The sequence below is a fragment of the Hyperoodon ampullatus genome, assembly GCF_949752795.1.
Source record: "Hyperoodon ampullatus genome assembly, chromosome: 7".
Lineage (NCBI taxonomy): Eukaryota > Metazoa > Chordata > Mammalia > Artiodactyla > Ziphiidae > Hyperoodon > Hyperoodon ampullatus.
The window spans coordinates 76,332,299-76,399,709 of NC_136920.1; the positions used below are offsets into that span (position 1 = coordinate 76,332,299).

The 67,411-nt window shown below is 38.7% G+C and overlaps 1 pseudogene across 1 annotated transcript; it reads left to right on the forward strand.

Annotated features, from left to right (window-relative positions):
* Window positions 1-1,717: 1,717 nt before the first annotated feature.
* On the forward strand, window positions 1,718-59,716 carry LOC307055610 (ferritin light chain-like; annotated as a pseudogene). Its single transcript has 2 exons — window positions 1,718-1,773; window positions 59,174-59,716. The product of its transcript is annotated as a ferritin light chain-like (transcript).
* The last annotated feature ends 7,695 nt before the right edge of the window (window positions 59,717-67,411 follow it).

Consider the following 67,411-nt stretch of genomic DNA (forward strand, 5'->3'; position numbering starts at 1 on the left):
TAACAATGAGATGGGAAAAACCTATGAAACCCACACCCAAGGATCTGGTTCAGTCTTTCTCCTTCTTCCATGCTACTTTGAACTTTATGCAACTGTAGTGGATAGGTTTACACGATAGGGCTGGACATTCCAATTCAGGCTCCAGGAAGTGTCAGAGCTAAGTGGATGGAAGTTTGGGGGGAATAGAGTATGGGCTCGTGAGTTCAGAAACAGGAGAAATCTTGCCCCTGGATCTCTTGGTAGGGAATATACAACATCTGCTCTTAAGAGTTCCTTCTCTCTCTGATGAAGGTTGGGATTGAGATATGCCCTATGAACCCCTTTTAGCTTAGCCATAAGAAAATGTACAGCATCACCCTCCCCACCTCTGTTTTTCCTACACTTTAGAGCAGCAGCAAGGATGGCATTTCCAGCTCTGTGTGTGTAGGTGGGGGGAGTATCAGGGAGGCTGCTGAGGGCTGTGTTGAGTCCAGTCCCATATAAATGAATGGCTGCGTTCATGGGTCACCTACCTTCCACTCTATGTTAACCCCAGAGAAGGAGTTTTGGATGAATGGAATAGGGGTGTGATTGTGGGTAGTAACTATCTGATGGTCAAACACTGTGAATTTAGGGTGGGATGTAGGTGTAGAAAAATCATTGGATCCAAGGAAGGAGGCAAAGTGGTACCAGATTCCCATAAATTGCAGTTCTGAAAGAGCAGCCCCCTGACATACAACCACCATCTAAAGGCCTAAAGGGGAGGAAAAGTTAAGGGTCCAGTAGCTCACCATGGCCCCACGCCGGGGTCTCTACCCTATTCCAACTCTAAGATCACAGACCTAGAGAAACCACCTTTAGGTCAAAACAGAAGGTCAAACTTATAGAAGTAAAGCAAATCAGGGAAGGTTAATCTCTTAATACTATATTTAATAAGCTTACACATCACCACCTCTTGACTTTTAGAAAGGATAACTTAACAATAGGTGTAAAAGCCAGGACTAGGGAACTTGGGATGTGACTCCTAGTCTGGTGACCTTCACATAAACACATGGCCCAAGGACTGCTCCAGGAGAGAGGTGGGGACTGGCTTGTGATTGTGTAGTAAGCCTTGCCTGTCTCCCAGTCCTTGATCACCCCAGAGCCTGGCAGGTGAAGAAGCAATCAGACAGGATTTGTGGTGGTGTGGAGGTGACCTGTGCAAAGTGGATGGGGCAGGGTGCAATCCAGGAGTGTTCCACTGATCTGCTTCTGGCACAGCTTTTCTTGTCTCCTGACCCCCATCCATATGGAAAAGCAGGGAGATGAGGAAGAATTCCTCTAGAGTGATTTGGTGCTTTCTGCCATGTGCAGGGCGCATGGTGGACACAGCTCCAGGTGGTGTCTTTCTCATTGTGGAGATTTCTGTTCCAGCTGATGCCCCTGATCCAGATGACAACAGAAATGGACCCCATCCCCCATCCCTGTCAGGCCCCTCAACATGTGGAAATGCTGTGACCTGGGGTGGAGGGGGCAGAGTGAGCACAGGACTGCTCACACCCCTGGTTTCTCCCTGGAGCCAGGCCCTACCTCTGGGCCCCGATTCCCAAGGCAGCCTCCAGAATGGGCAGAGCAGTGAGAGTGGAGCCAGGCCTTGTGGGAGGGGTCGGTACCCAGAGGAAAGAGTTGACAGGGCTGGGACCTGAGCCTGGCTGCTGCTGGGTCCTCTCAGGGGCACCCAGAAGTGAGTTCTGGGAATATGGGGAAGCTGGACTTGGACCCCCCTGGCTCCTGCTGGGAGAGTGCCACAGACAGGTGATGCTGATGGAACAGCAAGAAAACAGAAAGAAGCAAGTCCCTTTGCCCTTCTCTTGCTGCTCCGTCTTCCATAAGGTACAGTAAGACAAGAAATTGAGAGACCAAAAGAAAAAAAGAAATGGAGAGACCCAGAGACAATACACAAAGACTTCACGGACACACCTCTCAAGAGAGACTTCTCACGCAAACACCTTTCTCAGAGATCACATACTGAGACCTCACACAGGGACCTCATGTTGCTTCACAGACCCTCAGACAGAAACCTAGCACAGATTTAACAGATTTCCCAGAGATACCTTCCAAAGGGACCTCATACAGAGACTTCACACAGAGATCTCACCCAGAGACAACACACAGAGACCTCACAGAGACCTCACATCTATTCTTCAGTATCCATTGACAAGTCTTTCTTAGTGAATATGAAACCACTTAGCAAACTGGCAGCATGATAAATATATTATCAGTTGTGCCCCTCTGAGATCCACCAGACACTCACTGTCAGCATTACTCTAAATGGGGAAATGTTTGAGAAGTTTTGTTCTTTTGGAATGTCACTGCCTCTGAACAAAAGAATTATACATTCCAAATGTAGATTTTCAAATTTCATTCTTAGGTGTTCATTAGCTTGAAAATCACATATTACATTATTTTATTTTTATTTATTTGAGAAGAATGAAGAAAATAATGTTTATTTCTTAGAAATGCATGTAGTACTCTATTTTTTATTTTAAAAGATTTTTATTGGAGTATAGTTGATTTACAAATTTGTGTTAGTTTCAGGTGTACAGCAAAGGGAGCCAGTTATACATATACATATGTCCACTTTTTTTAAAGATTCTTTTCCCATAGAGGCCATTACAGAGTATTGAGTAGAGTTCCCCGTGCTATACAGTAGGTTATTATTACCTATTTTGTATATAGTAGTGTGTATATGTCAATCCCAATCTCCCAATTTATCCTTCCCCCCTTATCTCCTGGTAACCATAAGTTTTCATTTGTACCCTTTTTTGAGGAGAATCACAAATTTTAAGCACAACTAAAACACTGTCAGTCTCCAGTGAGAGAAAATATTTGTCCAGTTTAGTTATCATCCAGTCAAATGGTATCTGGCACATTTTTTACTTTATTGAGGACAGAAGTTAAACTTGAGATGGCTTACTTGCTTCCTTTGGAAACATAAGAAAAACCTGCAACAAAGGTACTCTAGGAATGAAATAAACCAAGAAAGAAGCATCCGGACTCACATTCACTTCCCAGAGGGCTGTGTAACTAGCACATTATTTTGCACATAATAGCTTGCATCAGGTTTGTGGGGTTTGCTTGATTTTTTAACAGGCCAATAATCATGTGAGGATTTTTCACAAGTCAAATTTCTGGTTTTAAATTTTACATTCTGGCAAAATTATGCTTCTGAATATTATTTTATTTCTTAAAATGTGGTAATGCCCTAAAATGATATTACACAATCATAACGTTCAGCTAACATACTTAAAAAGATGGGCTATTAAGGATTCATTCTTCAATAATTCTATGAAATGCACATTTTCTAAGACATGCAGTTAGGATCCACTTTATATTCATTATAGGGTTAACACATTGCTTTAAAATTTTTTGAAAGATTATAAAATATATGACTTAGCCTATGCTTGACATTATACATGTTACCTCATAAAATTACTGAGGGAAGGATATCTTAATATCTGAATTGAAGGTAGTGTACATTTAATCTACATTTGGCTTATAACAATGAATAATGAAAGGCTTTCATTTATTATATAGCTCACACTTTCCAAAGGGTACACTTCTAAAAGACTACTGATTTCTCACTGCTAATAAGCAACCTATTGTCCTTGCCTTGGTAAAATCTATTTTAATGATAGCTGGTTCTCTCCCAGATTATCCATTGGTATTACAGCGTCGCGGTCTTTTAAGAGGAGCAGGGCTGACACGAGGACTCTTTGGGCTTATTTCTACAAGAAATTTAGTTTTTCTATTCTCCTAATTAAAAAATGTATAATTATTAATTTTTCACTTTACTCTCTTATGTCGTTGAATCAGAAAACAATGGACTATGGTCATGTATGTCATCTAATACTCTATCAGATCACTTTTTTTTAAATAGTGCAGCTTACTCAGGTAAGTTTACTGATCAGAACAAAATGGAATCAATTAGATAAAAGTTCATACAGGAAAATATCCTTTTCAAAGTTGACTATTTTAACACAGTTAAATAAGCAATTATTTTTTAATCCTTTGAGTTAAAATTGTTCAGGGTGGCCAAGAAAGTCTGGAAACAGGAAAAATGTCCATAAAAGCACTTTATTACTATAATACGTTGAATGTGTTGCTCCTCATTATTAATTCACAGTTCATTAAGCTGGGCAAAATTACAATGAACAATGTGCATTAAAGCAAAATTCCCATCAATCATTTTCCATCTGTCATACATTCTGTCAGATGATTTGTGTGTCTAATTTTCATGGAAAAACTTGTACCTTGGGCTTCCCTGGTGGCGCAGTGGTTGAGAGTCCGCCTGCCGATGCAGGGGACACGGGTTCGTGCCCCGGTCTGGGAGGAATCCACATGCCGTGGAGCGGCTGGGCCCGTGAGCCATGGCCGTTGAGCCTGTGCGTCCGGAGCCTGTGCTCCGCAACGGGAGAGGCCACAACAGTGAGAGGCCCACATACAACAAAAACAAACAAACAAACAAACAAACAAAAAAACAAACTTGTACCTTTACTCCAGAATAAGAAATCAAGGGGGATCAATCTATTAAAAAGATATTAATATTCCCAGACTCTGTGGCCTTCAGTATTTTCTTTTTAAGAAGATTCACCTAGTGCAAATCTTGTAAATATTTTTACCATTTAATATGCCCAGACAAAATGGATACAAAAATTAGATAAAAGAGAAAACAACAAAAACAGATCCCCTTTGTTTTCAAAACATTTGATGTTTACATCAAAATATTTTGTTGAAAATGAAGTGATTTTTAATCTATAGTTAAAAGATACTATAATGATATTTAGAACATATTACAGATCTGGATTTTTACAAATAGATTTTTATTTAAAACAGGTCTCACACTGATATCAATAAACCAGGCACTCTAGAACAAAATGTGGAGAGATGGCAATTATGCGATGACTTCTTAATACTCCAAGGGAAAAAGATTTTTTCCAAAGTAATCCATCTACAATATTAACCCTTAAGATCTACTCCCCTTGACAGGTTTCAATATTATTTTCTCTTTTATACACATTTACTTTATAATTAACTCCTACAGGAGGACATTTCTGGAAATGTTCCCAGATATCTACAGCCACACTTTCTGTCATGATCACACCATGGAAAAAGTAGGGAACATCCAGATCCTGATGATCCAGGGGTTTCATAATTACCCCTTTGAGGTCAGTCAGAATCATCATCATTCCCAGAACAGGGTCGGTCTTTACATTTGTGCCCCTAGACATGCAGATTGTAACACTACCCACCCAAAGGCAAGTTGTCTTCCTTACTCAGGTTTGCAGGGGCACCACTCACTGTGGTAGCTAGAAGAGTCCGTTGCCCCCAGCCCGGACCTGCATTCTGTACTCTCCACAGACACATCGTACTACAGATATACCAGTGGTGCTGATGAAACTTCCAGAAAGCTATAAAATAATGCATGCCAGGCACGGTAGATGAGGATTTAGAAAATGCTAACATCTTCTCTAGGAAATAAAGGTGACATACCAATGTGGCTTTAAGCATTTTTGTGCATTAGCTGGCCCCCTGGATCTGGGAAAAAGCATCTGATTTTAAAGTTTCTCAGCCTCATTCTCTGCAATGAAATCTGAAGCTCTTCCTTCCTTCTCTGAGTCCAGAAGCTGGAATTGATACAGTCTGCTCTCTGTGATTTGTCTCTACCATTTGTTTCCAGTGACCACTTCAACTCAGATATCTCTCAGTTCAGGGATCACTCCTAAACTTCAGGAAGAAGGTCACTGCCCTTTTTATTCCCACCACAATTTTATGCTAGTAACCCTTTACAGTGTCAATAAATTTATTTTGTAGAATGTGCCCCCTGGACTCCACCTGCTAAATCTGTTTTTTGGGCAAATCATTTGTTACTTAGCTAAACAAATTTTATAAAATCGTATTTCATAAAATTGTATTTTATAAAATGTTACTTTCTTATTTTATAAAATTGGTAAATCCAGGGATTTAGGCTTAATTATTATTTTTAAAAATGTTGGTACTCATTTTGCCAATTTTTCTCTTTTACATATATCAGAAAATATGTTAAGAACTCAACTGTGAAGATACCACTATTTTTATTTTTTCTCACTTTTTGTACTTAACTTTTATAACAAACCTTTATTATTGCACAGGAAACAAGAAAGTTTGTTCCTTGGAAAACATCAGTCCTAAGAACGTACTAAGTTAAAGCTTAGCATGTTAGATCTGCGAGGAGCCTTGTCTTTTTTTTTTTTTTTCGGTACGCAGGCCTCTCACTGTTGTGGCCTCTCCCGTTGCAGAGCACAGGCTCCGGACACGCAGGCTCAGCGGTCATGGCTCACAGCTCCAGCCGCTCCGCGGCATGTGGGATCTTCCCAGACCGGGGCACGAACCCGTGTCCCCTGCATCGGCAGGCGGACTCTCAACCACTGCGCCACCAGGGAAGCCCAACCTTGTCTTTTTTTTAATGATGCTTTTTTCTGAATTGGTTAAAAAAAAAAAAAAAAAAAAAAAAAAAGCCTTAAGGCTTAGGAACAGAAGCAAATTGAGAATTAAAATCCAAATCATTCAAATGAAGTTTGTCAGAACAGTTTGTGTGTGGAGAGGACAGCTTCTAGGCACTTCAGAGAAACCAGCAGGACAGAATTGAGAATAGCCAGCATCTTACAGGGCTTCTCACAGAAATGCTTTAATGCAAAGAGGTGACTGGATTTCACAGGGAGACCAGGGAGAGGATGCAGAGATAATTAAATCACATTCAAGCACCTGTTTACCTGGGAGGTAAGTTCCTTCATATTGTGGTCAGATGCTGTTTAGGGGGACACTGGTGCAGGGGAGGTGTTGGGAGGATGAACTCTTTTCTGAGTGATTTTGCAATTGTGAAATTTCATCCAACAGAGATGCTAGAAAAATTTGCTCCTAGTAGCGAGCGTCCAACATGATATTTTGGGACAAAAATGTGTATTTGGAAGAATTTTTCACAAAAGAGCAGTGATGGGAGGAAAAGATTCATATGGGCCTGGCTAGTAATATTCTTCCTTCACAATTTTCTTGTGGGGTCCTGAGGCCTGTTGTGACTGCTTGGAGACCTGGTCCCCAAGCAATGGCCCTCTTTGTCATACTCAGGGTAAGCCAGGAAGTTGCTTGTCTGAAGCAGAAAAGGTTCTCCCTTCCACTCATGTCCTCTTGCTGATCAGATGAACACATGGCATCAGCTACAGCTGAGAGGTGTTTGTTAACTACCTTTGTTTCATAGGACACAACTCATATATACTCTACAGTAATGTTTATCACTGTCTTTTATAATCTCAAGGTAAGAAGTAATCAGTGTTAAAATCATTCTACTGGAATAACAAAGCACATGATTTTTTTTTTCCCTAATAGTGATTGTATTTGTTTGCTAGGGCTGCCATAACAAAAGACCACACTGGCTACTAGGTGGTTTAAACAACAAAAATATATTTTCTCAGAGTTCTAGAGGCTAGAAGTCCAAGATCAAAGTATCAAGTTTAGTTTCTTTGAGGTCTCTCTCCTTTGATGGCTACCTGCTCGCTGTGTCCTCACATGGTTGCCCCTCAGTCTGTGCATGTCTGTGTTCTAATATTCCCCCCTTATAAAGATACAAGTCATACTGGATTAGAGTCCATCCATATGATCATTTTACCTTAATTTTCTCTTCCAAAGCAGTATTTCCAAGTAGAAGTTAAGCTTACTGTACAAGCAATCAGGTATTTAATAAGAGGCATTGCTATGGAGACAAAAAAACAATGGTTAATAATTGAGGCAAATTTCATATCAGTTTTTGAGTTCTGAGGGTAGACAGTTGAGAAGATCTCTAAATATCAGGGTTAAAGCATCTTTTGTAGTTTGAATGTCCATCAGATGTTCAGGTAAACTTTCTGAGTGGTCCATATAGCAACAGGAACGAAGAAGACTGTCTAAACATGAGCTGCTGTGGAGATTTCTCTGAAGTTTATATTAAGATATCTACCTTCAGTATGCAGGACTTCAGAAAAAAAGGCAGTTTTAGTTTCAATTATTCCAAGTCAAAAGGGTGGGAGAAAATTTGGAAACACTAGTTTGGAGAGTTGTAGTCAGGTAGTGGAGGAAACTAGAAAAATTCAGGATACAGTCCAGTTTTCAGGTAATTAACAAAACTTCAAGGAAAATTAATAGCACTAGAATCTAATATCCACAATATGTATTTTGATTTCTATCGAAAGATAATTTTTCTCTCTAAAATCACCCTCATTTCTATCAAAGATAGCCAAATTAAGACAAATTTGTTTGCAAAATAAGTCTAGATTCAATAAACTTGGCCTTGTTTATATAAGTATAGCAAGGATTGTGACTGACCATATAGGCTTATTTTTTATTTTTATTTTTTCCTTTTATTAAGAGAATTTATTGCCTCTCTCTCCTCCCAATAGCTCAAACATGAAGAAGCAACATCAGAGGAAGACAGACAGACAAATGGCTCTTTGAGTTTGTCCTGCTTGGCATTGGTGAAGGAAGAGGCAGCTTTCTCAAAGTTTTTATCTGCTTAATAGGATGTAGTAGAGAAAGGGAACGAGGAAAGTCAGAGGATAAGTGAACAGGCTCTGCACCTACCAAGGATGTGTTATCCTCCTAATCGTCCCAGTAGGAATATTCCATTCATGTTCTTTGATCTGATCCTTGCATTGGAAGACACTTCTTTTTTTAATCTCTTTTTTTAAAATTTAATTTTAATTTTATATAGAAGTATAGTTGATTTACAATGTTGAATTAGTTTCAGGTGTACAGCAAAATGATTCAGTTATACATATACACATATCCATTCTTTTTCAGATTCTTTTGCCATATAGGTTATTACAGAATATTGAGTAGAGTTCCCTTTGCTATACAGTAGGGTCTTGTTGATTATCTATTTTATATATAGTAGTGTGTATATGTGAATCCAAACTCCTAATTTATCCCTCCCCATACCTTTTCCCTTTAGTAACCATAAGTTTGTTTTTTAAGTCTGTGAGTCTGTTTCTCTTTTGTAATTAAGTTCATTTGTATCATTTTTTCAGATTCCACAGATAAGTGATATCATATGATATTTGTCTTTCTCTGAATTACTTCACTTAGTATGATAATCTCTATGTCAATTCATGTTACTGCAAATGGCATTATTTCATTCATTTTTATGGCTGAGTAATATTCCATTGTATATATGTACCACATCTTCTTTATCCATTCATCTGTCAGTGGACATTTAAATTGCTTTCATATCCTGGTTATTGTGAATAGTGCTGCACTGAACACTGGGGTGCATGTATCTTTTGGAAGTATAATTTTCTCCAGATACATGCCTAAGAGTAGGATTGCTGGATCATATGGTAGTTCTATTTTTAGTTTTTTAAGGAATCCCATAATATTCTCCATAGTGGTTGAACCAAGTTACATTCCTACCAACAGTGTAGGAGGACTCCTTTTCTCCACACCCTCTCCAACATTTTTGTAGTCTACAGTTTGTAGACGTTTTGATGATGGTTACTCTGACTGGTGTGAGGTGATACCTCATTGTAGTTTTGTTTTGCATTTCTCTAATAATTAGGGATGTTGAGCAGATCTTCATGTGCTTTTTGCCCATCAGTATGTCTTCTTTGGAGAAATGTCTGTTTAGATCTTCTGTCCATTTTTTGATTGGGTTGTTTGCTTTTTTGATATTGAGCTGCATGAGCTATTTGTATACTTTGGAGATTATTCCATTGTCAGTCTCATCATTTGCAAATATTTTCTCCCATTCTGTAGGTTGTCTTTTTGTTTTGTTTATGGTTTCCTTTGCTGTGCAAAAGCTTTTGAGTTTTATTAGGTCCCATTTGTTTATTTTAGTTTTTGTTTTCTTTCCTCTAGGAGGTGGATCCAAAAAGATATTGCTGCTGTGAAAGAGTGCTCTGCCTGGATTTTCCTCTAAGAGTTTTATAATATCCAGTCTTACATTTAGGTCTTTAATGCATTTTGAGTTTATTTTTGTCTGTGGTGTTAGAAAATTGTTCTAATTTCATTTTTTTACATGTAGCTGTCCAGTTTTCCCAGTACCACTTATTGAAGAGACTGTCTTTTCTCCATTGTATAGTCCTGCCTCCTTTGTCATAGATTAATTGACCATAGTTGTGTGGGTTTATTTCTGGGCTTTCTATTCTGTTCCATTGATCTATATTTCTGTTTTTGTGCAAGTACCATACTGATTACTGTAGCTTTGTAATATAGTCTGAAGACAGTGAGCCTGATTCCTCCAACTCCATTTTTGCTTTCATAGTATGCTTTGGCTATTTGGGGGTTTGTGTTTCTATACAAAGTTTAAAATTTTCTGTTCTAGTTCTGTGAAAAATGCCATTGGTGGGGGCTTCCCTGGCGGTCCGGTGGTTGGGACTTCACCTTCCAATGAGGAGGATGCAGGTTCGATCCCTGGTCAGGTAGTTGGGATCCCACATGCAATGCAACCAAAACAAAAAACAAAAGAAACAAAAACAAAAACATAAAACAGAAGCAATATTGTAACAAATTCAATAAAGACTTTAAAATGGTCCACATGAAAAAAATCTTAAAAAAAAAATTCCACTGGTAATTTAATAGGGATTGCATTGAATCTGTAGATTGCCTTAAGTAGTATAGTCATTTTGACAGTATTGATTCTTCCAATCCAAGCACATGGTATATCTCTCCATCTGTTTGTGTCACTTTCGATTTCTTTCATCAGCATCTTAGAGTTTTCAGAGTACAGGTCTTTTGTCTCCTTAGGTAGATTTATTCATAGGTATTTTTTCTTTTTTTTTTTTTTTTTTTTTTTTTTTGTGGTATGTGGGCCTCTCACTGTTGTGGCCTCTCCCGTTGCGGAGCACAGGCTCCGGACGCACAGGCCCAGCGGCCATGGCTCACGGGCCCAGCCGCTCCGCGGCATGTGGGATCTTCCCAGACCGGGGCAGTATTTTTTCTTTTTGATGTGATGGTAAATGGGATTCCTTCCATAATTTCTCTTTCTGATCTTTTGTTGTTAGTGTATAGGAATGAAAGAGATTTCTGTGAATTAATTTTGTATTCTGTGACTTTACTGAATTCATTGATGTGGTATATCACACTGATTGATATGAGCCTGTGAGCCATGGCCTCTGAGCCTGCGCGTCCGGAGCCTGTGCTCCGCAACGGGAGAGGCCACAACAGTGAGAGGCCCGCGTACCACGAAAAAAAAATCATAAAATGGGGCTTTCCTGGTGGCACAGTGTTTAAGAATCTGCCTGCCAGTGCAGGGGACATGGGTTCAAGCCCTGGTCCAGGAAGATCCCACATGCCGCAGAGCAACTAAGCCCATGCGCCACAACTACTGCGCCTGCGTTCTAGAGCCATTGAGCCACAACTACTGAAGCCCATGCACCTAGAGCCCATGCTCTACAACAAGAGAAGCCGCTGCAATGAGAAGCCCATGCACCACAACAAAGAGTAGCTGCCCTTCGCTGCAACTAGAGAAAGCCCACACACAGCAACAAAGACCCAATGCAGCCAAAAATAAATAAAATAAATAAATTTATTTTTAAAATCATAAAATATTATAACCATCTTCTTCAGTTTACTTAGTCCCATGTAATTAATTCTTGTTTTGTTTGATCTTTTGTTAGAAGTTTTATGAAACCATCAATTTCTCCATTAGGGTTTTGTAAATTCTTAGTTCAGTGTAATGATTTGAAATTCATCAGAAACTTGTGTTCTAGAATACTTGTTAGATCCTTTTCCATGAATTTCTCTGAACATGAAACACATTTTCAGGAAGCTTTTGTAAAAGCATCTGAGTAAAACCATTGTCTAAGTGATAAAAGACAAATATCCATTACTAAAAATTTGATTCATTCTAATGGAATTGACAAGAAAATTTATCTCTGTGACACAAAACATTTAAGATAATAACTAGAATTATGACTGATAACATTATACTAGGACATATCCAATTTTAGGAATTTCATATACTTTCGAGAACATTTATATTAATAACATTCACCCTTAGGATATAACCTAGAGTTTAGGATCATTTATTTAGCAATGCTTCCCATGTAAGTAACATACCAAATAAGCCTAATGAGTTTCATAGCTCTCTTTTCTAATAAGATAAAACAAATCTTTTAAGGTGTTCCAAGGGGCCCTTGGAAAACCTGAACGTTATTTCCAGGTCAATAAGACTTCATTTAGAATTTGACTTGGGGGAAAATCTACTTTTTCAAAAATAAAAATGTTTTAAAACACTTTGTCAAATATGATCATATGTCACTGTGAATTAATAGTTAGTTATCAATTTAATCAAAGTGACAAAGATTCACATGTAAATACAGATAGTTAAATAGTGTAAAAAGACTTAGCTCTTTTAATATTGAAAGCACTCAGTTTTTCTTCAAAATTATCAAAGACTCATAAAGACAAAATGTACAATATTTGTTTTGCTAGACAGATTACATTAAATGTAAAAAAAAGTCTTTGTTTACAATTTCTCATTAAGAGCAGACCAATAATTAAGAAAATTTTGCAAAAAGAGAGAAAAAACAAATTTTAATTTTCTACCAGCTTACTTTGGATATTAAAACTCAATCACTTTATTAAATTCATTCCAATCTTAGACCTGACTACACATAAAATTCCTTTCTAAAGATTCCTTTTTAACAAACCTCTTACAACTTTCTCTGTCCATTTTGATTTGTCCCTTGTTCTCTTTCCCATTTAGAAGTTACCAGCTTTAGGACAAAAATCACTTAACAAAGTTTTTACATTAACAAAAACATCTCCATACCTTACACTTTTTCTTACCCCAAAATATATTCTAATTTCCTTATAATTCCTAGTAGCTTTAACCACATATATTATTTACAATTCTTAATCCTTTGAAGCTTTAATTTTTTTGTAAAGATAAAGTTAAAAATTATTAACTGTGTAAGTAGTTTGTGGCTTGGCAAACATAAATACATTTCATAATTTCTAGAAACATATTCTACTTCATAGTACAAGCTTTTAATGAAGCACAAGACATGTTTACTAATAGAACCAAACATATTTAGTGTGTAATAAGAGGTCAAAAGTAGGTAAACTTAGACTCGTTCAGCAATTAATATTTCAGTATTTTGTCTTAGTTGGAAATGATCTAGACATTCAATTCATTTAATTTAACTTAGCAAAACTCTAAGGGTACAATTTATCAAAGACATTTAGAAAACTAATTAAGTTGACATAGCAAAAACAATTATTGCTAAAAAAAGTTTACCTAAAAGAATTCTTATCTTATGTCTATTTAATTAATTTGTTCCTAACAATCACTCAGATTACTCATGACAATTTCATAAGATGTTAAAGTAGTGTTAGCCATCATCTTAAATTATTATTATTATTACTTTTTTCTGAGAAATTTTGTAAAAGAGATAACATGAGCTTATTTGACTTTTAGTAAAACTACATAGCATAAAGCTATTATACTTAATGCTGATAACTCTTAAGATATGTCTGTATTAATTAAACCATTAAACCTGAACTAGATTTTACTTACCAAAAATTATCCTAGATCATGTGAATTTGAAAAATATTTGTATTCGTTTTTGTTATATTTTTGAGAATTTTTATATTGCTTGTTGGAATAAATTAAGTTTACTCACTCAGATAGCTACAGTCTTTTATTATTTATGGAGAAGACTTTTAAGTCTTCTTGCCCTTTAAGTGTACTTGCCCTTGATAAACAATTTGAAGGAGACTGTGATTTAGAGTTTGAGCAAGAGAGGGTTTTTCTGGTGGTTTTTGTTTAAAAAAAAACCCTCTTTCCTTTTTTTTCTTTAAATTTTAGTTTCAGGTTCTAACAATTGAGATAATCTGGGCTCAGTCTCAGGCAATGTGGCTGTGTTTACATTTCAAAGACATGGTAAGATTTATAACTTTAAGGGACAGAGAAAAAAGTGTAAATTTTCTTCTGTGAGTTTTGGAGTGTATTTTTCTATTATCATAAGTCTCAGGGTAATTATTATTTTAAAAACGTTTTCTTCTTAAGTACAGGACAATTTTGCTCCAATTATCCTCAACTTTTATAATATCTACAAGAATTTGAGAGGAATAGGTTTCAGGGTTGGTGAAGATAAATGGGCCTTGACTTGTTCCTAAGTTGCATTTCTGGTTTTCTAGAGATTTGGAAGACAAAGATAATTGTTTCTATTAGCTCTTGAATATTGGCTTCCAACTGATCTTTTCCTAATTATTTGTAGGAGGGCCTAAGGAATTGCTGAGGAGATGGGGCAATTTTTAAAATTTTTCTTAAAAAGGGGAATTCATGTTGGATCTTTAATTTCTGTTATTTCATCTTAATAACGATTCCCTAAGGCTAGCTGTTATACATTATTTTTCCTTTCAATTTGATCCTTCCATAAATACCAATATGACAGCTGTTTATGATGAGAGCTCTCAAAAGGTAATCTTTTAAATACAGCAAATTTAAAGGATCCATCCTCTGGCCATTGAGGAGTAAGACCTTTCATTAATTTCAAATAGTGACTCAAATCAGTAAGCCTTTTTATGGAACGACCCAGAGGTAACTTTTCAGGCTTAGAATAAATCCTTACCATGGATGAAATAAGCATACTTTCAGATAGAGAGGGCACGGATGATATAGCCCCTATAATGTGAAAATTCATTTCCAAGGATAATCTAAGAAAGCAAAGGCCTTCATTGTACAGGCAGTAAGGGTGGTATAATGCAAACTGTGTCCCTGGTCTCTCCTGGGAATTTGAGGCACCTCTGATCCCAAACCTACTAATCTGTGACATCAGGCATATGCTGCTGGAATGGGACTTTTCCAACACTAACAAGGCAATGAAGGTTGAAACAACAAAGGCCCCTTATGGACTGGGTCCCCTTAGGACAAACTCCTCTGACAGCTGGCACAACAAGACTACAGTGTGCTGTTTATGACTTTGTGTCTCAGAACCCCAGTCAATTCAACTGGTTACCAGATGCACCCCAGTAAATACACCATCCAGATGGTGGAGACCAGAGAGAATATTCTCACTGGACAGAAAGCCAAACTCTCAGGACACAGAAAAATACAGAAGGAAAAATCTCATCCAGTTTTTATATAGAGGACTGACAGCAAAGTTTGTCTTAATAGGCACTGGACTGGAGAGAACTGTTAACTCACCAGTCTGTGAGGCTGTCTCAAACAGCAGGCTTATAGGGCCTATGCCTGTATTCTGCCCTATGGTTCTTTCTTCTTATGAAACATGACTCAGGAGACAGAGACAAAGAAAAACAGTGACTGTCTCTGGGAGGAAAGGATTAAGAAAAACTGAGACGAGATTACTCATTTCCAAAAACCAGATTTTCTATGTCACAAGGATCTTGCTCCATAAGTATTTTCTTCTGCTAATCTAAATTTAGACATAGAGAAAAGGAGACTCTTAAGCACTTTCCCTCCCACCAGACCTTACAGGCCTGGGAAGTTGAGGAGATAAGAAATTTTACCTTCTGCTGGCCTTTGTCATGTGTCCTAGGATCTCTCAGCTGCATCAGTCTTGTGGTGGGAAGCAGGGTTTAGCCAGCCTCCTGGTTGTCTTGTCAGCTGTTGAGGAGGAAGAAATGTCCCTGCCAACCTTCTTGAGTTAAAGAAGTCACAAGGTTTATACAGCCTTCTTGACCCTGCATTCCCTGTCTCTGGTGCTAATGATGTCTTTCTACCTCCTGGTACAGGGAGGGCACCATTCACATGAGATATTAATTTCCTGCTTTCATGGAGACAGATAGGAAGGTCAGTGTGTCTCTCTTGCATCAGTCATTTCTTCAGTAACTTTAATTCAAAGGAATATTCCACTGAGGCATATTTTGGAGCATCCTGCCCTGGGCACCAACAAAGTCAAATGGTTTAGAGAGAAAGCAAGTCCCTTTGTCAGCAGTGACCTGTGCTCATGGTGATTGTTATTCCATCTCCACAATACCATTGGGCTGGGTGCTCAAGAAACAGAGCTGTGAAAACATGGCTCCTGTCTCTTATAATTTACAGTACCAATGTTTCAAAGAAAAAATTTTATTTAGTGCCTCCTTTGTGTTAGACAATAATGCTGGTATATTTTCAAGATTACAAATAATAGAAAGAGACATGTATGGCACTTGAATTGTAGTGAGACATTAAAAATTTCCCCCCCCCAAAAAATCTTTTTCTTTATACTTATAAGAAAAAAAAATGTAGATTCATTTTGGATAAGATAAAGAAAATTTATGAAGTGATAAATCTAACCTGAGAAAGTAGAAAAGAACACAGTACACAGGCTCTGAGCATTCTACTCACAGAAAATATTGTCCTGTTCTTTTGCAATATGGACTTGTTCCCCTGTCCCTCTGTCTGTCTCTTCCCCTCTCTGTTTCTGCCCCTCTTCTCTCTCTCCCTCACACATACACACATTCACTCCCCTACAAAAAAACCCATTGACTAAATGCTAATTGGCAGGCACTGTGCTCAAACTGAGGCTACAGTGGTGAGTTAAAAACAGAGATCATTTTTCCATCCTCATCAAACGTATATTCCAAGATGGAGAAAGTGAATACTAACCAAAGAGTCACACAACCATAATATTGCAACCACAACTAACAACCATAACCACTGAGTTAAGCTAAGCAAGCCACTATTGTCAGCTTTCTCTCAACCCTCAGTAGAGTGTGTTCCACTTAAAGGCCTTGAGTAAGTCACTATTCTGTTGAGAAAATCCAGGAAATTTCTCAGTCTTCCACATCTGAAATTATGCAGTTTGGAATGTCAGGAACAAGAGTGAGGGGAAAGGTCATTCAGAACTGCAACTAACCAGTTTCTCTCTTTCTGACTGCTGCAATAACCTCCTGGTCTATCCTGTGTTTACTCCCATTCCTCTGGCCTGTTCGCAGAGCTGCCAAAGTGGTCCCTTAAAATTTAAGCCTGATTGTGCCACTCTACACTCAAAATCATCCAGTGAATTCAGTTTAATTACAATAAATCCAAAGTTCTCACCAAGGCCTCAAAGTCCTGTTTGATCTGTTCTCCCCTTCTCCCATGTCTCTCTTGGCCTCATTCCTACCACTCTCCCCCTTGTTTTCTGTAATCCAGCCATATTGCTTCTTCTCCAGCTTTTACGAAAACACTACTTAGTAGACAAACAATTTAATTTAAATTGGGCAAAAAATTTAATAAGACACTTAACCAAAGAAGATACATGAATGGTAAATAAGCAACATTTTAAAATGTTCAGCATTATTAGTCATCAAAGAAAAATTAAAACCACAATGCAAATAACTTCACATCTACTAGAATGACTAAAATTAAAAAGATTGATAGCATCAAATGTTAGTAAGGATGGAGAACAACCAGAAGTCTCATACAGTCCTGAAGAAAAGGTGAAATGATGTACTACTTTGGAAAACAGTTCGGCATTAATACAACCCCCTAATTTCACCCCCTAGGAATTTAAATTAGAAAAATATGTCCACACAAAATTTGTACATGAACGTTCATAGAAACAACTTTATTCATGATTGTGAAACTGAGTAGGATCCTGTGGGGCCTTCCCAGTGACAGACTCCCAGTGTTCCCTGCTTCTTGTTTGTAGAACAAAGCTTTAGTCTCCTAGGCCTCCCTTGATTTCCAGAGAGCAGTTAATGATTAGAGAACTGACAAAATTCAGAAACAAAGGAAAAGCAGTCAAGCAAGAAAAGTAACAATAGATTGAAAAACAGTGTTGTCTATATCCCTTTCTCCTCAAGGGATATAGATAACAGTCTGACACATATCCTTGATGTGGTGCTCCAAGGACAATGGTGCTTCAAGGACAAAGGACAACCCTCTCTGAAAAAGTGTCAGCGTTACACCCCTTATCAGACCCTTAATTGCCCTCCCCACCATGTTGTGATGGTTATGAAATTCCTCAGCCCAGCTGGGCGATGAGACCTGTCCCAAATAAGAAAAGGCATCTTCCCTGTCCCACTGCCACCCTATAGAAGGAAAGTATATGTGCCTCGACCAATTAGTAAACGAAATTTTCACCTTGGAGCATTCCTTTGTTTTCTGGCTATAAAAACTGATCAATAGCACATGTTTGGGGTCCACTCCCCCAGACTACTAGGAAGTCAGCCTGCTGTTCTGGCAGAGACACTTTCCTCCAATAAATTCTATCTTCTTTACATTCTGCCTTGTGTCTGGAAATTCTTTTCCAACCCACGTATGGACCACGACACTTGAGCGTTTTCTGTAGACACTAAGGCTCTCCACCTGACGGAGGATTTGACTACATGCTGATCACAAGCATGTAGGTCCCAGACTGGTTGGAACAAGAAGGCTGATGATTAAGGTTCCCAAAATATCACCCTGTCACCTCTCCACCAACTAATCAAAAGAATGTCCATGAACTGATCATTCACCCTGAGACCCTCACTCCTAATGCTGTCTTTAGAAACACTTGCCCAAAAGTTTTCAGGGAGTTTGGGTCTTTTGAGCATTAGCTGCTTGTTATCCTTGCTTCGCATCCTGCAAATAAACACTGTACTTTCCTTCACCACAACTGGTATCAGTAGATTGGCTTTGCTCTGCATTGGGTGAGTGAATCTGTGTTTGGTTTGGCAATAATTTGGGCAACCATGAAGGGGCCACCATCCCTAGTGGGCATCTCAACCATAGCACACTGGCCCCTGACCAGTGGCAGCTCATGGATACTACTCAGCAGCTGCTTGAGCACCTTTGTCTCAGAGATGGCCCTGAACACTTGCCACTGACCAGGCATCATTGGCCCATGGCACTTTTGATTTCTGTGGTAAAGGGAAAAAGACACATGCTTTGCTGGTTGAGATTTCTCTAGTAAGTAGTGGAACTTGTGTGTGATAATACCAGGGTATTCATTCTCTTAGCCATTTGGGTCTGTCAGTGGCTAACCATTTCTTGGGATTTTCCCTTTTGGGCTGAGGAGTTTGAAACCCTGAGAGACTACATTTGTTTGTTTGTTTGAGATTTTAAGATTACCAGCCATAAACAACTGAGAATGGGTAATCAGAGCTCTGTTTCATCTTATATTCCCTACGGTGTATTTTGCAGAATCGGGAAATTCTTAGCTCTTAGTTTCATGGGCTCATACCCATGAAAAGGAGAAGGTGATATTTTTCTAAAATCATGTGGTCACAGTATTCTTTAGGCTCTGGAGAATAATGACCCAGATGGGGCACTTTTTGACATTCTAAAACTTGTTTTTGCGAATGAAAAAGCTGGCTTGTTAAAAGTATCTCTTCACTATTCTGACCAGAAGGAAACAAATCTTACTAGGAGGAACTTACATTTTTCTCCCTGTGCCTTTGAAATGTAAATGTTCTACCCTGGGCTCTAATGTACTCTCACTCACTCTTGTCTATACCATCGCCAATTCCTGAGACTGAGGGGGGAAAAAAAGGGAGAAGAGTCCTTTTTAAACTCAGGCAGGAAAACTGTGAGATCTCTGTTTGTCTGGAATGTATGTATGTCCATGTGTACATTATAAATATATCTCTTTTCCTTTGGATGGTATTATCAAAGTTAGTTTGCAAATGAGCTCTATTTAATTGACTTAAAGGAAATTAAGCACTTACAGAAATTCTCAGAAATATAAAAGAAACTAACTTGAATGAATTTCAGATTCATGTGATCTGAAAAATATTCAATATTAAATTTGGGATAATGGCTGACTTGGTCTAATGTCTCATAAAGTTTTCTTGGGTAATCTAAACATAATTTTTGAGAACAAGTGAATAAAATAGAGGTAAATGAGACAAGAGTTTTTAGGTGAACTCTGGGAATAATTATGTTTTAGGAATGTCTACTTAAAAATAGCTTTTCTGGACGTTTTAGTAACTTGAAATTTTGAAGTTTAACTAAATTAAGCCAAATGATGAGAATTCATTGAATACCGAGGTCTTTTCCAAATAAAATAATATACTGAAATATTAATTACTAAACATTGGCTTCCTTTTACAGAGAAAGGAAAGATATTTAAGACTCTTAATAAATATGTTTGGTGTCACACTGAGACATTTTCCATAAGAAAGCACATATTTTTAGAAATTATAAATAGCATTTATTTATAAATTTGCCAATCTACAGAATGCTAATGTAAAGAACAGCTCATAATTGCTTACTTCTTAATTTTCACTAGGAATTTAGGTTTTTAAGACTTGAGAATTCTAATTAAATATGTAATTAAAGCCACTAGAAATAATGAGAACATTTTAGTATACAGGGTAATAGGATGTGTGTTTTCATTAAAAGAAGGTATGAAGAATAGGAATTTATTTTGTTAAAGAAAAAGGAAGTAATTTTGTCTTAAAGCTGGTTATTTCTAAATAGGAAATAAAATAAAGGGCAAGTTAATATGAATATAGAAAGTTGTAGATTTCTGGGGAAAAAGTAATCTTTAGAAAGAAATTCTATGTGTTGTCAGGACTCACTAAGATTAGAATGAATTTAATTGAGTAAATGAATTTTAAGATTAAAAGTAAAGTGGTACAAAAACTTAAAATTTTTTTCTCTCTCTGTTAAGAGAAAAAAGTTTTCTTGGAATATTGATTTGCTTTTGATTACAGATGGTAAAGTTTCTTTACCTTTTAAATAATCTGTTATAACTTTCTGTACTTGCTTTTAAAGTCTTTCATTGTAACTTTGGTTAAATGGATAAGCATTGTTTCACAGTGATCTGTAATCCTATTTGACCAAGTGTCTTGAAACTTTTTAACATTTTGGATAAACTTCTCAAGGAGAGAATCCTAATTAAAGATATTTTGACCTCTAGATAGCTTTGGGATGTTTCAGAGGACCCCTAAGTCATCTCAAAGAGAGATATTAAACTAATTAGGATTATTTGGTATGTTATGGGAGGCACTGTCAATTGATTAGAGATAACTGTATCTCCAACCTTCTTAGGTTATACATTTAGATTATACTAAATATCATTAATATAGATATTCTTATGTTATATGAAATTTAATAAAATTTCTAAAATTTGAATATGTCAAATTTGTATGTTACAGAAGTAAACAAATTTTTTTTTTGTCAATTGCATTTTAACCAGCTCTTTAACTGTGTCTTTTTAAGTCTTTTTATCATTCATAGATGCTTTTGCAAAAATGCTTCATCTTCAGGAAGATTCATACTAAAGACTTTCTGACAAGTGCAGGTTTCTGATAACTTTCAAATCATACCGTTGAATTGGGTAAGAAATTAAAGAATTCTAATGGAAATCCCGATGGTTTCATAAAGGTTAAGGCTGCAAACTGTAAACAGCTCAAATGTTCATCATCAAGTGAATGAGTAATTCACATCAGCAATAAAGGGGAATGAAATATTAATATACATAACATGGATGAATCTCAAAACATGCTGAGTGAAAGAAAACAGGAACCAAATACACACTGTTAGATTCTATTTATGTAAATTTGAGAATGGGAAAACTATAGTCACTGAAAGCAAATCATCATATCACTTTTGTAGGAAGGTGAGGATTGACCACAAAGGAGCCTAAGGAAACTTTCTGGGTAATGGAAATTTTCTGTATCATGACTGTGGTAGTGATTACACAACTGTATATATTTGTCAAAATTTATCTAACTGTGCTATACACTTAACATGAGTGCTATTAGTTGTATGTAAATTGTACCCCAATAGGGGTGATTAAAAGGAAATATATATTATGTATGACATATAAATATATGTTTACATACATTACATATATATCATGACAATAGAATAAAATATGTTCTTAGTGATTAAATTGCCATTTAGCCAACATCCAGAATGCCAAACATCCTTATTTTTTTCTTGTTTTTCCTTTCTCTAACCTTTCAAAAAGCATCATTTTTAATAGTCACATCAACATTGCTGATTAGATTTGCAGTAATTTGAAAACACAGAAGACATTCCTTTTAAAAATATAAACAAAAGCTTCTTTCATCTGCTCTCTAGATCTTTTTATTCTTATGCCACATTCTTTACACCAGTTGACCAATTGAGTTAGGCACTCATTTACTTTTTCACAAATCTTTGTTGTGTTTCTGCTAGTTCTGCATTAGGGACTATTAAGGAGGAAAACCACTGACACAAAATGGTTTCATTTGTGCTGAAGCCCACGATACCGCGCATATATTTAATACCTAACCTACTTGCAATTTCGACCTTCACCAGAAATGTTACCTTAATTCTGAAATCTGGAATTTTCTGGTCAGCACCAATGTGGTAATCTATCACAGGGGCCCTCTCCATCTCCCCCAACCCAAGAAGAAGAGGCAATCTGCAAGATAAAACTCAAGGCTTCCCTTCCCTACAAAGAGAAGATAGTACTGGTCCCAAATAACCTTTTTTTCTTTTGCTAATGACTTTCTTGCCCACCCTCCTTTCTATAAAAACCTTCCACTCTGTGTAACTTCTCAAAGTGCCCTTCTATTTACTAGATGAGATGCTGCCCAATTCATAAAGCATCAAATAAGGCCAATCAGATTTTCAAATTTACTCAGTTGAATTTTGTTTTTTAACAAGACATGACCTTAAACAAGATAAACATTGCCCCTGTTTTCATCTCAGGTGGCCTCAGCCTGCAGCTGCTTGAAGCAGGATTTTGGTTCCTGGCCAGAGATTGAAGTCAGGCCGGGGCAGTGAAAGCACTAAATCCTAGCCACTAGACCACCAGGGACTAGTGGCCAGTGACAAGGTCCTGGCCTGTCTGCTGTGTAGAAATGAATTTCCACAGAGGTGGAAAGTAGTGAAACAAGTAAAGTGTTTATTAGGAGGACAAAGAATACATGTGGATAGACACATGGGCGGGCTCAGAGAGAGAGTTGCGCTCGCAGGGTAGTTTGAATCACTTTTATGGGGAATTTCTTGCAGGTTTCCTTTGACCAATCATCTTGCTTTCCTGGCTCTGAGTCCATATTTGGTATACCTCAGGGTCCTCCCGTGTTCATGTGCATCTCTTAGCCAAGATGGAGTCTAGCGAAGAGGCCTATGGGTAGTTGACATCACTTACTATGGGGTGGTGCCCTCTCCCTTTTTGACCTCCAAGGAACCCTTCTGCACATGTGTAGCTGGGAAGGTCTCCTTGACTACGAGAATGAGGAACATCTAGTCTTTTATCTCTTATCTGGGCAGGGCACAGCCTCCTTTCTCGATTGCCCTGTTATTGATATTTTGGAGTTTCTGTCCAGAGGGAATGAACTCCTGCTGCTTACCCTGGGGCCCATCTATCTCCTGCCTCACTTTCACAGAACTCACAATCTGCTGTGAGAGACAGTCAGAATATGAGCACACACACACACAAGTAATTTTAAAGCCCGATAGATTTGAAGTCAATAGAAAAGACATTGAGGGCTTCCCTGGTGGCACAGTGGTTAAGAATCCACCTGCCAGCGCAGGGGACACGGGTTCAAGCCCTGGTCCAGGAAGATCCCACATGTCGTGGAGCAAGCCGCAAGCCACAACTACTGAGCCCGCATGTTGCAACTACTGAAGCCCATGAGCCTAGAGCCCGTGCTGCGCAACAAGAGGAGCCACCACAATGAGAAGCCCTCACACCGCAACGAAGAGAATCCCCTGCTTGCCACAACTAGAGAAAGCCCACGCGCAGCAACGAAAACCCAATGCAGCCATAAATAAATAAATAAATAAATAATAAATTTAAAAAAAAAAAGAAAAGACATTGAAAAAGAAATGGGCCTCCTTTTGATAAGGAAGTCAGAGGTTTCTCTGTAACTTCTTTTGAGAACAATAAGCCATGTCTTTTCCTTCTTCTACATTTTCTCTCCCCAATGCTGACCCCAACAAAATGCTGAAAACAGAATTTGCACTCAATAGATTACCTTTTAAATTGATGTAAAAGTATAAAGTATATTTAAGTGCATTAAAGTATGGAAGGGCATACATTTGGAGCATAAAAGCTCAGTACCTGCTGGAAATATCACATAATTGATGAATATAAAACTAATTATATAATAGGGAAATTAAAAAGAAATTTCAGGCTGTGTAGAGACTAAATTAAGAGAACAATATCATATATAATAGCTGAATATTTTGGCATTTGAAATTGGAATTTAAAAAATAGATAAGAGAGGAAGAAATAGGAGTCTTAATTAATAACTGAAGGACAAAGGGGGGATAGGTAGCTTATTTAGCTTATTTCTGCCTTTTCAGTTGCAGAAAATATCAGTTTTGAAACCAGATATGGTTGCAATGTATTAGTTCTGCACAAAGTGCTAGGATGAGTTTCCCCACACCCACAGTTTGGGGATAGTGCTTTACTCATAACTCATCTTTCATGCATTTGCCTCAATTCTTGTGGAATACAGCTGGACTTGCAGCTCATAAACGTGACCTTTGGATGTGTTTTAAACACTACTGAACTCCATTTTAATTTTACATATTAAAGCCTCTGGGCTCTATTTACTCTTTCATTCTATAACATTCATTTATCTTATGAAAAACGCTGTGATTCACTGTTGGTCTAGCATTTTTTTTTTCACTTATTTGGATGATTTTTAGAATCCAAACTGTATTGTTATTTATCTTGGAAAACAGAAACACTTTCGGGAGTCAGTTCTCTGAGTCCCAAACCCCTCACCTGACACCCTCTTGTGGTGCTGTGCCCTGGGGGGAGGATACAGCAGGATCTGCAGGTGGAGAGGCCTAGAGGGCTGAGGGTATTATGTGTCTGGTTTATCGCCAAGATTAGTCAAGCCCCAAATTATAGTGTTGAGGGAGAAATTTTTCACGTAATGAGGTATGGGGAAATCATTTAGGCTTATACATGGTTCAGTCTAAACTTTGTGTGAACTGAAAGAGCCTGTCAAACACACACAGCACATCTGCTTTAACCATTAAGGAAAAGAAATGTCTGATTCAAAAATAAGGATAAACGACTCCCTTCTTATGATGTCCATGTTAACACCCTCTCGAAGATGAGGTTCCTTTCCCACGTACCAGGATCCTACTGTCTCACTATATATGTACTGAATCTGTCTCTTTTGAAATCTTTAAGGAATAGACCCCTGTCATGTTTCATGTATGTTCTTTGTTCTGATAAAGTATAAGACTACCATGCTTGGGCCTCCCTGGTGGCGCAGTGGTTGAGAGTCCGCCTGCCGATGCAGGGGATACGGGTTCGTGCCCCGGTCTGGGAGGATCCCATATGCCGCGGAGCGGCTGGGCCCGTGAGCCATGGCTGCTGGGCCTGTGCGTCTGGAGCCTGTGCTCCGCAACGGGAGGGGCCACGACAGTGAGAGGCCCGCGTACCACAAAAAAAAAAAAAAAAAAAAAAAAAAAAAAAGACTACCATGCTTCAGTGGAGAAGTTCCTTAGAGCCTTTTGAGGGGCTGCCTCCCAGATTATAGCCCTCAGCTTGGCTCAACTAAAACTATTTTCTGTTCCTATTATAAATTCTTTATTATTTCCCTCCACAGTGTGTTATTCCTTATGAAGTCCAGCTGTTCTAGGCTGACACCAAGCCACCCTGAAGCAGCCATCGTGTCTTCATTGCCTCTTTCTCACATCTGGGTCCTTGAAGGTTGCTGACATCACACTTGCTTGTCTGTGTCCATGGAACCCAGGGCAGAGCCCAGGTCCTCCCACCAGGGCCCTGGATTCTGGTACCAAACCCAGGAGAAGGTGTGCTCTAGTTATATCAGCCTCACCTGGCACCAAGGCCAAGATCGTCATGTGTTTTTTCCCAGACTTCTTCTGTGGGAAAGGGTTTTCTGACGTTTTGTTTTCCCTAGTTCACCCTAGAGAGATGCAAGGAGGAAGTCTGATGCAGACTTTCCAGCTTATAAACATCTGAGGGCTGTGTCTCAGGTCAGGATCAATGTTCCCTTTTCCATGGGCATTCAAGTCAGTGAGGAAGCCTGACTTGAGGGCCAGGACTCTGCCTCTGTAGTCCTGGAGTTGATGGCTGAAGGCTGGGGACAGGGGTGCTGCAGTTCTGCCCAAGGGGAATTAAAGGCCAGAAAGCCCTGGTTTCTGCAGGAGTCTGATAATCGCCTGGAATGTATGCCAGTTAACATATAATTTCTTTATCCTATTTATTCATTATTGTTATTTCTCATTGTACTTTGGGACTCAATTTTTTATTGTTATAGAAATCCAATGTTTTCAAAGATTCTCCCTCAAGGATTCTACTGTTAACATTTTTCATTAAGAGAAATGCCTGTCTATTCCAATCTTTCTTTCCCTCCATTATTTACTGTGTCTTTTCTAGGTCTTGTCCTTGTCTCCTGGGCCACAGTCAGTAATGTCTCCATTTATGTATTCTGAGTGTGTGATCATCTGGTCCAAGGGATTCTGCTGAATGAAGTATAAATTCTGATATCTTTCTCTTGCAAACTTTCAAAACCTACAAATAAAATGAAGATATGGGCAATATAAAATGAAAATATGATTTTCCATTCTTATTAATATCTATCTCTATATTTCAATACAATTCAATTATTGGCCCCTGGTGACTCTATTTTTCAAAAGAATTCCCTAAATAATTACCAGTAATTCACTACTCCAATGTAATGTAGAAGATATTCTTAGTGTATTCTTCAAATTCATGTTGATGGAATGCTCAAGTTCCCTATATCAAATTGAGCTCCTATATTCCCTCTGAATAATAAAACTAAGATATGTTTGCTAAAGATTGTTGAAAAACAACATTTTAGCTTGACATGGACAGTACACATATAGTATCACTAAGGGTGAAAATTTAGTATATGTCTTGTGGACTACCAATTTCATGTTCCACAATCACAATCGAACCATTTAAATACAGACTTATTTCCTAATTCTCTATTATATAAATCTCATTATAAATAACAAGCATTTTAAAAGCTTTAAATTTTTAACTATAGCTCATTAATTTGTACCTTTTCTCCTCTATCAACAAAAATTGACTTTCATGGCTAACTCAGTTAAAAAATAAAACAGCACAATAGGAAAGAAGTAAAATATCTCCATTGCCTACAATATATAATAATATATATAAATATGCTGATGAAAAAAACGTGGGTCTGCTCTCCCATGTGCAGTAAAGCAAATCTACTGACACCAGGTTATGGCGAAGGAAAGTGCAGCGTTTATTGCAGGTGCCAGGCAGGGAGTTCAGGTCAGCTAGTGCTCAAAACACCTGAACCGCCTTTCCTGATGGGTTTCATGAAAGCATTTTTAAATACCAGGTGAGAGAGGGGAATCACAGGGTATGTGATCGGCTCCTGCACAATTCTTTGGTTGATGGGAGGTAACAGAGCAGTGTCACAGTGGTTAACATTATCAATCCTCAGGCTCCAGTAAAAGATCTCCTACTTCAAACAGTTTTAAAAGTTAATAAAAATAAACATTAACGGAGTAGAGGGAAGGTATCCTCAATTTCAGAACAGTGTAAAGTCAGCAAATATCACAACTGGTGCACCCCTTGAAGATACTGATCTTGACTGGTTGCAATTGTTAAGAAAACACATTTGGGTAAAATTAACTCTGCACTTAAAAAAAATTGAGTCACAGGTTTTAGGTTTTCTAAATGCTCTAAAAGTACTTATTTTTCCTTTCTAAGAAGGGACTTTCAACCTCCCCCAAAGTAAAAGGGCAGTGCCTCTTGTATTGCTTTCTCTCACTGAACACACCGAAGAAAAATTGCATCATGTTGGTGTCTATCTGAATAATGTGCTCAGGGCTCTCCCTGAGTCATTGCATGGTTCTCATTTGCACGTGGGAGCCAATGGGTCTAAGTGCAGGCCACCACAAGATGTGCCACTATGGCATGTGGATTATTTTGAGCTGAAAACAATCAGGCCCAAAAGACTCAGGAAGAGCCTTTGAACTTCCCCCTTACTGCCTAAAATAATTTAAGACAGGAGGCCTGTCCCAGGAAGAAGCTATCACTAGAGATAAATGTAGTATAATATTAGGTGTGGTAGAACAGGAGGAACATTGAAAAGCCCATTTGATCAAAATCCTCTCTGTGGGGCTTCCCTGGTGGTGCAGTGGTTGAGAGCCCGCCTGCCGATGCCGGGGACACGGGTTCGTGCCCCGGTCCGGGAAGATCCCACGTGCCGCGGAGCGGCTGGGTCCATGAGCCATGGCTGCTGGGCCTGTGCGTCCGGAGCCTGTGCTCCGCAAGGGGAGAGGCCACAACAGTGAGAGGCACGCGTACCGCAAAAAAAAAAATTCTCTCTGTGTCTCATTGTCTTTGGATGGATCAGCAAACATTTGTTTACCAAACATTAACTCTTTTTAACTTCCTGTGAATTACCTTACTTCCCCTTGAAATTTCAGACCCATACCTCCTTCTGATGCCGAAATTTGGCCTCTGTGCTTGGTATGCAATCGAATTCGGGGGCAGAGTTTGGGTGAAGTAGAAAAGAATAGGTCTATTGTGCTGCCAGGCAAAGGGGGACACAGCAGGCTAATGCCCTCAAAACTGTGTGTCCCAACCTGGGGGGATTTGGTGAGGAGTTTTATAGCAATGGTTCAAGGTCAGGGTTGCTGAGAAGGATTATGGTGTGTTCAGGGCCTGCAATCCTTTAATCTGGCCTCAAGTGGTCTCCTGATGAGCTTCTATGCTTCTCAAGGTTATCAAACTGTGACCTTCTCTCTAGAATGAAGGATGCTTCATCAAGTAGTTAACATCTTCCATTTGTTGCGGGTTTTAGTTCTGTAGAAGAGCTCAGTTATTGTTATATGTTTCCCTTGAGGCAGAACCAGGATCTTGTCCCAAAGCTGCACTATTGTTTCTTGACAGTTCCTCCCTTGTCTCTGCAGCCCCTCCCTTCCCTGATTAGCAACTATTTGACCTTACCCTTTGGAATTCAGGGAAGGTTGTGGAGGCTGAAGCCTAGTCCCTGCAAACAAGAAATGGGGGACACAGAAAGACTTTAGTGCCCAGGAGCCCCACAGGGTCCTGCTCAGTTTCACTTCTCTTTAGTCAAGAATATATATATGTCACCTTGTCTTGCTGTCTTTGGAATTCTTCATACTTATGTGAATTCCCCATGTGCACATAATAATTTAATTTTCTCTTGTTAATCTGCCTTATGTCATTTTCATTGCCAGCCAAAGAGCTAATGTTACCCAAAAACCTGGGTTTGCCTCTTGGTGGGTGTCAAGCTGAAAGGCACAACAAAAACAAAGATTGGGAGAAGAAAGGATTTGTTACTTGCAGCAAGTAAAGAGAACACCGGGGGTCTTTCCCAAAGCAGTGTCTTCCTGAACAGCAAAATTGGGGAATTTTTAAGCTAAGGGTATATGCATATTCATGAAGGGGTTTGGGTGGTCCACAGAGTCCAAGCTTTAGTGGACTGAAGTCACGAGGGTCAGAAAAGGTCAATATCATCATTCCTTATGTTCCCAGTTGATCAGGCTAATCTTTACCATTGAAAGAGAACTGGGAGTCTTTACAATTATCTTTGTTATTGTTACTTCTTTTACCTGAAAACAGTCCTTTGATTCTGCATTATTTTGTTTCCTTAAGATCATTAATTACTGAGACCCTTTCAACGGCAAGCATCCTGGCCAGGCTTACATTGCAAAATGGCTTAGGCCAAAAATGACTCCTAGATATACATATTATTAAACTTTTGTTTTATTTTCTCCTGTTAATCAGTCTCACGTCGATTTAATTCTTAGACCAGCTAAAAGTGTTACCTGAAACACTTCTTTTGTTGAGCCAAAAGACACAACCAAGCCAAAGGGCAGGAGAAGGAAGGCTTTATTACTTGCAGCAAGTAAGGAGAACACCAGGGATTTTCCCAAAACGGTGGCTCCTTGAGCAGCCAAATTGGGAAAGTTTTAAACTGCCAACTGAAAAAAAAAAAAGCACAAACTGAGAGTTGTGAGTTAAGTTTTATTTGGGGCAAAATGAGGACTATAGCCAAGGAAACAGCCTCTCAGATAGCTCTGAGGAACTGCTCGAAAGAGTTAGGGGGAAGGTCAGCATGTATATGATTTTGGTGAAGGGGGACACATGGAATCAGGGACACATTTTGGCAGAAATTTGCTGCTAGTCACGAAATGGTGGCTGCTAGTCACAAGGAGCAGATGTCTCCATTCATGATTTTAGTGCTTTTCTAGATATGAGAAGATAAAAGAAACTGGGCTCATAAAGTCTTCTGAAAATATCTAACTATCTGAAGGCCTGTTCTGCCGGGTTTTCCCAGAGCATAGACTGCCTCATTCCTGATCTCTGTCCTGAATTCCATTCAGGGTGTGTTGAACGTTGTGAAACAAAATTTATATTTTATGGCAAGACAAGAGAAATTTAAACATAAATTCTTCTCTGCCCTTTGGTCTCCTCTCTCCCCACACTGTGCATTGTGCATCTGCATTATACATTGACCAAACCTCCCCCATAGGCAGGGACACTTGCTCAACCATAAAGAGCAACATTCTCCTAACACCAACAAGACAACTCCCTCCTTAAGAGAGAACATTTCTTCTTGACCTTGTAAGGGGTTACATGACCAGCAGGATGGCACTTAGATCTGAATTATGTAAACGTTCAATAAAATGTCATTTGATGCACAGCCCTCTGTCTCAAAAAAAACTTATACACCTCCCTGGGTTTCTAATGGGCAGAACAGTTTTCTGAGTTTTCTGAGATGCTCTTCCCAGGTTATAATCCTCAAATTTGGCTCAAAGAAAAATTTCCAGTTCTCTTTTAGATCAAGTGATTACTTTTTTGTCAAGGTCAGAGACTACAGTGGCTAGTGACTTCATTCTTACAGAACCAGATGGTAAGGGACAATTTTATTTCACAAGATCATTAATTACTGAGACCTGTTCAAGAGCAAGCATCATGACCAGCCTGAGATCACAAATGATTTAGGCTTAAAATGGCTTCTCTTATGTCAAAAAGTTATATTTGATTCTTTTTCTTTGGGGACCCCCTACTCCATTTGCCTACAGAAGGGCAGAGGCAAAGTTCTTCCTCTCTGACAGTCTTCATGACTGCCTGGAGAAACAATGATGGACTCAGGAGTTCTTCTCAGCCTCGATGTGCACAGAAATCTTTATGCCTATGGTAAAGGGGCATGGAAAGGAGAGGGTTCTCAATGTGTAGAAGTTCAGATGCTTTCAAAGGCAGGCAATGTGCCCTGCACTATAATGCCTGTTGGGCAGGAAGAAAGTTTCCTGTACCCTTCTAGATTTTTCTGGTTAGTCTAGGAATTAAATTGACATGAGACAGATTAAGATTAACAGGAGAAAATCAAACAAAATTTAATAATACGTATACATGGAAGAGACCCAGGAGAACTCAGTAAATCTCCCAAATGGCTGAAATCCTCACCTTAAATACCACTTTCAACTAAAGACAAACATGTTGGGTGTAGTGGTTTGGGACTTCAAAGGGGAGGAAGGCAATTCTTCCTCGGACCTCATACATGAAGTCACCATACCTCAAGGGGAAATTCAGCTTGCACTGCAACTTCAACTAAAGAACAGTTCTTCGTGTAACACTGCCGGATATTGGAAGATACACAGGCCCCTCGGCCGACCGAAGGCATTCCTTCATTGAGGCAGTTCGCTAGTCGCAGAACACCCTGCTTTAAAAAGTTGATGCAGTTTAGGGCACAGTGGGTAGCTTGTGTCTCTTTTACTTGTTAGAAAACACACGTATTTAGGCTGCGTGTCAATCTAGACATGGCGTCTATAGCGAAAAGCCCGGTTTTCCCATTTTGAAAGCTCCATTCTTGCAGCCGGAAAAAACCTGAAAAACACTGTTGTTGCCGTGTTTCTAGTCCCTGCAGGCATGGCTCTGAGAAAAAAAAGAGTTTTCTCGAAAGAAAGAGGGTGCTTCCAGGTCCTGGGTGGGAGCTCTTCCTGCCCTGCTCTAGAGCTAAGGGGAATCTCAACGGGGGCCCTAGCCTCAACGTAAGGTCTTGATTTGGCATCCAGAAGGGTAGGCGTGAAGCAGGTTCCCTGAGGCCTTAGTCACAGTTCTGCATTCGTTTAATGGCAGTAAGTGTCTAGAGACTCGTGGCCCCGTCGCGTCAGCGCCAGTTTCAGGACAAGAACTCTGAGGACCTGCCGGCTCCCCTGGGCTTGCTGGGCCACACTCAGACCCGTAGGCCCTTCAGCGTGCCCCAGGGTAGGCCGAGGGAAGGGTAACACACTGCAGTCTACCTTGGGGGAGCTAGATATTGATGTTCCAACTACCGGTTTTTTTTTTTTTTGCAAAAACCCCTAAATATCCTGTGCCCTCCCTTACCTCTTCAGAACAGTCCCTCAGAGCTATCTGAGAGGCTGTCTCCTGACTTAAGTCCTCAGTATGTCCTCCAAATAAAACATAATTCTCAACTTTTAGGTTGTGCATTTTTCTTCAGTCAACATTTAATTGTATGGCTCATGTAGGTACTATGCCTAAATGTAATGGGATGAGCTGTAAATTATTAAAACTAGATAAATTCTGTCAGCTCTACCACTAGCTGAGATCAGGCTTTCTTCTCTGGATACTTCTGTCATAGACCTTGGCAGATATGGGGTCTGTGTTGGTCTTAAAATTATTCTTAGAATTGTGGGGACTCATTCATTCTTTCAACAATTTTACTGCTTATATTCTATGTGTCAGTTACAGTGCTGGGTCTTGAAATACAGAAGTCAACACACGAAAATACAAGGATAAAACACATTTTCTACCATATTAACTTTTTTCATTCATTAATTCATCCTTAAGTCATTCAACACGCATCTTCTTATTGAATACTGATGAGGGATCAAATGCTATGCTAAACATTGAGTATATAACTGCAAATGAGATGGATAGGCCCTGATTTTGATATCACTACTATCTTTTGTTGTGCCATATAGTGGGACAGCTTCATTATTCCCTTTACCGTAAGTTTTGGTTTTTTTGCGGTACGCGGGCCTCTCACTGTTGTGGCCTCTCCTGTTGCGGAGCGCAGGCTCAGCGGCCATGGCTCACGGGCCCAGCCGCTCCGCGGCATGTGGGATCTTCCCGGACCGGGGCACGAACCCGCGTCCCCTGCATCGGCAGGCGGATTCTCAACCACTGCGCCACCAGGGAAGCCCTACCCTAAGTTTTTATCACAAATTGCTAATGAAAATAAAACTGTTAGTGGAGTTTCAACATGAATAGGTAAATGAGAACACAGAACTCCCCTTTCGCAGGCCCCATTCTCCTCCTTCTAACTCCCTATGTGAACTCACTTTGTGCCAAGACCAAGAAGATGTGCCCGAATAAGAACCAAGCTGATTTCCTCACACTGACAGGGGCTATTGCTCACTTAGAAGACTTGATGCTTAAGTTTGATAAGCAACTAGAAGACCATGGAGACAACCTATAAAAATGATTTGTATTGGGAGAAAATACTAAAAAGGGTTAATGTGCTGTTCCACATGTCTAACCTCCTGGGATTAAACCACAGGCACCAAGGTCACCAAGGCTACTTGGCAACAATGAGCTAAAAATGAAAAAAAAAGCATCATACTGTTATTGTATTCATCTTCCCCCAAGGCACTCTCTGATAAACACCACAACCACTAAGGGAATTGAGAACAGCTTCCTTGTGGGGCAGGTTATATATGCATCGTTTTCCAAGAAGTTAAATCATATCCAGCTATCAGCACACCTTACTTAAGGTGATTGTAATGTATGAGATTAAATGTTCCTACCTGATTGGAAAACTTCTTGTCCTCAATTCATTGGCTATACTGGATTATTTTTCTTGGGTCAGACCTTCAGACTTCTACCAGAAATCATTCCTTTGGGGAAACCAGGCCTTTCCAGAAACTCAGGAAACTGAAATGGAGACAGAAAGAGAGAAGGAAATTATTTGGACGTATAGACCTCAATTGTTTGGTTTTAAGTAAACGTCCCAGCAAACATCTTCTAAATGGTATAATAACTTGAGGGAAATTCACAGTTTATAAGTTTGTGTACTCATAAACTGAACATATTATGATAAGAGTACAGGTTGCATTTTGTGTCTTCAACTCAAGCAAAGACTTCAAAAAAGTCCCAGTTATCCTTTGTTCATTAAGACACAAAGAAAAGGCAAAAAGGGCAAGTTTCTAAGTCTTTTTCTTTAAAATTTACTTCCTTTCTTCAGTCTTCATCAAGATCTTCAGGAAATTAACTTTACTAAAGTTAATTATTCATAAAATAAACATAGGAACCTGCAGAAGACTATTTCACAGAGACCTGTAATGTACAATACCCATTGCATACACATGCACCATGAGCTTGTCTTTTCTAGCACTGGCATACACAAAACTCTGTGTGTGTGTGTGTGTGTGTGTGTGTGCACATGTGTGTCTTTTTTTTTGTGATGGAGCCATAGGGAGAAAATAAATCTATTGGCTGCAATTCAGTGATGTAGAAAGATTTAAGGGTAAAGGAAAAGGCTACATCAAGTGAAGCAATAAAGTCATGAGGTTGTGCTTCCATAATAATAACAATAGCAGTCTTCTGTAACCAAGGGAGCAGGCTCCTCAAATTATAGTCACACCTGTTAGACCATCTGCCCATAAATTTCACACTATCATTAATGGAAAACAAATGGCACTGTCTCTCCTTCCCTTTATCCATTGGCTATTCTCATATAAATGATTTTTCTCTTCAAGGTCATGCTCTTTCCTATCTGTTTAAAAATATTAGGATTTAGGAGGAGTGATACATAATGTGCCATGCCTTGGTAGTTGTACCAGTGATGGCTCTGTAAGGAGCACTGGATTGTTAGGAGGCTATAAATTGAATTCTCCTAGAAGCAGAACCTGAGGCAATAATTTGAATGCAAACTGTTCATCTGGGAGGTGCTTCCAGAAGACTCAGAAGTGGAGTGGGAATTGAGAATGGACGCATGGAAGGAAGCCAACAGAGGTGCATTACTGAATAAATTACTCCTGCAGGAAACTGCTGCCAGTACTTCAGGGGAGTTCTGTGAAACTCTATAGAACATGTCTCAGAGTTACCCCAAGAATTGGTGAGAAACTTGAAGTACTTATCTTCCAGTCCCCTCTGTCCTTGGTTGAAAGCTACACCCAGATACATTAACTCCTGTACATTTCTGGCCTGCCCTAAGGTGGATAATTGCAGGTGGTAACATGAGTCTATCAGCATATACTGGAATGATGAGTGCTGGGGAGATATGAGTGGAGCATTGAAACCATCTAATACAGTCGGGGCAGGAGATACTAATTATTGGCTTGCAAGTCCAAATGGGTAAGCTTAAATTCCTGGGTTAATGGTTTTACTTTGAGGTATTTAAGCATGATGTATGAGTAAAAATTTCCTCTATTAAATCAAGTTGAAGATCCTAAGTCCCTAATCTTCTGGAAAACTGTGGGTATCTTTTTAACAGATTTTTGAAAAGTAACATGATTAAGATTTCAAACTGACCATCCATTCATTCATTCATTCACTCATTCAACAAACATTTATTGAACACCTAAAGTATGCCACGGGTTAAACTAGGCACCAGTGTTACTGTTACTAAAATCATTATTGTGCCACCTAGAAGTCAATGTATTGTGACACTCAAATAAGAAAATCCATAGTTACCGTAAAAATTATTACAGAGTGATATAGGAAGACACGGTAAGACTTTAATTCATGCTGCGGAGAGTAGTATATGGGGGATATCAGTAGGGCTTCCTGTAGAAGGCAATTGAAATGGATATGTAACATGAAGGAAGGGTGAATTTTTGAGGAAAAGAGAAGATAAATTCATGTTTGCCAGAAAATGAATGGTTAAGGATCAGTCCAGAAAGGAGTTCCATTCATAATCAGTATAAGAAATGTCACTGGGGCTTCCCTGGTGGCGCAGTGGTTGAGAGTCCGCCTGCCGATGCTGGGGACACGGGTTCACGCCCCAGTCCGGGAAGATCCCACATGCCACGGAGTGGCTGGGCCCATGAGCCATGGCTGCTGAGACTGCACGTCCGGAGCCTGCGCTCCGCAACGGGAGAGGCCACAACAGGGAGAGGCCCGCGTACCGCAAAAAAAAAAAAAAAAAAAAAAAAGAAATGCTCACTGGAGTGTAAGAAAAGAAGACAATGGAGAGGGTGGTAGAAGCCAGACCATGAATGGTCCATGTATGTATAATAAGTGCTATGGTGTAGTCTTTGTGTTCCCCTCCAAATTTATACGTTGAAATCTTAATTTCTGGAGGTGATAGTATTAGTAGGTGGGGCCTTTGGGAAATGATTATGGTATTAGCAAAACCTGTAAGTTGCAAATAAAGCTGTGGTCACAGAGAAGTTTATGTATTCAAATTAGATTCTCTAAATGTAAAAGGGACAGGAATAAAGCAACTAGAAGATAACCTATCACCCTGAGGTAGGCAGCTCCTGGACTGTACCTGGTGGGGAAGGCAGGGCAGAACTTCAGGAGGCCAGCTGAGAGCACGGTGAACGCCACGTCAGGAGCAGTCTCCAAGAAAGAGCACTTCATGTACAAAGGGATGACTAAAATATATTTAAGAGCTAGCACCTGACTCCTCTTAAGGATGACTTAACGTTGCTGGGGAAAAAATAAGAAGTGCTCGGTGTAGAAGGTGAATAGCTTTATAATTCCCAGGAGAATCTTGGTACCAGGACCACACAAGGAAGAACTTGGAGTCCCCGTGGCTAATCCAGCAGAGAGAAAAGGAGAAACAGAGATGCGAGAGAAACTAAAGGGAACTCTTGGTGCAATTTGGTGCTGCTGCAGGCCCAAGTCCAGGTATGTGCTCTCTAGCTCCCCATCTTAAATAAAAGCCACCATGTTCCTCAGTCCTTCAGGTACTTAGAATTTCTCTTTACAACCTGAAAATGGGGTCAGGTTTCCTGTCTGCATTGCTACACTACAAAATAGAGGCAGGATGTTTGAAATAGTTCTCCATCTGGCAGAGGAGGCCTTGAAGCTGTGAGCCACTCACTGCAAACCAGCAGGACATGAAGGATTCTTGAGCAGATCTGAAGCTACTGGGAGGCCTTTCAGGAGTTAAATCCCATAGTAAATACTGTACCTTCAATTCTCCCTCTCTGTCCAGTCTTCCTCCACTCCCATGGGGGCCCAAAGGGGCTAAATGAGCACTCTTTGACTTGTACTTGGTGGTCCCAGAACTTGACTTGGGCTTGGAGACTTCCATGAAAAGTCTGCCTTCCACCTACTGGCTTGGGTTTCTTGGTCTCTCTGCTCCAGGCTAATCCCTTCAACCTGATTTTTCCATTTCTGCCAATAATCCCCCTCTCCAGACCTTCCTAATGCTCTTCTGGGGCGGGAGGAGACTTACTGAGGGCAATGTTTATTTCTAGAGGGAGAGGTGACCACATGACTTCACAGTGATCATCCCCTTGATTCCTCAGTTTCTGTCTAGATTAGTCGTGGGTGTCTGTGCACCCCAGCCTCACCCCCAGGAGGCTGTAGAACACTGTCCTTGTCTCAGCCCTGAGCCGCTCTCTATCCTCCTTCCCTCTCTCTCCTTACCCTTCTTTACCCACAGACTCGCAGGCTTTCTGGACCCCTGAGGAAGATAAGCACATTACAGAACCTCTGCTACAGAACAAAACATACTGAAACAAAGCTATTGAAACAACAGAAAATGAATACATGAGGATTGTTTCTCCTGAGCGTTCAATTACCTAGGGGGCCTTTAGCAAACTTTGATTGATAAATCTAACCTTTCTTTCCTTGGCAATAGTTGATCACACTGTGAGGAAAACAAGTTAGAGAATGGAAAAATAATATTTGGATTTCAAGGAAATAATAAAGATGCAGGGACTATCTTTGACTTTTGCAAGGTGAGAAGAGAGTTTACATTTTGATTATTGATGGCAGGAATCCCTTTTAAAACAGGGCCAGTCTGCATGATGCATTTAAAAATCAGCCTTTTCAAATATAGCCATAGCCCCCACAAGATCTCTTGATTTCTCTGGGGTCACATAAACCATCACATTTCACAGTGGTGCACTGTATATGAAAGTGATAAACATAATCTGGAAGCATGGCAGTGGCTAAGAATATGGAGCTGGCAGCCACACGTTGAAAGGATTTTTTGCTTTTAATTCATTGCATAAAATGCTAATGTCCAAATTCAGGCAGGTAGATCTTACCAACCATCAAGAGCTTCAACCCTGCTAACAGCTAAGTATGCACTTTTAAACCCTACTTTGACTGCTCCAGAAACTTACTGGGTTTCTTTAATGCCTCTGTTACTATTTCCTTTGTGTCATTTTGTTTTTCTTTAAAAACATAGCTGTGTGACCTTGGGGAAGTTAGATTATTTCCTTGAGACTTGGTTGCCTTCTCTGTGAATATCTGGGTATAATTTTAGTATTGCTCAATAGAATTTTGGGTGATAATGAAAATATTCTATATCTGTACTATGCAAAGCAGTATTCAATAGCTACATGGAGCTAATAAACATCTTTGAAATATGGCAAATGCAACTGAGGAACTGAATTTTTAATCTTATTTTTAAATTTGTTTACATATAAATAATGCCACGTAGCTAGCATCTGTTGACAGTACAGATTTACATAGTATTTTAAGGACACTCTCCACTCAAAAACTCTACCATTCATTAACTCAATCTAAATATTTTTGCCCTCTGACAAACAGAAAATAATTTATGCTTCCCTTGAAATTATCTGTCAAGACCTTTATCAGTTTGGGGACATTATATTCTTAAAATTGACTTTGCTTTATGAAACTTTAATAATGTTGGAGTTCCCTGCCCTTGGTATCACCTTTGTGATGATGGGAAATATTGTGGATGATCAAGGACCATTTCAAGAGATCATGGAGAGAAACCTCCTTCTGGATTTAATTTCATTATGACGATGTCAAAATGCTTAATTACTTAAAATAAAACCCATACCGTTTTTATGCTGTTATATTCTACATGTAGCTGGAAAAATGTTAAAAATATTTTTAAAGAACTGCACATCTATTTTTGAAGCTGATTTGGCTGTTCAAGGCTTGCTAGCACTTTATCCATCTCAGTACTATTTCACTTAGTAAACAAATGCAGTTGCCATAATTGCTGCACATGTGTCTGTGGTCCCTTCTAGGTTATATGTTTTTGAAGTTAGAAACTATATTTATATCACAGCCCCTATGTATAGCACAATATCCATTGCTAATTCAGATTGTGTTTTAAGATATGAGACAAAATTTAAGGCTTTATTATAGTCATAAACATCTAGCAAACCAACCAGAAAATAAAAGCTAATTTTCAATTGGTTGGCCAAGAACAAAAAAGAGAGGAATACCTAGTGCAAAACCATATCTCTAATAACTACTGTTGGATTTAGAGCATGCAGATGCTAAACTTCTTTTAAAATATCTTCTTATCAAAGATTTGAGGTTGGACCTGAAAAAATTATATCAAAAGTGAAAATAATCATGTGGTCTGACCAGCCTGGATCACACAAAGTAAGTGTATACTATATATAAAGTAGATAAACTACGAGGTCCTACTCTATAGCACAGGCAACTATCTTCAATGCCTTGTAATAACCTATAATGGAAAAGGATCTGAAAAAGAAATATATAAATCTGAATCACTTGGCTGTACACCTGAAACACATTGTCAATCAACTATACTTCTAATAAAACAAAACAAAACAAAACAAAACAAAGTAAGTGGAAAGGGAAGTATAGTTTTATAAATTCACCTCTGATATCCAATGGACCAACTTAAAGACAACAGAAACTACAACCTTCTAGGAGACAGGACATGGCCAGCAAACCAGGCTGTTACCCTCGGCCATACCTGCCCAAAAATATACAGACTAGCCTGCATTCATGAATACATAGGAATTCTTCATTTATCTGGCATTATTAGGCAATGAGGTATTGTATGTTAGGAGAAGTTTTTTTAAAATGACAAATTTAAGAGGAGTTATTTTAACCTTCACTCGGTAATATTTTTCTAAAATTAAGAAATGTATCCACTGGTGTATCTAATGTTTCCGTGATAACTCGGGGTCATCAGTTCAATCAACGTTTGCATGAATAATGCAAATGGAAACAAGACAGGCATGCTTACTGAAACTGAAAATGACATATCACTGGCTGGAATAACTGATGAGAGAGCAAGAAAACAAAAATGAAAACAAACCGTGATCAAGAAACAATCAGTCAAGTTCTGACTTTCTGTACTTACTTTCAAAAAGAGATACCACAAATCCCAGCGAGAGACTCCAGCAGCATTAGCTGTCTTTCTCCTTTGTTTCCACCTTCCTTTCCTTTTCCTTCTATCCTAGATTGTTCCAGGAAATGTTTATAGCTGCTTCCAAGACAAATTCTAATACTTTCTCTCACACAAACTTCACAATATTTCCATGGGATAAGTAGTCTGGAGGTAAAAGACAATTCATCACAGGGACATCTCCTATGAAAATAAAATTAGAAACTAGCTTCTAAACATGCAGAGAGAAGGGCGTGGTGTCAGGCACTAATTTCCTTGAGAATTCCTCTCCATTTCTAATAGACCTTCTTATTTACCAAGATCCCTTTTTATTGGTGTCCTATTCCAGACTGTTCCACTCTGCCCATCCTCATCCTGTCAAATACATTCACACTCTTTTGTGACCCTACTTATTTGCCCATTAAATAATCAATCATAGAACTGTCGGAATTAAATATAGAGTGAAATTAAAATACTGGAGTCACTTGGAGGGTTTAAGCAGCTCCACCAGAAAATACTGGGCATGGATTGAAAGAGGCTGTGCGGGACTTGCTCTTGTCCAAGTTCTTTCTCAAGAAGTATCTGAAATAAGCCTAAATTCAGAGTTAATCAGATTGGCCTCCTTTCTCAGGTGGACTGGAATTCACTGCTCTTTCCCCTCAACTCCCTGATGTCAGTGGCACTTTCCGGAGATGAGGTGGACTTCTCTGCCTACTGCAGAAGCTCAGTTCCCCCCGGGCCCACTCCCTGTCTGAATCCCACACTTGAGGCCAGATGCCAGCCTTCCCAGAACTTTCGTGGTCTCATTTCAGTTTTTGACCTGCTCAGATTGAGTCCCTGTAGACTCTTTCTCAGCTTGAAACCTGATCTTCAACCCCTTTCCCTGACCTCGATGGTTACCTTCCTACATTAGGCCTCAGGTGCTTTAGCTATAAAATGATATAGTTGCCCTTAATTCTAAAGTCTTCTTCCTAAAGCTCTACAATGTGCTGGCTCCTTGAAAATGTTTCTCTTTGCTGGTTTTAATTTTGTAGAGAATTAAAACCACAGCTACTCTAAAAGACAGTAAGTTACACTGGATAAGGAAAGTGTGCTTTTGTAGTTAGATTAACAGGGATGGAAGACGACTTAGTATGTTTTAAGATACTCATGATCCATTCTCGTGAGAGTCAGGGGAAGAAGGGCAAGAGAGTTAATAAAATACCAAACGATTGTGACAAATTAAGTAATAAAGATGTAGCTGATTAGTTACTACTTGAATAAGCCACACATATCCAATTCAAGTTTTCCTTTATTTTTCTAAGAAGGGATCCCAGTGAACTGAGTCCCATGTTCAGGAACTCCACGTTCAATGGCTTAGTCTTTAAAAACTGTTCTGTTGCTGGAAGGTGAAATATTGCCCATCAGTCCTAATTGATGTTTAGCTATCACGCACATTTGAAATAAATTTATTACTTTGCCTGATCTCAGCGTAATACATTCCAAAGGGGCAAAGAGCACACGAAAATTTATGGAGTCTGCATCTTCTACAATAAAGTGTGCCATAAATTACATATTATTTGGCCATGAGATTCACAAGCCATAGAAACCACACCATTAGCAATGTATACAGTGGTAAACAGCAGGTAATGATAATGATATAAAACAAAATAGACTGTGTATGTTGGCACTGCTGCCAATAAAGCAATCATTAAATACATTCATATGCATCTACGCTAGGTAAGCTCTTTGAGGGCAATTGCTATGAATTCTACATACCTGTCAGGATATTATATATAGCCCACTTTCTATGGCCCTTATTCAGAGACGCTGAGAAAGGGTTACTGTGGGTAAATTCAGACCTCTTCTCAATATAGAATTTGGTCAACATGCATTCTGAACAGCAAAATTTCACACTGCTTTCAATTTTCCTACAGTAATTGCCACCTCAACAAATGCAGGATTAAGTAGAATGGATTATAAGAAGTTAGAAAGGAAAGATGGAAGAAAAGAAGGAAGGTAGAAAAAAGGTGGGTATGGAGTACTTCAACATTTACATAAAGAGTGGACCTAAAACGAACCTGAGGTTACCCTAAACTATTAGCATATGCTATAGAAACTTAAATGAAAAAATTTAAAAAACCCAGCAAGGGAAACTCAAAGATTCTTTGTTTTTTTCACTCTATTGCATATACACGTCCAACTTAAACAATCTATATGCTCATGTCCAATAAGAGAGCATTGTTTTGCAAGGCTATTTGGGTTCTATCAGCATGTAAAGGTCGGACAACTCAACTTTAGCAGAGCTAGCCTTCAGGTGAATAACTGCTTCTTTCAGGTTGTGAGCATCTGAATTTTCCGGAAATATTTCCCAAAAAATGAAAACTAAAAGAGTCCTAGGACAGCGTCCTTTAGAAGTTTTATAGTATCAAAGTTTTTGGAGGAAGAGTATCTTTGTCGATTATCAACACGATGATTCCAAGCAGGTCAATTTATGCTGAGAATATTATATAACAGAACCCACTTCACCTCCATTATACTGACAATGGTCTTCCTTACTTCAACCTCGTGCTTCTTAGTAAAGTTGAAAATACTAAGCCAAGAACAGACAGTGACAATGCCAGAGACTCAGATGTACCTATAGGTGCCTTCAGACAACATCGCCACCCAGGCTAAAGTCCTGGTTTAAAACATCCCAACATGAATGACTCTCAAAAACCGTATGCTGAGCAAGTGAAGCCAGATCAAAAGGGCACCTACTGTATTATTCAACTTACATGAAATTCTAAACTGGGCAAAATTCATCTCTAATGATAAAAAACAGATCTGTGGTTGCCTTGGGTTGGGAGATGGGGATACTTTTGCAAAAGCCTAGGAGGAAACTTTCTAGGGTTTTAGAATTGTTATCGATCTTTATGGGGCTGGTAGTTATACAAATGTATACATTAATTAAAAGTCACTGAACCATTGACTAAAAATGTCTGCATTTTATTGTATGTAAATGATACCTTAATAAGGTTGATTACAAAATGAACCAAAACCAAAACAAAGCAGAAGAAAAACCTCTCAAGACCTCAAAGGAAATACACTGTTTTCTTCCAGGGTACCAGATTGGAAATGAGGCATTGGTCTGTTCGACCTCAGATTATCCCTAGGATTATCTAGTCTATTTTAAAGCACTAGAGTCCCGTATCAGAAAAACTCACCCCATGTTTTATTACTTTGATTTCTTCTCTGCCTCTTCTCCCAACATGGTGAAGTCATTTACGGAAGAAAAACCCGCTTTTTCCAACTTTGCATCATCACATATTCTTTCCAAAGCTATTATTTATGGAATAAAATTTGGCTACACTTTGTAAAAATCTAGCTTTTTGAGCCTTACAAATCTTAACAGTTAACCTATTGCCTCCATTGGAATTTGGAAAAAAAATATTTTGAAAATGAATAGCTGAGATTTGACATTTTTGTTTTTTGTGATTTTCTCTTCCCCTAAGTGACAAGTGAGTAGGAATGAGAAACACATACATAAAGAAAAACAATTCTCTTGCTGCCTTTGCATGGTTATAATTTATAGGAGGCCCTTTTCAACAATAATCTATTATCAGAATCAATAAAATATAATCTCCATGAAGCCCAGGCCAGGATATTTGTCTCTTTTTCAGCAGATTGCAATACAAACCACATTCATGGATTTGCTTCTTGATGATCTTTGTAATACTGTAACAGCTGACCATTTCCTCATGCCTCTTCACCTTAACTTAAACCTGGTTTTTCACTAATGACCTCACATTTCCTTCTCTATCACTTGGTTGTCGGCCTCTTTTCCAACTCCAACTGCAACTCACATTTCACTCTGGAACCAAAGGAAGACTCCCACCTTCCTGCTTTTTAGTGATACCTCAAGGTCATTACCATATTGTGATCACCCTGAAGAATAGCCAGACAATTGCTATTGCAGAGCCATCTGACAGTTTGTAGCTCTAAAAATTAACTAAGGACCACATTTGTCCAAAATATCCTAGTTTAAGATTTTGGTAATACAGCAACAGTAATTCCGAAGTCATTTATGACAATCAGTGTGGGAAGCACCCTCCTTCAGGAAGATCCTTTGCCGTACAATACTCTTTCCCTGTCAGGTAATAAGGAAGCACGGCCGTGGAAAGTAACCTCCTGTGGAAAGAAATACTTGGCTTCGAGACGGCTTGAAGTTCATACATTTTTCTTGAATTAGATTCCCCATTAGTTACTTTATCCACAAAGAGGTAATTATCAGAATTCTGTAAGCAATTAAGGAGATGCTACTGCACATTCTTTCAGCTTGTTGACCTTTCTCACTTTATTTCATGTGGCTATCTGAAACATCAGTGATTTACATGTCTTTCTTTTTTTTTTAAGCAGATTTCTGTGTGTGTGTGTCCCAATGATGAAAACATCATTAAAATAAGATATCACGAATAGACTCTTAAGAAGCAGAGTCTACTTAAAGTCCCGGAAAATGTGAAAGCACTAACATTCATGGACAACTCTACATTCTGAAAGTTACTCCAAATTTTATTGATCTCTGTTTGGTCTAGGAGTTTCTCAAATTTTCTACCATGATCATTTGTTAGTTTTATAATTACATAATAAAGGCATTACATCATACAATCTTTTGTAATCCATTGCCGTTTTAAAACTATTTGTTTCCTTGTCCTCAGCAGATATGTCATAGATTATTAGTACACAAGCAAAGACTTTCAACATAACAGTACTTTATAGTGAGAAGAACTATACTGAGCTATCTCTATCCTAAGACAATGCACTAGGAAAGCACTAGGAATTCTTAAGCACTAGGAATACAGACACGATCAAGGGGCAAGTTCCTTGCCTTCGAGTATACATAATCATTATAGCAAATGCTTAAATAGCACTTAGTAGATAACTCACCACAGCAGTCTTATTATACTCCTTTTTAATAGGTGAGCAGAGGAAGCCACAGGGAAGTCATAGGGTAAAGCCAGAATTTGAACCTAGGTAGACTATAGTACACTCTCCACTGCTTTAACTATTACGTTAAAATATGTATATATAAAAGTTATATATATATATATATAACTCCAAGTATTTGAAAGTTACAAAACACTTATCTACCAAAACTCAAAAAGGAGCACACAAACTTGCATAGAAAATAAACATGTAAAAGTTCATGAATAAACCACAATATAACCTGCTCCACATAATATACTGACTTCAGTGTCCTGGGCCTCTCCCATCCGTAGGTAGCTGGAAATTACAACAAAATAATACTTTTCACCTTTGGAAGCCACACCATCTCTCATACCAACCAACCAATTACTTCCTTAGAGAGAATAGGAAATTAACCTGAATATCATATATATATATATATATATATATATATATATATATATATATATATATATATATATATATATATATATATATATATATATATATATATAGCATTACTGATGTAGAATCTTTGTTTAAAGACAATAACTTCAATAGCAGAGGGAACTTTACCATTGCAGGCTTCAGATAACCTCTATATTTCTCAGATTTTATGCTAAATCATAAAATGCCATATTGTGTCTGAAGCTATTTTTTCAATAGTCCATTTTCTTAAATGGACTAGCAAAGCAGTAAATACTGAGGAACATTTTGGCTCCCAAATCCTAACAAACAATAGAGCAGGGGTCAGTAAATTATGGCTAGTGGGCCAAATCTAGTCCTCTACCAGCTTTTATAAATGAAGCTTTATTGGAACACAGCCATGTTCCTCAGTATATGTATTGTTTGTGTCTGTTTTCACATCACAGCAGCAGACCTAAGTAGTTGCAAAAGAGATTGTATGGCTTGTAAAGCCTAAAATATTGACTGTCTGACACTTTATGGAAAAAGGTCTCCAACGCCTGCAATAGTATACAATGAAAGTGATGCTATGTAACATCTAAGACTAGGTCATAAAAGGTCATGCAGCTTTTGCATGATTCTCATGGAATGCTTGAACCCTGGACACTCATTCTTGGGATACTCTACCTTGAATCCTAACTACCACATTATGAGAAGTCCAAGCCACATGGGCAGCCATCTATAGGCACTCCAGTCAACAGTCCTTGTTGGGCCCAGTCTTCAAGTCATCCCATCTCAAGGGCCAGAAATGGGAATTAAAATTATCTAGATGATTCCAGCCCCAGCCATTTCAATCCTCATGAGCTGAGGTTTCAGACATCAGTCATGGAGTAGAGACAAGCCATCTCCTCTGTGTACTGTTCGAATTGCTGACCCACAGAATCTGGGCACATATTAACATTTGTTTTTTGTTTCAACACTAAGTTTGGACTTCTTAATTCTGTAGCAGTACATAACTGTGTTATCTATTAGATAACACAGTTAGATATCTATTATCTAATAGATAATATAGCACTGTGTCTGTACACAGGAGATCTACATTTCACAGAGCACATACTTTTAGATGTGAATGTTGACTGCTCAATTTCTAAGAAGAACGTATACACACATCTAGGTACAAAATGTTTATGTATATGTAAATATTAGACCTATATAAACTAATCTATATTATCTATAAAATGAGGGGCCCTTGATAATGGCTAACATTTCTTTCTGGTATTTATTGTGTTCCAAGAACTGATAAATTCTTTCATTGTATGAATTTTCTCTTTTAACCCTCATAGTAACTCGCTGAGAGAAGTAATGTTATCTCTATTTTATAGATGAGAAAACGGAGGCAAAAATAGATAACATGCTCAAGAGTACTCAACAAGTAAATTTGAGAGTCAAGATTTGAACCCAAGTTCTCAAGTTTTAGATCCCTTACTCATAGTCACTAAGCTATATACTGAGGAAGGGGATGAAAGCTGAAGCCATTACCTCCTGCTCAAGAAGTTAGACAGAAACTTAGCAGGTATGGTTGAAAGAAGACAGGACTTGGAGTCATAAGTCCAGAGCCTGAGTGATGACATGACTTCTCCTCTCCTCTAGATACAGGTTTGTGTTTAGAACATGAAGAAGAGCATTGCACGTTTTGATGGTTGATTTCTGGACTTAATGACGACCAGAGAGTGGAAGTTCACCAGGGAGCTATTCTGAAATGATATAAATTATTGATTCAAAATCAAACCTGTAGTATAAATTACTGATTCAAAATCAAATCTTTATCATGTCTCCCTTGCATCAGAAGTCTTTCCCACTCTTCATTTCTTTTTAAACCCTTTCCTGTCTACTCTTGGCCAAAGCTTGAAGCCTGATTTAACATTTGGAAATAAAATAATGAAATAGTCATAACACAGCAATTCCAATGCCTACTGAAACAGGAGCTCTAAATAATTTTTCAGATAATTTAGGAAATTAAAAATATTTACATCATAGATGCAAAGACAGAAGTTACTTGTGTAATAAAATAAATGGTGAGACAAAAGGTTTCTGGTCAAGTAGATTTGTTTAAATAGGAACACTAATCTGAGTTCTACCCCTGTGCTAAAACCCAGTGACAGGTTGCATACAGCTTCTAAAGGGATAGTTCAGTGCATTGGGTCAAATTGATGCCCTAAAAGGTGGTATTCTTAGTAGTACTAGAAGACAGAGTGTGACTGTCTTCTTTGGGACATAGATGAAGACCCCAAGATAGACAATATCAAGGACAAGTTATGTAGAATAAGATATTATCTCAGTCCTTGGGACATGTCATCCAGGATAGAACAAGAAGTAGATTTATTATCAAGTACATGAAGCCAGAGACAGTAAGCAATGAGTGGTAGTTGGTTAAAATAGACAGGTTTTAGAAGTAGAGGCACGGAGGTAGACAACAAACTTAGGGTTACCAGGGGATTGTGGAGGGGAGGTTAAAATGGGAGATTGGGACTGAAATATACACACTACTCTACATAAAATAGATAACTAATAAGAACCTGCTATTCTTATTAGCACAGGGAACTCCACTCAATACTCTGTAATGGGCTATATGGAAACGACTCTAAAAAAAATACAAGTGGGGCTTCCCTGGTGGCGCAGTGGTTGAGAGTCCGCCTGCCGATGCAGGGGACACGGGTTTGTGCCCCAGTCCGGGAAGATCTCACATGCGGCGGAGTGGCTGGGCCCGTGAGCCATGGCCACCGAGCCTGCGCGTCTGGAGCCTGTGCTCCACAACAGGAGAGGCCACAACAGTGAGAGGCCCGCGTGCCGCAAAAAATAAAAGTGGGTATATGTATATGTATAACTGTTTCACTTTTCTGTACACCTGAAACTAACACAACACTGTAAATCAACTATACTCGAATAAAATTGTTTTCAAAAATAGGTTTTAAGAACCATAGTCAGGGAGCAGTGTGGATTGGAAAGACCAGACAAGAAATATTTCTGCATCCTCAGGCAGTGCTCCCCAAGCTGGCTATTGCAAGGGTGAGCATTTAAGAGATCTTTGACATAAGGAGGACATGAGATTAACAATCTATCCCAATGTGCATGAATTATTCTCCTCGGGCCTATCAGAAATCAGATGGCATCCTAGAGCAAGGGTCAGCAGATCTTTTCTGTAAAGGGTCAGATAGTAAATATTTTGGATTTTGTGTACCATACGTATCCGCTGCAATTGCCTATCTGCTGCTGTAGCACAGAAAGAGCCATGCACAATACCTTAATGAATGGGTGTGGCTGTGTTCAAGCAAAACGTTATGCACAAAACCAGGAGTCAAGCGAGATCTGATCAGTGGGCCAGAGTTTGCGGACCCCAGTTCTGGGTCAGCGTTCACAGCTGAATGAGTCATGAGGCCTTAAGTTCCAGTTCTCATTGTACTACTTTCTACCTGGGTGAATTTGGGTTCAGCCTTTTATTTATATGGGCCACTATGTTAGTCAAGTTTCTCCAGAAAAACAGAACCAACAGCAGGTGTATACAATGTGCCCATATATATTGATAGATATAGATCTAGATATCAATATTGATACCTAGATCTATATCCATATCTATATAAAGATAGAGAAAGAGAGAGAGAGATTTTAAACAATTGGTTCACACAATAATAGAGGCTTGGTAAATTCATAATCTGCAGGTTAGGCTGTCTAGAGACTCTAGGAAGAGTTGCAGTTCAATTTCTGTAAGTCTTCTGGCAGAATTCCTTTTTGCCACAGGGAAGTCAGTCTTTGTTTTATTAGAACTTTAACTGATTGGATGAGGCCCACCCATATTATGGAGGATAATCTGCTTTACTCAAAGTCCACCACCAATTTAAATATGAATTTCATCCAAAAACACCATCACAGGGACTACCCTGGTGGCACAGTGGTTAAGGATCTGCCTGCAAATGCAGGGGACACGGGTTTGAGCCCTGGTCTGGGAAGATCCCACATGCCGTGGACCAACTAAGCCCATGCACCACAGCTACTGAGCCCATGCACCTAGAGCCCATGCTCTGCAACAAGAGAAGGCACCGCAATGAGAAGACCGTGCACCACGACGAAGAGTAGCCCTCGCTTGCTGCAAATAGAGAAAGCCCACGGGGAGCAACGAAGACCCAACGCAGCCAAAAATATAAAGAAAGAAAGAAAGAAAGAAAGAAAGAATTTTAAAAACACAAAAACGCCATCACAGAAATATCCAGAATAATATTTGACCAAATAACTGGGCATGGTGGCCCAGACAAATTGACATGGAAAATTTACCACCTAAGCCATAGTTTTGGCATCTTTTACTGAGAAATTTGACTTATCTGAACTATTTTCATACCTAGGAGATACCTTCTACAGGTAACATGATTTGGCGCCAAAAGCCATAAGCTAGAACATTTCATTCCAGGTCCCTCCTCAAATATCCATGATAGGTAGAAATTTGACATCAGTAGTTCTTGAAATCTCCCCAGTGAATATAATATGCAACCAGGGCTGAGAATCTGGAGATGTAGAGAGAATTTAAATTGAACTTTAGTTAAACAGTAAAACAAGCTCTGACTCTACTGGCTGGAGTTAGACAAGGGATACGCATTTAGTGGGATGAGAAGATAAAGAACACTAGGGAGTAAATCAAATGCTTTACACCTGTGCTTAGCTAATTGTTACTCAGATAATTCAGACAATCTTACAGCATCGGAACCCTGAAATTCCTTAGTTCTGTTTAAAAAAAAGTAACTCTTCAAGTAACTGAACTCTGAGAATCATGTAAATCATAAAGAAAAAGAAAAAATCTTATTTTCTGAATTAGTTGATTTCATATATACTCTTTCACTTTCATGATATTAACTAGTTATCTTTCTTTCCATTTTATGTTTGAGGAAAGTAAGGCTTTAAAAATCTCAGTCATTTTCTCAAGGTCACTTGTTAAGGGTGTGGTAGGCAGCGTAATGGCTCCTAAAAATGCCCTCACCCTAATCCCTGGAACCTATTAATATGTTACCTTACATGGTGAAGAGGACTTTGCAGATATGACTGAAGTTATAGACCTGGAGATAGAAAGATTATCCTGGATTACCTCATGGAACAAATCTAATTGCATGAGTCCTTAAAAGCAGAAAACCATTCCCAACTGTAGAAAGAGAAATATAGAGATGACTTAATAGAAGCAGAATCACAGCGATGCAACATTTTGGGTTTTGTAGGTGGAGAAAGGGGACTCTGAGTCAAAGACTATAAGTGACCACTGGCAGCAGATAAAGTCCAGTGAACAGAAACACCCCTAAGAGCCTCCAGAAAAGAATGTAGCTCTGCCAACACTTTTTTTTCTTTTTTAACCATCTATATTGGAGTATAATTGCTTTACAATGGTGTGTTAGCTTCTGCTTCATAACAAAGTCAATCAGCTATACATATACATATATCTCCACATCCTCTCCCTCTTGCGTCTCCCTACACCCTCCCTTCCCTATCCCACCCCTCTAGGTGGACACAAAGCATAGAGCCGATCTCCCTGTGCTTTGTGGCTGCTTCCCACTAGCTATCTATTTTACATTTGGTAGTGTATATATGTCCATGCCACTCTCTCACTTCATCCCAGATAACCCTTCTCCCTCCCTGTGTCCTCAAGTCCACTCTCTATGGCTGCATCTTTATTCCTGCCCTGCCCCTAGGTTCTTCATAACAATTTTTTCTTTTTTTTTATATTCCATATATATGTGTTAGCATATGGTATTTGTTTTTCCCTTTCTGACTTACTTCACTCTGTATGACAGTCTCTAGGTCAATCCACCTCACTACAAAAAACTCAATTTCATTTCTTTTTATGGCTGAGTAATATTCCATTGTATATATGGGCCACATATATATATATATTTTTTTTGTGGTACGTGGGCTTCTCACTGTTGCGGCCTCTCCCGTTGCAGAGCACAGGCTCCGGACGCGCCGGCTCAGCAGCCGTGGATTATGGGCTCAGCCACTCCGCAGCATGTGGTATCTTCCTGGAGCAGGGCATGACCCGTGTCCCCTGCATCAGCAGGCGGACTCCCAACCACTGCACCACCAGGGAATCCCTGTGCCACATCTTTATCCATTCGTCTGTCCATCCTGCCAACACTTTTACTTTACTCAATTGACACCAATGTCAGACTTGTAAGGTAATAAATTTACCTTGTTTTGAGTCACTAAGTTTTTGGTAATTTGTATGAAAGCAATAAAAAACAAATACAGAGGTTCTACAAGAGCCAGGCTATATATTTATACTTAAGTATTTCTGAAATGAATTTAACATTGTGATTGACAGCAACAGCAGCAGCTTCCATGGGATCCCATCACACACCAGAGGAAAAGCAGCCTAATACAAAGCAGTGACAGCAGCAGGTCATTGCCCCACATTTGGAGCAAAGGGGCACTTTTTCTACTGTAGCAGCAGCATAGCCTGAATGGGAACCCATCCTCCTGTGGCACTAGTCCCATCAACATTAGTGTAATCTGCTAGCATCTGCTGAGCCAACAGGCCCCACATACACAAACCCTCCAACTCAGCAGCATTAAGTGAGCCAGGCTCAGGGTTTCCTGAAACTCATATCCAATGGCACTGGAAAGACCAGATATCACCTACAGTTATGAAAACATAAAAAAACAAAAACAGAACACTGGGAACTTCAGAAAGAAAAGGGGAACAATGGAATGGGTGAAAACAAATGGGGTAAATAGAAGAGACTATCATTAGTCTCATGAGTTTCTTAAATACTATATGATGGTCAAAGCAAAAATTAGGACACCACCTGATGTGGTTCTCAATGTAGAGAAAGGAAATACTACAGAAAATCATACTTTAAAACTGGGGAATATTAAGAGACCTAAATGGAAGTAAAATGTTGAAACTTCACTTGAAGTCATAAAACACTGATTCCAGTAGACTATGATAAGTTACATATGTATACTGTAATGCCAAAAGAAACCACTAAGAAAACTATACACACAGTATACACAAATGATTATAAATAAATAAATTTAAATGGGCTTATTCAAAAATGTTTAAGTAACCCACAAGAAGGCAAAATAAGAGAAACACAAGATTGAGAAACTAAGGTAAAAGACAAAACAAAAAATAAAATGGTAGACCTAATCTTTAACATAGCAATAATTACATTAATGTAAATGATCTAAGTAACCAAGTCAAAGACAGAGATTGGAAGAGTAGATTAAAAAATCACAAGCATGATCCAAGTATATACTGTCTATAAGAAGCTTACTTTAAACATCATGATATAGGTAGTTCAGAGTAAAAGGATGAAAATCATATATCATGTGAACATTTATCAGAAAAAGCAGGAATGGATAAATTAATATCAGATAAAGTAGATTTCAGAGCAAAGGAAATTATTAGGGGCAAACAGGGTCATTACATAAAGATAACAGGAATAATACACCTAGATGACCTAGTGATACGAAATGTGTGTGCACCAAACAACAGAACTTCAAAATACATGAAGCAAACACTGAAAAAGGTAGTAAAAGGAGAAAATTTTAAATCCACAATTATTATTGGAGACTTCAACACAGCAATTTATAGAACTACCAGACAGAAAAATCAGCAAGGATATGGAAGAGCTGAAAACATCATCAATCAACAGGACATAACTGACATTTAAAGAACACACTCAATAAGAGCAGAATACATATTCAAGTGTCCGTGGAACATTCACTCATATACCATATACTGGGTGATAAAAAAACATTAGCAGATTTAAAAGAATTAAAATCATAGAGAGTATGTTCTCTAGCCATAATGGAATCAGACTAGAAATCAATAACAGAAAGACAACAGGAGAATCTTCAATCACATGAAAACTAAACATCACAATTCCAAAGAACTCATGGGTAAAAAAGACAGCGTCAAGGAAAAAATTTTTAATGCATAGAATAAAAGAAAATGGAGGTATAACAGATCAAAGTTTGTGGAATGAAGTGAAAGTAATGCTAAAAGGGAAGTTTATAGAACTAAATTGGGAAATAAAATATTTCAAAGCAATAATCTCATTTTCTATATTACAATAGTAAAAAAGGAAGAGGAAAAAACAATAAACAAGCAGAAAGAAGGAAATAATAAAGATGAAACAGAAATCCATGAAACTGAAAACAGGAAAATGGGGGGGAAAATCAATGAAACAAAAGGCTGGTTCTTGGAAATAAACAATTTAATCAATAAAGATCTAGCAAGACTGATAAAGGGAAAAACAGAGATGGCACAAATCACAGATATCAGATATGCAATCAGGGATACCATGACATATCCTGCAGGTTAATAAGGGACGAGTTATTATGAACAAGTCTACACTCTAAATTCAAAAATGTAGATGAAATGGGTTAATTCTTCTACACCCAAAACTACCCAAACTCAGCCAAGATGAAATAGATAATCTCAATTTTCCTGTAACCATTAGAAACACTGATTTTTCATATCAAAACTCCCAAAAGAAATATTCAGGCTTAGATGTTTCACTTTTACCCAAGACTTAAAGAATGAAAACCAATTTTACATGATTTGATAAGAAATAGAAGTAGAGGGAACCGTTCCTAATTAATTTTATGAAGCCAGTATTACCTTGATACCAAAACCCGGCAGGAATAGTATAAAAAGAAGAAGACTATAGACCAATATGTTTTATGAAATTGCCTGTAAAAATCTTCAGCCAGATATTAGCAAATTAAATCCAGAAATATATAAAAAGAATAATATATCATGACCAAGAGGTATTTATTCCAGTTATGCAGAGTTGGTTAAATATTTGAAAATCAAACAATGTAATCTACCATATCCAATAGATTAAGGGGGAAAAGTCATGTGATCCTATCCATTAATGCAGAGAAAGCATTTGACAAAATCCAATCCCATTCATGATTTGGCACATATATACAATGACATATTACTCAGCCATAAAAAGAAACAAAATTGAGCTATTTGTATTGAGGTGGATAGACCTAGAGTCTGTCATACAGAGTGAAGTAAGTCAGAAAGAGAAAGACAAATACCGTATGCTAACACATATATATGGAATCTAAGAAAAAATATGTCATGAAGAACCTAGGGGTAAAACAGGAAGAAAGACACAGACCTACTTGAGAATGGACTTGAGAATATGGGGAGGGGAAAGGGTAAGCTGTGACAAAGCGAGAGAGAGGCATGGACATATATACACTACCAAACGTAAGGTAGATAGCTAGTGGGAAGCAGCCGCATAGCACAGGGAGATCAGCTCGGTGCTTTGTGACTGCCTGGAGGGGTGGGATAGGGAGGGTGGGAGGGAGGGAGACGCAAGAGGGAAGAGATATGGGAACATACGTATATGTATAACTGATTCACTTTGTTATAAAACAGAAACTAACACACCATTGTGAAGCAATTATACTCCAATAAAGTTGTAAAAAATAATAATAAAATTTAAAAATTTAAAAAAAGAAGAAAAAAAACCCCAAGCAAACTAGGAATAGAAAAGGAACATACTGAAACTCATCAAGAGGATCTACAAACAACCTATACCGACATTATATTTAACTGTGAAAGACTGAATGCTTTCTCTGTAAGATCAGAAACAAGGCACCGATATCTGCCCTCACCACTTTTATTAAATATATTAATGGAGGTTCTAGTAAGAAAATAAAGCAAAAATAAATACATACATTTAAAAGTTAAATTTTTAAAACATTTATTTAAAAGATAAAAGGACTATTCCTACTACGTTGAATAGGAAGGAATATATCCTACTGAATGTTGAATAGTAATATATACTACTATATTAAATAAGGAAAAGTAAAACGGTATCTGAAGAGGAGATGATAATCTAAATGGAGAAAATAACCAAGGAATCCACAAAAAGCTTGAGAAATAATATTAGTTTGTAAATGTTTTAGAGTACAAATCAACACAGTTTTATCAAATTATATATTAATAACAAATGTGTAGAAGCTTAAATAAAAATATGTGATGCCATTTACAACTGACCTAAATAAATACTTAAATATAAGCCCAATAAGACATTTATAGGTCCTCTATACTGAAAATTACAAAATGCTGATGAAGAAAAATTTAAAAGTCCCAAACAAATAGTGAGACATACCTTGTTCATGGATTAGAAAACACAACATAATAAAGATGTCAATTCTCCCCAAGTTAAGAGGCTTAACAGAGTTACTCTTAAAATGCCCGCAAGGTTTTTGTGGATATAGACAAGCTTATTCTAAGATTTATATGGTAAGAAGAGGCTGACGAATAGCTAAAACAATTTGTAAAGGAAGATTAAAATGGGAGGAATTCATCTACCCAATTTCAAGATTTTGCAGTAATGATGGAGGGTAGATACACAGATCAATGTAATGGAATAGAGAACCCAGAAATAGACTGACATAAATACATTTAACTTGTTTTTGACAGCAGTGTGAAAGCTATCAAGGAAGAATAGACTTTTCAAAAAATGGTACTGAAACAGTTGGACATCCCTCGACAAAAACAAACAAACAAAAAATGAACCTTAACCTAAACCTCCACACCTTACACAAAAAATTAAATCAAAGTGGATCATAATCTTCAATGTAAAAGCAGGACATTTTTAGAAAAAAAAATAGGAGAAAATCTTTGGCATCTAGAACTACGTGAATAATTCTTAGACTTGACACCGAAAGTATGATCAATAAAAGCAAAAATTGATAAATTGGATCTCATCAAAATGAGTTAAAAATGCTTCATAGAAGATCATTTTAAGTGGATGAAAACTCAAATTACACAGTGGGAAAACATATTTGAAAATCCCACATGAGACAAATGACTTGTATCTATAATATCAAAGAACTCTCCAAACAACTTAAAAAAACCCAACTAGAAAATAGGCAGAAGACAGGAACAGACATTTCATGGAAGAGAATACACACATGGCAAAGAAGCACATGAAAAGATGCTCAACATCATTAGCCATTAGGGAAATGCAAATTAAGACCATAATGAGATATCAGAGAAGAACTAAAATTAAAGTATAGTGACAACATCAAATGCTGGTGAGTACATGGAAAAATGATATAACATCACTGGTGGGAAAAGAAAATGGTTTAGCCACTCTGAGAAACAGCTTGACAGTCTCTTTTAATCCTAAAAGTAGATTCACCCTACAACACAGTAATTGTACTCTTGAGCATTTATCCAAAAGAAACAAAAACTTAATTAAGTTCCCACAGAAACTTACACATATATGTTCATAGCAGTTTTATTTATAACAGCCAAAAACTGGCCACTACCCAAATGTCTTTCAATGGATGAATGTTGAAACAAATTGTGATAAAATCTATGATAGAATACTACCGAGCAACAAAAAGGAACAAATTATTAATATATGCAAAAATTGAAATGAACTTCAAGGGAATGATGCCGAGGGAAAAATTTTAAAAAGCCAATCTCCGAAGATTAAGTAATTCATGATGATATTTACATATTATTCTTAAAATAACAAAACTGTGGAGATGGAGCACAGATTAGAAGTTGCCAAGGGTTAGAGATGGGGGTAGAAAGTACAGCGGGGGATCTTTGTGAGGTTTTTGTGGTCCCAGTACAAATAATACAGCAATCTTGGTTTTAACCCCGAAAGATGTTTAAAAGCAATTCCTAATAAGAGGTGTCCAGATATTTAGCAATGGCAGCAGATTAGAGGTAGAGCTACCCAACATGACAGCTTCAAAACAGATGGTACTAATTCAATGCATATGTTAATTTTAAAAAGGCCAATCACAATACTTAAATGGTATATATCTTAACGATATTATTCTAAGGATCCAGCTATACCAGATGGACTAGCAGGATTTTCTGTACATTCAATCTTATTTAAGACAGTAAATCTTATAATAAGACAGTTAAAAAAAGAAAAAGAAAAAAAAACAAACCAACTACAGTTGGATATTCTCATAGGAAGATGAGGTGAAAATATGTAGCAGTGGTTCAAAAGCTTAAGCAGTGGCACCTAAATTTGGCTGCACATTAGAATCATCTGAAGCACTTTTTAAAAACCCTCACACCAACAGTTGGTCATCCTAAACCAATAAAATCATTTTAAATCTCCTCAGACCATGCCATTGTCTAGCCAGAAGTGAGAACCAGCAGACTAAGCAGAAGGGGATGTTTCTACAAAGATTTCTTAACAATAAGTTCTTTCACCCAATCAGATTTACCTTCCTGCAAAGGGGTAAAGAAGGCTAGATGTTGTCCATACTTGCTTAGCTTTAATTAGCACTTGTGACTTGCCCAAAACCTAGACCATGTTTCCCCCAAATTTCATGTTATTTCCTAAGTTCTTCAAATCCAGGGCTAAGGGGTTTGCCAGGATGAGATTTTAAGTGCTCACACAGGGGAAGTCCCTGGCAAACCAGGACAGAGGTCACTCTACAGTGAAATTGAAAGCATCCTAAATAACCCTGCCACTGCCCCCAGATACTAGTCTGGGCCAACCAGGGGAGAAAAGGCATTCTCCATTACTACCACGGCAAATGCTGCTGTACTTGCCTTGGCTACTCCCTATCTTTTCCAGGCGTCTCTCCCCTTCACCTGCTGGTGGACGCTTTGGCAGCTGCCAATGCAGATATTTTCAAACTTTAAGGTGAATAAAAATCATCTGGAGGGCCAGTTATAACAGAGATCACTGAGCCCCACTAGAGTTGCTGATTCCATAGGGCTGGGACAGGGCCCTAAAACTTGACTATCTGACACATTATCAGGGGACGCTGGTAAAGCTGGTCAGGTTGTTACCGAATGCACGTTCGTGTGTCTGAAGCACAGTGAGGCCAAACAAACCGAAAGGTTGCAGTCTGGAGCAGAGAAAGGTTTATTGCAGGATCGAGCAAGGAGAGGGGTGGCCCGTGTTCCAAAAACCCTGAAATCTCCAAAGGGTCTCAGCAAAGCATTTTTAAAGGCCACGTGAGGGAGGGACGTCCCAGGGAATGTGATCAGCTCGTGCACAATCATCTGACTGGCTGATGTTGAGGCCACAGGGCAGGTAACATTATCCATCCTTAGGTGCCAGAAGGTCTGGGGGCTGTGTGCTCATGATCATCAAAGAGTTAATTTCTTCCATTGGGTGGTGGGTTTTAGCATCTGAAAACTCAAGAAATATGCCTGAGATACTGTTATCTGAGGACTTCAGAGAGGAACTACAGCAGAGGCTATGGGGGATGGGTCTGTCCTAGGAAGGCCCCATAGGGTACTGCTTGCTTACAAGGTGACCATACTTTGAGAACCACTGCTCTAGTGGCTTGGAATGTTAAAGTAATGGAAGAATCCCTTCCCAGATCTAGATTCTAGTATCACCAGCTATTTTGGTGGGGGGAAGGGTAAGTTTTGTCCTTGCTTGGACTTCTTGTTCATTTATATCAAAGCCTATTTGAGGCAGTGCACTCGGCAGTCCTGCAGATCTGTCTTTTGCTTCAACAGTGTTTGGAATGAACAGACCCAGGGACGCTCCTTGCTCCAGCCCCCGACCACCCTCCAACATTTCTTCCTGTCGCAACCTTTGGAATCAGCCACTCAGCTATCCTCAGCCTCCAGGACAGGCCAACACCGTTTTTGGAGCTTAGCTCCTTATCACTGATCAACCACGAGTTCCCAGGTTCGTCAGAATTATTCCATCGAGGTGGAGGCCGCCATCCACCGCCTGTTCAACATGCATCTGTGGACACTTACCTCTCTCTAAGCTTCTATTTCCACAGCAACAGTGGGGCTCTGGACAATGGGGGCCGCATTTTTCGCCAACTGGCTGAAGAGAAGTGTGAGGGCGCCCAGCGACTCTTGAAAATGCAAAACAAGTGCTGCGGCCGCGCCCTCTTCCAGGATGCGTGGAAGCCTTCTCAAGATGAGTGGGGTAAAACCCAGGACACTGTGCAAGCCGCCATTCTTAGGGAGAAGAACCTGAACCAGGCACTATCGGATCTGCGCGCCCTGGGTCCTGCCCGCGCAGACTCCCACCTCTGTGACTTCCTGGAGAGCCGCTTCCTGGACGAGCAGCTGAAACTCATCAAGAAGATGGGCAACCACCTGACCAACCTCCGCAGGCTGGCTGGTCCGCAGGCTGTGCTGGGCGAGTATCTTTTCGAAAGGCTCACGCTCGAGCACAAACAGGAGTCTCTGAAGTCCAGCGGCCTCTGAGGAGCCCCTCTGGCGTCAGAGCTTCTGCCTGAAGCCCAGCTCTGCAGCCACTAGGCAGCTTTGTAACCGCCCTGGAGCCCTCTCCCAAGCCTTGGACCAAATGGAAACAATAACGCTTTTTGCAGAAGGAAAAAAAAAAGCCTAATTGAAACACAAACAGAATAAAGAGAAAAAAAGAAATATATATATATATTCATGTGCTTTTAACATATGAATTGCCCCACTTTATCTGTGTGAAATACGTTTGTTCCCGCTATTGGGCTGGTTCTCAAGCTTTGCTGCTCGTATGAATTACCTAAAGAGCTTTTTTTTTTTTTTTTTTTTAGTATTAAATATTTTTTTAAATTAGTTTCTGCTTTATAACAAACTGAATCAGTTATACATATACATCTGTTCCCATATCCCTTCCCCTAAAGAGCTTTTAAGAGAAACTTTGGTGTCTGGGTCCCAGCCCCAGAGATTTTGATTCAGTAGGTCTAGGGAGGAGCCTGGGCACGGGGAGGTCTCAGAGTTCCCCAGGTGATTCTAATATGCAGCAACTTTGTGAACCACCTCTTGGCTTCAATCCAGCTAGTGACCAGATATTAAATCTAAGACACATGGGCTAGTGCGTGAGCTCTACTGCTAGGTGTGTTCCATTTTCTTCCTCCTGGAAGATTCCTGCCAGGGAAAATGATTGATAGTTGTGTTACTTCTCTGAAATGGATAGAAATTTCCAATTAGCGTGAACAGGGGAGGGTGAATGGGTGAATGCAATAAGGTGTATCATTTATGTATTTCCCTATGTGTATGGATAGAAGCTTTTGCAACTGACGTCTGCCCTACTTTTCATGCGAATGGTAATGCTTGTCCTCCTAATGCAGCTGTAAACTTTATAAGCCCATAGGTAGACAGCATCACAAAATATTTACCCCTCCCCACTGGCCCACTCTCAAGCTTCACTCCCCCTCCCCAATACACAAATGTACATCAATGTGCTGGAGACCAATATCAACATACTGACCTTCAATTCTTCTACTTTGCAGCTTCCCTCTTATCAGGAGATGTCAGCATTTAGTGCCCAGAGGAGGCATTTCCAGTCATCTCAGCTTAGAGGTCAAATATCCAAATATCCAAATATCCAAAGTAAAAAAGGTTAAAGAAAAGAAGAAGAAGAAGAAAGCAAGGAAGAAAAGAAGGAAACAATTTTCTTATCTCATAGTAATAAGGCAGTTTTCCTTAAAAAAAATAAAGACTTAAGCCTTAAATTCTCTTTCCTAATCAAAATGTGCTTTTCTGTCTTTAGACTATTCCTCTTATATCCTGTATTATTCATGATGTTTAATTCTTGAAATAGCACATGGCTGAAAACAGAAGCTAACCTCTTGTCCACTATGAATTAAATCTTCTTTTCCTAGGACCCGTCTACAATGTACAATTTGGGGTTTGCCAACATAATTATTTTCTCTGAAATAAGGTACAGCATTTTGCCTTTTCAATATAGAGTTATACAATACATTGTTAACACAACATAGTTAATATAGTCAATATAGTCAATACAACTATAACACACATGATATGATGCCACTTTGGTGATTTTCTTCATCCATGTAATTCTGAAATTTGACAGTATAGTTTTCATATTCTAATGAGCTGAGTATTACCTTTGCAAGGATAGAAAAATAAAATAAATTCATAATATTCTTGTGTGGTTTGCCCCTGGGGTGGATTACCATAATGGGGGCATATTTGAGCCTTTCTCCAAGTCATTAAAAAACCTCCAGCGAGTAGCCCCTTGTCCTCTCCAGGAAATTGCGGCAAAGTAGCTTTAATCACAATAATCCTGGGGGGAGAAATCTCGGAAATAAGACATCTGCTTCTGTGCCTTGTTGTTTTGCAGAATAGCAATGATTGCTTTAGCAGCTTCTATTGCCATATGTGTATAGTAAGTAAATGAACATAAAATTGAATGAACGCATAAAAGAAGGATAAACCCACCCAGTTTAACAAATCCACTCTCTCACCTGCTGTGCCCTGAAACGTGAAAGAATCACGGGATCATAAGGATTCATAAAATAACAGTCTCTGTTAACAATATTGACAGGAGGTATAAGGATGATTTGTCTGATGTGGGACCAACAGCTTAACTGCTTAATTCTTTTTTTTAAGGGCAAATCATTCATTTATTGTTTAAAGATTGCAAGACAACATCTGAATTTTTGTAGCACAATTTAAATGTTTTACTTTTTTGATAAAGCAGAGTATAATAGAAAAACATTAGTTTCCAGTAATATCTATATCTCTATTCAGAATTAAGTCTTCCACAGACATGTAACCTGGAAACAAAAGCCTGTTCCAATAAGCAAAGCTTCAACAGAGCGGCTACTTTTCGGGCCAGGGAAAGGTTCATCCCTATAGGATGATGATGTGCTGTGTAAAATGGCTGCAAGGTCACAGCCTTGAGGGCGTTGGAAGTCTGTTATCCTATTCCACATTAAGTAGTTTGGTGAACTTCAAACGACCGTTCGTCTGCAACCAAGCTGCCAACCTTTAACTGATATTTCAAACAGGTAAAAAATAAATGAAAAGAAATCCCTACACTGATGTTCCTTGATTTACACTGTTAAATGGTTCATTAACATGTAATTCTGGCTAAGAATTACATTTGAGACTCCTTGCTCAGATTTTGGTTAACAGTACTAATCTTTAGAAATTCAAGTTCTTATTAATCAATAATTTGTCAGCTAGGATACATTCAGGCATCAGCTGCAACTACAGAATAGGTGCACTGCCTCAGCGCTTTGGAAAGACATAATCTACAACACTACTAGCAGACAAAATATCTGTTACTAGACAGCATATGTGCAGTACAGCAAGACAAAAACATATATTCATATGTGCCGTGGACCAGCCGGAGAAAGAGGATTTCACCGCCCAGGGTCAGAAGGGACGGGGTAAGGAACTGAAGTAGCACCGACGAATGGGGTCAGAAGGACCAAGACAACTGATGGTTGCAAGGCAAGTTTTATTATGCTACGGTTGCAGATTATATAGACTAGAAAAGGGAAGGTTGCCAGATGGTGGTTTACATTATCTATAGACTGTCTCGGCTCAAGGTTAACTTCCCTGGGAGAAAACCCATAAGCCCAGAATCATCCAAAATAACCTGCATGTGCAGGGGGCAGACAGCTTTGCTTGTCTCATTTTACATTCTTTCTGATTTCTGGGCCCTGCTGATTTATCTCCCATGGAATGGAACAAGGAGGGGAACAAGTACGGACAGTCCCTTCGAGCAGCGGTGGCATGCCTGTCATGTCCGTAGCCTGATCTCAAGCCTGACTGTTTCCCTCAGTTCCCCCTTTTTTATTTTTTAATTTTTGCTGCAAAATAATTCCATGAAGCGTAGTGCCGAGAGTAGTATATTGTTGCATGAGGATACGAAACAGACATGAGAAGATTATTATCAATAATAGGCAAATTATGGCCAGGGTAATAAATCCTGACAACCCTCCAGTAATCCACGACTGAGGGTTTAACCACTTTAAATGGTCCAGTAAAGTTTTAATTACATCTTCTTGTGAAATATCATCAAGATGTGCATTTTGCATATCCTGAATTTCAGCATTTAATTTCTTAAGATCAAGACTAATATTATTATCTGACCAAACACTCAGCAGATGCATTTTTACTTTTTCCCATTCCCAAATACAGTCATTGTACTTGTAAGGAGTAACACAAATCCATGTATACTTTTCATGACAAGCTAAACGCATCCTCAATTTTAATGCTGCCATCTGATCTCCAATCCCCCAAATTGCGTTTTTAAATTCATCTAACTTGTTATTCATCTGTAAATCTATGCGACTGTGTAAAGATAAAGCAAGACTGGTATTTTGAGATAATTGATTAGCAAAGTGAGCATGGTTAATACTCTGTGAAAGAGCAAGACGGGCAGTAGCCGCGGTAGCAGACAGAGCAGCCAAGGCAAGTCAACTTACTATTAGCCACCCAATAAAGCGTCTCCTTCTCTGCAAGGCTTTAGAGAAGTTCCACCCATGCCTGTACTCCAGTATCTTCATACCAAGTTTCTCTCAGATGTACAGGCACCATAACATATATGGGTTACTTTAGTATAAGCACAGATTGTGTTCCTGCAGAAGGGAACATACAACTGTAAAAATACAATGAACACAGCTAATATTATATCCTCCTTTGGAAGAATTACCAATGTTAATAGAACCAATCAAAAGTGTATATGGAGGAGCAACACAAGTTATAACAGGTGTATTGGAATAAGTTAGAGCTAGTTTCCATATATCCCAGTTCTTTTGAAATGCGATAAACCTATCTATGACGGGAATAGAAGAGATAAGAATTTACCCCTTGGTATAATCTATACTACACCATATTTGGTTATTATTCCAAGATGCATTGCAACATTCAAAATTGGATCCAGGAAAGTTAATGGTCATAAAAGGAGGAAATTGATTTTTTGACTTTCTCTTAAGTATAGTAACCATATGTCCAGCCATAAGTATCCCTTGTCCTCCAAGTAAACGCTTCATACACAAATAATTTCCTGAATCTTCACCTGTAACCTTGGTTATAGTAATAGCGGAATCCCTAAGTGGTGAGGCGTATGAGATTCGACCTCTAATATTAATAGGTTGCCCATTTATATAGCAAATGATGGTATCCTTAAGATCCTCTCGTCGGCTGGTAGCCGGTCATGTAAGAGTAATGTTGGTTCCTGTAAAACGAAGGATGCCTGGAGAGGCTGACAAACTAATTGATTGATCCGTTCCCTCATAAACATCTGTATGCTCATAACTAATAGCCTTTACACATCCAGTTTCCAGATTCAATGGGCTAAGACGGACAGGATAGGTACTAAACCAGTTAGTATAATTTACAGACATATTGATTTGTTTTATATTCCCAATAAGAGGCCCATAAACAGTAGCATTGTAAAATACAGGAAACTCTGCTTCAGACCAAGATATGGGTTTTACTCATTCTACGAGGCCACCATCACCTTGATACCAAAACCAGACAAGGATGTCACAAAGAAAGAAAACTACAGGCCAATATCACTGATGAACATAGATGCAAAAATCCTCAACAAAATACTAGCAAACAGAATCCAACAGCACATTAAAAGGATCATACACCATGATCAAGTGGGGTTTATTCCAGGAATGCAAGGATTCTTCAATATACGCAAATCAATCAACGTGATACACCATATTAACAAATTGAAGGAGAAAAACCATATGATCATCTCAATAGATGCAGAGAAAGCTTTCGACAAAATTCAACACCCACTTATGATAAAAACCCTGCAGAAAGTAGGCATAGAGGGAACTTTCCTTAACATAATAAAGGCCATATATGACAAACCCACAGCCAGCATCATCCTCAATGGTGAAAAACTGAAACCATTTCCACTAAGATCAGGAACAAGACAAGGTTGCCCACTCTCACCACTCTTATTCAACATAGTTTTGGAAGTTTTAGCCACAGCAATCAGAGAAGAAAAGGAAATAAAAGGAATCCAAATCGGAAAAGAAGAAGTAAAGCTGTCACTGTTTGCAGATGACATGATACTATACATAGAGAATCCTAAAGATGCTACCAGAAAACTACTAGAGCTAATCAATGAATTTGGTAAAGTAGCAGGATACAAAATTAATGCACAGAAATCTCTGGCATTCCTATATACTAATGATGAAAACTCTGAAAGTGAAATCAAGGAAACACTCCCATTTACCATTGCAACAAAAAGAATAAAATATCTAGGAATAAACCTACCTAAGGAGACAAAAGACCTGTATGCAGAAAATTATAAGACACTGATGAAAGAAATTAAAGATGATACAAATAGATGGAGAGATGTACCATGTTCTTGGATTGGAAGAATCAACATTGTGAAAATGACTCTACTACCCAAAGCAATCTACAGATTCAATGCAATCCCTATCAAACTACCACTGGCATTTTTCACAGAACTAGAACAAAAAATTTCACAATTTGTATGGAAACACAAAAGACCCCGAATAGCCAAAGCAATCTTGAGAACGAAAAATGGAGCTGGAGGAATCAGGCTCCCTGACTTCAGACTATACTACAAAGCTACAGTAATCAAGACAGTATGGTACTGGCACAAAAACAGAAAGATAGATCAATGGAACAGGATAGAAAGCCCAGAGATAAACCCACGCACATATGGTCACCTTATCTTTGATAAAGGAGGGAGGAATGTACAGTGGAGAAAGGACAGTCTCTTCAACAAGTGGTGCTGGGAAAACTGGACAGGGACATGTAAAAGTATGAGATTCGATCACTCCCTAACACCATACACAAAAATAAGCTCAAAATGGATTAAAGACCTAAATGTAAGGTCAGACACTATCAAACTCCTAGAGGAAAACACAGGCAGAACACTCTATGACATAAATCACAGCAAGATCCTTTTGGACCCACCTCCTACAGAAATGGAAATAAAGACAAAAATAAACACATGGGACCTAATGAAACGTAAAAGCTTTTGCACAGCAAAGGAAACCATAAACAAGACCAAAAGACAACCCTCAGAATGGGAGAAAATATTTGCAAATGAAGCAACTGACAAAGGATTAATCTCCAAAATTTATAAGCAGCTCATGCAGCTCATTAAAAAAAAAACAAACAACCCAATCCAAAAACGAGCAGAAGACCTAAATAGACATTTCTCCACAGAAGATATACAGACTGCCAACAAACACATGAAAGGATGCTCAACATCTTTACTCATTAGAGAAATGCAAATCAAAACTAAAATGAGATATCATCTCACACCAGTCAGAATGGCCATCATTAAAAAATCTAGAAACAATAAATGCTGGAGAGGGTGTGGAAAAAAGGGAACACTCTTGCACTGCTGGTGGGAATGTGAATTGGTACAGCCACTATGGAGAATGGTATGGAGGTTCCTTAAAAAACTACAAATAGAACTACCATATGACCCAGCAATTCCACTACTGGGCATATACCTTGAGAAAACCGTAATTCAAAAAGAGACATGTACCAAAATGTTCATAGCAGCCCTATATACAATAGCCCGGAGATGGAAACAACCTAAGTGTCCATCATCGGATGAATGGGTAAAGAAGATGTGGCACATATATACAATGGAATATTACTCAGCCATAAAAAGAAACGAAATTGAGCTATTTGTAATGAGGTGGATGGACCTAGAGCCTGTCATACAGAGTGAAGTAAGTCAGAAAGAGAAAGACAAATACTGTATGCTGACACATATATATGGAATTTAAGAAAAAAAAATGTCATGAAGAACGTAGGGGTAAGACAGGAATAAAGACGCAGACCTACTAGAGAATGGACTTGAGGATATGGGGAGGGGGAAGGGTAAGCTGTGACAAAGTGAAAGAGCGGCATGGACATATATACACTACCAAATGTAAGGTAGATAGCTAGTGGGAAGCAGCCGCATAGCACAGGGAGATCAGCTCGGTGCTTTGTGACCCCTGGAGGGGTGGGATAGGGAGGGTGGGAGGGAGACGCAAAAGGGAGGGGATATGGGAACATATGTATATGTATAACTGATTAAATTTGTTATAAAGCAAAAAAAAAAAAAAGTGAGGAAACAGAAAAAAAAAAAAAAAAGATATGGGTTTTAATAGTGGAGGATCAGGTACATAGGCCCAGTAAGTTGCT